At 34.7% G+C, this 72,089-nt stretch overlaps 2 protein-coding genes across 3 annotated transcripts; both read right to left on the bottom strand.

The window, feature by feature from the left end:
* Nucleotides 1-22,505: 22,505 nt before the first annotated feature.
* Nucleotides 22,506-28,059, bottom strand: LOC120080800 (Remorin family protein). 2 transcript variants are annotated; one of them, XM_039035442.2, is made up of 6 exons: nt 27,756-28,059; nt 27,544-27,682; nt 26,228-26,842; nt 24,787-25,279; nt 24,112-24,193; nt 22,506-22,839 (listed from the first exon to the last, which is right to left on the bottom strand). In XM_039035442.2, exons 1-6 carry the CDS (start codon nt 27,783-27,785, stop codon nt 22,636-22,638), a joined length of 1,563 nt encoding a protein of 520 aa, XP_038891370.1. In that variant the 5' UTR covers nt 27,786-28,059; the 3' UTR covers nt 22,506-22,635. The 2 variants fall into 2 exon arrangements, with proteins under 2 accessions (XP_038891370.1, XP_090171431.1); XM_090315305.1 differs by having other exon boundaries at nt 22,731-22,854.
* Nucleotides 28,060-44,212: 16,153 nt separating this feature from the next.
* LOC120081527 (protein TOM THREE HOMOLOG 1-like) lies at nt 44,213-55,495 on the bottom strand. Its single transcript, XM_039036485.2, has 10 exons — nt 55,020-55,495; nt 54,555-54,645; nt 54,394-54,446; nt 54,215-54,307; nt 54,050-54,121; nt 51,165-51,283; nt 46,276-46,339; nt 46,111-46,164; nt 45,313-45,390; nt 44,213-44,661 (listed from the first exon to the last, which is right to left on the bottom strand). The coding sequence occupies exons 1-10, from the start codon at nt 55,179-55,181 to the stop codon at nt 44,569-44,571; spliced, it is 879 nt and encodes a 292-aa protein (XP_038892413.1). The 5' UTR covers nt 55,182-55,495; the 3' UTR covers nt 44,213-44,568.
* Nucleotides 55,496-72,089: the final 16,594 nt, after the last annotated feature.

Raw genomic sequence — 72,089 nt, forward strand, 5'->3', positions numbered from 1 at the left:
TGAGCTTGAATAGATGGATGTCACCACTACATTCTTGTATGGTACTCTTGATAAGAAGATATACATGAATCAACTGAAGGAACTCTTATTTAAGAGAACCATTGAGCAGAAGCAAGATCGTTCTAAATCCATTGTGAAAGAATAAAACATTTAAAAAATTACAACCATAGTTATGCATCATCGAGTAAATTACAACATGCTTTCAATAAAAAATCAAAGGGAATCGAGTGACATATATTTGAAGAACTCTTCTTCAAGTGTTCCCTCGATCTACACCAGTTAGGCATCCCATCAAACTTGATCACAAGCACGAACGCAGCGAACAACCAGTGCAATTTCATGAACTGTCAGATCCCCGAACCCAATCGAGTAATACTCGATCCTCGACCCTCGAACAACAACACTCGACACTACCACTCGGTTGCCTTGGTATTCTCAGAGTGATAATCCAGGAGGTGTGGGCTCTGTGTGAATTTAGTAGAGGAAAGGAGGAAGTATACGATCAAGTTCAACGATCAAGTAAGTGGGAGAATGAGAAAACTCTATCATATAGAGTTGGATACTCAATCGTTTAGTAACGAGGAGCAATCGTCGCCTAGTAAACTTGCTCGTTGTTCACTCTCTCAAAAGCTATCATATAGCTCTTCTTTCACTCAATCAATGTAATGTGATTATAAAAAAATGAAAACAATTTTCACTTTTATTCTTCAGTTATTAAAACTGAAAGAAACTTCCCACTTAAATACGGTTAAAGGAGAATAAAAAACCAACCAAACAATTATCTTATTATTGTTTTTATTATAAATAAATATAATAACTAATTTATCATATTATATTTATAACCTATAGTTTTAATATCAAATCATATGTAATATTTAAACCATAGTTCTTTTCTCCTTTATTTAATATGAATCATATTTATATTAATTCCTCCAATTAATGTATCCAATACATCAAATCAATTATATCACATATAATTGAACCAATTTAATTATATCATATATAATCAAATTCCCTCTTGTTAATTTGAACATTTCAAACTGATTCTCAACTTGAATCCATTGAGCTACCAATGGGACCTTATGGACCTGTAGTTTGAAGCTTCAGCGGTACGTGAATAACTGATTAAACTCTTTAATCACAATATCCACCATCCGTTAATTTTCAGGCACTCTACTAAAGACCGACAACTTCATTCTTCACACTATAGATATATTTTTTGTGTCCATTGGATATAACCAATCAACAGTACGATGACCTTTCACAAATCGCTCGTAAGTACAGCTAAGCTAATTTACCATTTTGCCCATGTAGTTACATCTAACTTCTTAAGTACCACTGATTCCTCTAATGAACAATACATCATAGTCCTACTATGAATGAACACTTCTCAGGCCATGAGAAGGTGTGGTGCCACATTGTTCAAGCCTCGAAATATGCCCTTAAGGGAGCAATCTATCTACTTACCCCTACTTTGGGGAAGGAGTAAATTCCATCTTGTGTAGCTGAGTTCTCAGCTCCCCAGTCAGACAAATCCCCAAAATGGTAGGTTTGAGTCGACAATCTGGTCACTCACACCCATGCAAATCAAAGGACTTCCCTCATAGGCAGGAGTTCCCAACTCACTCAGGATTAAGGTCATGTTACCTATGGTCATCCTAGTGAAATGAATGTCTCTATCATGAACAGCGTTATATAACGAGACTAAATATTTTGTGGTCTAGTCTTATACAAACTCCTTTGTATAGGATACCCTCACTCGCATGTCTCCACATGGATGATCAGGATCAGATCATCTATAGAACTTTACAATACTTGTAACATCTACAAAGCGGGTCATATCCGTAGTGTCACCAGGATAAGGTTTCCCTCCTACATCCATATACTATAGACCATTTAGGTTATCACTTAAGGCATGATTCACTTGTATATCTTCACATACATGCTTAAGTTACAACGATGACTAGGGATCTTAGTTTATTGGTTTATGGTTAATGAAACTAAAATATCTCATATTTCAGAGACAAAAGTGAAGAAAATATCTCATATTATTGAAGGAAATCAAACTCGAGATTTCCATGAGTAGCGGAACAAGACAATTCCAAATTATAATCATGAATCAACAAATCATTTACAATCGACTTCAAACAAACGGTTATACAAGTAGTTCCAGAAATTACAGCATGAACAACAAATGCATAAAGAGAACTCTACGCACATATGTAGAAACGTCTCCACACTCTGATGCACGACTCTGATCGAACAACCACAACCACAAGCGCTCGATCTACACGACTGCAACACCGCACGAATATAGCACAAACACTTTGCGCTCATCCTCAACGATCTCCTCGATCACGAACAACTCCGCAACACGAACGACCTCTACAGCACCACGAACGGCTTCCAGAAAACCTCGACGGTGTCGAGTTGAGTCTGACACCACCAACAAGGCGACCTTGGTATTCTTGGTGTGAGAATCCAGAGGGTGGGCTATATTCGAACTTGGTGTGAGGCAGACGAACGGAGGAAACAACGATCGCATACACGACTGGGCAAGTGGGAGAAGTCGGAGACCTATCGTATAGGTCGATGCCCAATCGTTTAGATAAAATTATACGATCGTCTAGCAAAAGCCATGCATTCGTTTAGCTCGGTCTGTCGTGTACAGACTCTACACGATCATTTACCTTAAGCCAACGATCGTTTAGTAAACACTGCATGATCATTTAGCTCGCACCTGCACGATCGTTTAGATCGTCCAGCCGTCGTTTCTGTATCTACTTGACTACTTCCATGAATTTCTTTTCGCCGGAGAGAAAACTCAAATTCATTTTCAAACTTTTGTAAAAAAACTTCTTTTTCAAAATAAGAAACCACTTCCTTTTAAACTCACGGTTACCATGATCCAATAACCACCCACTACTTTGGTTATTTAAAAGAAAAAGTATTAATTATCCAATAATTAATATTATTATAAATATAAATGATAACCAACTTATCATACTATATTTATAACCTATAGTTTTAATATTTCATCTCATGAAACATATAAACCATAGTTCTTCTTCTATTCCATGGTACTTAATGTAAATCTCATTTACATCAATCCTTCATTAGATGTATCTTATACATCATACTGATTATATCATATATAATCAAAATACCTATTGTCAATTTGAACATTTCAAATCAACACCAAGAACTGATCCTCAACAGAATCCAAACTACCAAGGGGACCTCATGGACCTGTAAATCCAAAGCTTCAACGGTACGTGAATAACTGACTAAACTCTTTAGTCACGAGATCCACCATCCATTAACTGCCAGATACTCCACTAAAGACCGACAGCTGAACTCTTCTCACTACAGATATATTATGTGTCCATCTTAACCAATCAGCAGTGCGACAACCCTTCACAGATCGCTCGTAACTACAGCTGGGCCAATAACCGTTATGCCCTTGTAGTTATATTTATCTTCTTAAGTACCACTAATCCCTCTAATGAACATAAATCATAGTCCTACTATGACTGAGTCTTCTCTTCCAAAGAGAAGTCGTGGCCACTATGTTCAAGCCCCAGAATTAGCCCTTAAAGGAGCAATCTCCCTACTTATCCCTGCTTCGGGAAAGGAGTGAATTCTATATTGTGGATTGAGTTCCCAGCTCCCAGATCAGACAAGTCCCCAAAAAGGTAGACGTGTTGAGTTGGCAATCTGGCCACTCTCACCCATATTAATCAAAGGACTGCCCTCAAAGACAAAAGTTCATAAAACACTCAAGATTGAGGTCGTGTCACCTATGGTCGTTTAGGTGAGATGCAAGTCTCCAGTATCAACAGCATTAAATACAAAGTCTAGTCATTTCGTGGTCCAGGTCTTATACAAACTCTTTGTATAGAACACCCCTGCTCCAAGTCTCTACACGAATGGTCAGGATCTACCATCTGTAGTAGTTTACAACACTTGCAAACCTCTACAAAGCGGGTCGTATCGTAGTGTCACAAGGATCAGGTATCCCACCTTAATCCTTATACTATAGACCGATTTAGATTATCACTTAACGCATGATCCACTTGTATATCACATATACATGCATAAGTTCACATAAGATTACTAAGGAGCTTTGTTTATTGGATATGAGTAAATGCCAGAATTAAATAACACTTATTTTATTCATTAAACAATGTGTATCTTTACAAAACAACAAGACTCCAGGAGAATTAGGACACCAATCCCAACAATCTCCCACTTGTCCTAATGACTCAAGAGACTAATGTACAATACAATATAAAAATGTACAATATATAATAAACTAGGGCATACCCCAGTATCATCTCCCACTTGCCCTAGACAAGATGTCGTATGTCCCGCAGACCCAGACTCTCCAGGTGACCCTCGAACACTTTAGTCGTGAGGTCTTTGTAAAGGGATCAGCAACGTTGTGCTCCGATGATATTTCTGCGACGCACAATCCCCCTGATCAGGTGATATTTTCATTCTATGTGCTTGCCTTGAGGATGACTCCGAGGCTCCTTCGAATTTACCACAACCCCGTTGTTATCACAATAAAGAGTGATAGGTAAATCCATATTTGGAACAACTTTCAAATCTGTAAGGAACTTCCTCAGCCAAACAGCTTCTTTAGCTACTTCACAAGCCACTACGTATTCAGCTTCCATAGTGGAGTCCACGATGTATCCTTGCTTGATGCTTCGCCAAACTATAACCCCTCCATTCAGAGTAAACACTGACCCCGACGTCTATTTGCGAGAATCTCGATCGGTTTGAAAGTCAGAGTCGTGTATCCTGTAAGGATTAGATCCTTATCTCCATACACAAGCATATAGTCCCTCGTTCTCCAAAGATACTTGAGGATCATCTTGACCGTCGTCCAGTGATCAAATCCTAGATTAGACTGATAGTGACTGACAATTTCTACTGCATAGCAAATGTCGGGTCTGGTACACAACATTGCATACATCAAGCTTCCTATAGCAGAAGCATAAGGAATCTGTCTCATCTTCTCAACCTCTTGAGGTATCTTAGGACATTGATTCCTAGACAGAACGATTCCATGCCTGAAAGGTAACAAACCCCTCTTGGAATCCTGCATCCTGTACTTGATCAACATTTGATCAATGTATGATACTTGAAACAAGGCTAACCGTTTGTTCTTGCGATTCCGAATGATCTGGATCCCGAGAACATACTGTGTCGCACCTAAATCTTTCATTTGGAACTGGGCAGCTAGCTAACTCTTAATGTCAGTCAGATATCCTACATCATTCCCAATGAGTAGAATATCATCCACATACAGTACCAGAAAAGCTACTGAGCTGTTAATGATCTTCTTGTAAACACAAAGCTCATCAACATTATAGTCAAAGCCAAACGACTTAACAGCAGTGTCAAATCTGATGTTCCAAGATCGAGATGCTTGTTTCAGCCCATAAATGGACCTATTAAGCTTGCAAACTCGTTGCTCTTGATCTAAAACTACGAACCCCTCTGGTTGAATCATATAGATGGTCTTCTGAAGATTACCATTAAGAAAGGCAGTCTTGACGTCCATTTGCCATATTTCAGTATGACAACAGGTGAGAAAGTTTCCTCATAGTCAACTCCCTCAACCTGGGTATACCCCTTTGCTACGAGTCTAGCCTTAAAAGTTTGCACCTTTCCATCTACACCTCTCTTTCGCTTATAGATCCACTTACACCTAATAGGTTTGAACCCATCAGGTGGATCAACAAGCTCCCAGACGTTATTGAAGTACATAGACTCCATTTCCTGGTTCATGGCCTTAACCCATTCATCTTTGTCAACATCCTCCATTGCTTTCTTAAAAAATAATGGATCCTCAACCCCATCATTCGTAATGACGTTTTGGGCTTAGCGATTCGGTGGGTTCATAACCCTCCCACTATATCGAGGCAGTCTCAACTCTTGAGCTGGTTGACTAGACGTCTCGACCTCAACAACTCTTGTTGATCTGTCGGCCTGTTGAACAACTCTTGTTGAACCCTCAACAGTCTCAGTCTCACTAGAGATCTCACGTAAAACGAACTTACTTCGTGGCTTATGATCCCTCATGTGATCTTCTTCCAAGAAGATAGTATTAGTGGAAACAAACACTTTGTTCTCACTTGGATCATAGAAGTATCCTCCTCTCGTTTCCTTAGGATAGTCCACAAAGAGGCAAACCTTCGAACACGGTTCCAACTTCTTTGGGTTAGACGCTAGCACATATACCGAACAGCCCCAAATCCTGAAATGGCGTAAACTACCTTTACGGCCTCTTCATAACTCAAAAGGTGTTTCAGAAACACTTTTCGAGGGAACGTTGTTCAGGATATAACATGCAGTCTGCACTGCATAACCCCAAAATGAGTCTGAAAGATAAGCATAATTCATCATAGATCGAACCATGTCTAACAAGGTCCTGTTTCTCCTTTCAGATACACCATTTTGCTGAGGTGTACCTAGGGCCAAGAGTTGGGATGCAATCCCATGTTCTATCATATAGTTTTGGAATTTGAGGTCCATTTACTCTCCACCACGATCAGATCGTAGTGTTTTAATCTTCTTACCTAACAAGTTTTCAATTTCAGGTTGATGTGACCTAACCTTAGATGCCAAAGATGGGTGATTTCCTTTGGAGAAACCTTTGGTCTTTTAGCTATTGTTGTCGTACTAAACATTTCAGTGTTAAACAAGGCTTTTATGACTAATGGCCTTAGTACATATAAGTTATTTTCCATTGAACCATAACCAATCTCCATTCCATTCCAAAAATAAACACTTTATTCTCAGAAAAGAAGATAGTATAGCCTTGTTCAATGAGACAAGAAACCGAGATTAAGTTCCTCTTAATATGAGAAACTACAAAAACATTATCCAGTAACAGACTACGTTTCTTGTCCACAAATAACTATACAGCAACAGCTGAAACAACCTCACCATTACCGACTCGAAGAGTCATCTCTCCCTGTGGCAACGTTTGCTAGGAACTAAATCCTTGGTAAGAGGAACTGACATGATTGGTAGCACCTGAATCAAGGATCCAGGCAGAATCATCATTCTCTACCAAACATGTCTTCAAGACCAATAAATCGCATTTACTATCTTGTCTTCTCTTTTGGAGAGTAGTGGGATGGAGGTCGTTTGTAATGAAATTCGTTTCACACGATTCTTTCCACTGTAAAAAATCGGTCATTTTTAAAAGCTTTAAACGAAAATACTAACAAATTGCTGAAAAGAAAAACACATTGACCTACGTTAGGTTTTAAGAAATTACCCGTTGCAAAACAAAACAACATCCAATAAGGTTTTAGCAAAACTAACATGAATCCCGTGTGACATCGAGTTTCGCAATGACGCTTCAAAGGTTTAGGACAAAAGCCGCTAAGGGAGGTCAGTTACTCCTCCTCTGAATTGAAAAGTTCTCAACTAGTCATTAATACCATAACAACTCTTGCTCCTATAACGACTAGCCATCATTGATTTGGCCAAGAGATCATTAACTTACTTAGCAATCTCCCTAATTGTGACCCGCCATTTTAAGCCCTAGAGGTCCGTCCCAAAAGGCCAATCCTAAGGGAAAAAATCCGATTGAGGCAAAACCTAAAGCGAACCTATCCATTTCTAGAGTTCACCTTGATATTGACCAACTTCACAAAACCCTTTCTAAGGGGGCCGCTACCAGGGTGACTCGAGGGCATACAGAATGATCTCACGGTGTGAACCAATGACAAAGACCATAGGACGTCTTGACACACACCCTTCACCCATTTACTATAAAACTCTCTCCGTCCACCTTGATATTGACTCATGCAAAAACCAACCTAAGGGGGATGCATCCTGGGGCATCTCGAGGCCAAGCATGAATCTCACGGTGTGAACATACTGGGAGTAACGTGAGTGGAATCATAGACATATCTGATACGCCTCCTCCTCCCACTGAGTATTTTATAACCTAAGGTTTAGTTTACTTAGAAAAAAATATGGCTAAGGATTTTAACTGACTTTTAGGTTTTTCCAAGAGTAACTTTTACCTTGGATAGTTGAACAAATTTTGATCATCATCCATTAAACTCTTTAACGGAGTCTTTCACCAAAACGCCACATGCTTGTTGAAAATCTATCCAATTTACCTTTCCAGGTAGATTCCCAGGTAGGAGTGTTATGTTTCCGTCAACTTAAGAAACCCAGCCTGTCCAGAACCCACCTTAGACAAAAGGTCCCTTATAGACTTACAACAAATTTCATCTTTTATTCCAACCAATTTAATCCTATTAAATCGATTTTAAAAGATTAATCTAGGTTACTAAACTCTTTAGAACCACTTGAACTTAGGTCTATCTCAATCCAATTTTAAAACCCTTTTAAAAACTTGAGTTCACCCTAAGTATGCATGCAACTGTGAATTATTGATTTTAGGTCTAATTTTCTTTATAACACTTATAAACGGAAACAACCTCCACAATGACATGCAAGGCATTCATAACGCTTATAAACAGCCTAAGTGTCATGCTCAATGCATTGTCCATTCATTGCTACTTCTTTTATATAACACTTATATAAAACAGCAATGAAACAAGCAAAAACATGCTTCCATTCTCCCTTAGACTATAACAATTATAATAAAAGGATGATGCATGATAATGCTCATTGCATGCAAAATATAACTCTTATATTTCATGAGGCATGCACATGCTTTCAAGTAATTTCTTCATGCTAGATTATAACATTTATAATACATTATGCATGAATAATTGCACAACCTAAGGTGAGTTTTTAATATGACAAACACTATGACATATACGTACCATACATCACATGTATAAGCAATAAAAGTTGATGAATCGGGTAAAATTGCCTTAAAACACAAAAGAAAAGCTAACTATTACAAAGACAAGGAGTCTCCGGTTCAAACAAGCGAACCGGGTCTTGAACTGCTCGGCAAAACATTGCTTCTCCAACCATCGTGTACAAAGCACCCCGCGATAGTCTACATGATAAAAACAAACTCTTTGCTTTATCACTTACCAGCGCTCCTAGTGTTAAACGATCATTTAGCTTTAATATACGATCATCTAGAAAAATCCAAATGATCGTTTAGTTATTAGTGTACGATTGTGTACCTTTACTAAGCGATGAAGCCTGAAGTACACGATCACTTAGCGCGCTCTGCACGACGCCCACCTTCCGTGATCGTCCAAGCAACTACGATGTCGTAAAGCACCATCGCCTAAGCGATCGCTTAGCTAGCGTCTCCGTATCATATACATGCAATCGCATAGGTAGTAACTAAGCGATGAAGCTTGCTAACTACACGATCGTCTAGCACGCGCCTTCTACTAAACGAGGAGCATCATGCTCCCACTACGATCGTCTACCTCCAGCACTTACACGATCGCGCAACCAACACCATGTGATATGGCAAACGATTTACCTCATCGCTTAGCATTAGCTAAATGATCGATTAGAAAATACTACACGATCGTCTAGAATGAAAATCTAAACGATCGCTTAGTAAAATCCCTACGATCGTTTACCTGAGGCTACACGATCCGATCAATGCTTGATCTTCTTCTTCATTAAGGACTGCATCGCCATGCGCTGAAGCTTCATCACAAACGACTCGACGAACTCGAACTTTTCGAATTACAGACTCGATTGCAAAGTTAATTTTGCCTAAAAACACAGGGGCCTTACAATTAACACTTTGTAACACTGAAAGCTTTAACAAAAAGACAGATTAAACCTGAAATGTTCATCAAATTCATCCACAAATGCAGAAAATGGTTAACTACAAATGCAAAAACCCACCGCGACTGTAAAAAGCATTTGATTTAGATCTATACTTTGGAATATCAGAGAAGTTTTCTCTGATACCAATTGAAGGAAATCGAACTCGAGATTTCCATGAGCAGCAGAACAAGACAATTCTAAATTACAATCATAAATCAATAAATAATTTACAGTCGACTTCAAACAAACGGTTATACAAATAATTCCAGAAATTATAGCATGAACAACAAATGCATAAACAGAACTCTATGCACATATGCAAAAACGTCTCCACGCTCCGATGCGCGACTCTGATCGAACAATTGCAACCGCGAACGCTCGATCTACACGACCACAACACCGCATGAACACTTCGCGCTCATCCTCAACGATCTCCTCGTTCACGAACAACTCCGCAACACGAACGGCCTCTACAGCACCATGAACGGCCTCCAGAAAACCACCTTAATTCTCAGCTCCCATGAACGGCCTCCACAGTACCATTCACGCTCGTCCTCAATGATCTCCAGGATCAGGTATCCCACCTTAATCTTTATACTACATACCGATTTATGTTATCATTTAAGGCATGATCCACTTGTATATCACATATACATGCTTAAGTTCACATAAGATAACCAAAGAGCTTTGTTTATTGGATATGAGTAAATGCCATAATTAAATAACACTTATTTTATTCATTGAATAATGTGTATCTTTACAAAATAACAAGACTCCGGGAGAAATAGGACACCAATCCCAACAATTATTACATCACAAATATCTGTTCATACACGTGTTTACAAACTACAAGACCCTACAAGATTTAGGACATGAACCCCAACATCAACCACCTGGTTTTGAAGAAGCAGGGAAAGAAGATCAAGTTTTTCATCTAACAAGGTCCATCTATGGACTAAAACAGTCCCCAAGATAGTGGAACAAATGCTTTGATACTTTCATTACCTCTAATGCTTTCATGAGAAATAAATTTGATAATTGTGTCTATAGAAAATCAATTTGTGAAAGGATGTTTGTTCTTCTACTTTTGTACGTTGATGATATTTTGATTGCTTCTCAAAGTTTACAGGAAATTCGAAAGCTTAAAGATCTTCTGGAAAGTGAATTTGAAATGAAGGATCTTGGAAATGCAAAGAGAATTCTTGGTATCGAGTTGTCAAGAGATAGACAAAGAAGTAGTTTGATCATTTCACAACCAGAATACTTCAATAAAATTCTATCCAAGTTTCATATGGAATCCTCCAAACCAGTAAAGACCCCTCTTGCACAACATTTCAAATTATCTTCATCACAGTGTCCTAAAACACCTGAAGACATTGAAGCTATGAGGTCAGTTCCCTATGAAAATCTTGTTGGGTGTTTAATGTATAGTATGATTTGTTGCAGGCCTGACGTAGCATATAGTATAAGTGTTATAAGTCGTTTTATGAGTAATCCTGGAAAAGCTCATTGGGAAGCCTCAAAGTGGGTTCTTAGATACTTGAAAGGCATTGTTGATCTTGGTTTGATTTACAATTCTGCTCATGAAACTCTAATCTCCCTAGTTTGTTTTGTAGAATCTGATTATGCTGCTGATTCGGATAGAAGAAGATTTTTAACCAGGTATGTCTTTAATCTTTTTGGGAATGTTGTTAGTTGGAAATCAGTTTTTTAATCTGTAGAAGCCTTATCCTCTAATAGAAGCAGACATTGCTCTGTTAGACTCTGTCAAGGAAGGCTTGTAGCTCAAGGGCCTTATCTCTGAAATGCTTAACTCCACATGTGATGTTACCATAAATTGTGATAGTCAAAGTGTTATCTCATTATCAAAGAATCCTACCTTCCATGATAGAACCAAACACATAAATGTGAGGTTCCACTTTGTGAGAGATGACATCAATGAAGGTAAGACTATAGTTGATAAAATTCATACCTCAAGCAATCCAGCAAACCTGTTGATTAAAGTCCTTAGTTGAGACAGGTTCACTTACTTATGTGACCTGTTGAAACTTAGTGTTGGCTAACAGTGAAAGCTACATTGAATGTTTCAGAGTTCAAGCAGTCTTCTCTTCAGAAGTTTGTTTGTTAGAGATTGTCAAGAGGGTGAATTTGTAAAAGTTTTGTGACTCTCTCTCTTTCTCTCTCCCAGATCTACCTCAAGTTTGTTTTTCCCCTTCACAGCTCAGTTTCTTTCCATGTTACCATGGTTAAAAATTTGTTAGTCAACTAACTATAGTTAGCAATTTTTTATGTTATTGGTGAAATGATTTACCAATTTGTCCTTGGAAGGAATAAAGGGGGTCAAGTGTTGTTTTGTTAAAAAGGGGGAAAAGTGGAGAGGTTGATTACTTCTTCTTTGTAATTTAGATTTAAAGCTTGCTTTCTGTAATCGTGCTCTCTCTTCTAAATATTTGAATATGAAGCTACTGCTCTCTGATTCAAATGGATGTAGACTGATATAGTCGAACCACTATAATTCCCTATCTTCATTACCTTCTTCTTCTCACTTTCGTTTTTTATTTTTAGCTTGACTGGAATTCATGTTTCTGCTTTGTTCCGCTTGTATGCTTCATAGGTCAATTGTTTTTTCAACATATTTTATACATATAGTTGAGAGAACAAGAAAAAATTTGTAACAAGTTATAAACTACTTTCTATTTGTTTAGATAGGGGCTAAAGAGAGATGGAGAGCTGAAGAAGGAGTTGGAGTTTTTTGTTCATGTTTTCAACAATTATAAAAAGACATTTTCTTATGTTTCTAATAAAGATTAATTAAGAATTATTATGGCTTTGGTTGCTCATTATGAATTAGAACTTCATCAAATAAATATGATAGCTATTTTTTCAAAGAAAATTTAGATGAAGTATTCTTGGATCAATCAGAAGGTTTTGTGGTTGAAAGAAAGGAACATATGTGTTTAAGGTAAAAAGATCAACATATGAATTTAAAACAAGCTTCCTGACAATGATATCTTAAATTTAATGATACCATCACATCTTTTGAATTTAAAGAAAACATTGTTGATCGAGGTATATATCCAAAGATTAGTGAAAGTAAGTTTATAATTCTTGTTTTGTATATTGATGACATCTTGCTGGCTACTAATAACTTTGGCTTATTATGTCAAACAAAAAATTTCTCTCTAAAAAACTTTGAAATGAAATATATGGGAGAGGCATCCTATGTGATTGAAATTGAAATATTTCATGATTGAGCACATGAATATTAGGGTTGTCTCAGAAAACATATATTAATAAAGTTTTTGAAGAAATTTGATATGGATAAATATCAACAGTAAAATAATTACATTCTGTTTATTAGTTACAACAATTTATTTGTTACGTTCTGTTATAACAATTTATTTGTTACAACAGTTAAGATTTTGTTTGAGTTTGTTTGTATTTTCCAGCTGTTAGTTAGTCAAGCAAACTAACAAGTTATTCTATAAAAGGAACTTGAAGTATGTAAATACAATAAGTGAAAGTAATAAGAAAATATTTCCACATACCTTTTCTCTCCATTTGTTATGGTATCAAAGCATTTCCGCAAGAGAGAAAATTAAAAACCCACCCGAACACCATTACCCTCGTGCAGTCCTATCATGACAACATCAGAGAGTTCAACATCCGGCAACTCTTCGGAACTCGACGCCCAAATGAATCCCTTCATCCTTCATCATTCAATCATCCCAACCAACAATCTGGTATCTACACCACTTGCAGGATCAAGCAACTACTCTTCATGGAACAGAGCAATGAAACTTGCATTATCAGGGAAGAACAAGATTGGTTTTATTACTGGAACGATTGAAAAACCATCAGAAGGAAGCTTACAATCAGCATGGAGATGTAATAATGATGTGATAACATCAGGATTATCAACTCAGTCTCAAAAGAAACTGCTGCCAGCTTAGTTTACAGGGGAAGCGTCAAAGAGATATGGGATGAATTAAAAGAAAGGTACCGTCAGTCCAATGGGCCACATATATACCAGTTGAGAAAGGATCTTGTAACTACTACTCAAGGAAACCTTTCAGTGGAAATATATTACGCAAAAATCACTACGATATGGCAAGAACTTGTTGAATACAGACCAACGGATGAATGTACTTGTCAAGGGTTAAAGAAGATGATAGAATTCTTGAATGCAGAATTTGTAATGACATTCCTAAACGAGTCATATGCACAAATCAGAGCACAAATTCTATTGATCGACCCTCTGCCAACAATAAACAAGGTATTCTCTCTTATCATCCAAGAAGAAAGGCAAAGATCCATTGGATCCACACCTACAATTGAAAGTATAACTCTAATGGCTAATGCTGAGAAAAGGTTTACATCTGAGAAATCTAAGAAGAAAGATACTTGGCCAGTATGCACTAACTGTGGATATAGAGGTCATATTTCTGACAAATGTTATAGACTACATGGTTATCCACCAAGGCATAGACTACCAAATAACAATTCAGTTCATCAACAAAGGCCGCAGAACTATATGCAAACTAGTAATGAAAAGCCATTAGAAGCTCCTAAGAGCAATCAATCTGCCTTCTTTGCCAGCCTGAATAATGACCAATACTCACAGCTCTTGAACATGCTGCAAACACACTTGAATACTCATGCTGCAGATCCCTACTTGACTCAATAAATTGATGAGATCCCTAAGACAGATACTACCCATATAGCAGGTACATGTCTTTCTACTTCACTCATCGATTCTTGTTGGATCATTGATTCTGGAGCCTCTTCTCATATATGCCATGAGAAATCTGTGTTTAAAGAACTACACAGCACTCAAAATATGTCAGTTATACTACCAACTAAAGCTCGTTTGAAGGTTGAGTATGTAGGGGACATTCTAATAGCAAAACAGTTGATATTGAAGGATGTTCTATACATTCCTGATTTCAAATACAACTTGCTATCAATGAGTGCTTTACTTAAGGATGGAAGATATTCTATATCCTTTACTAATACCAATTGTATCATTCAGGACAAGTCAGTTTCGAGAATGATTGGGAGGGCTGAACTAATTAGTGACCTATACTTACTCAAAGTAAATGATGAAAAGAATAAAGACTTGTTTATTAAATCTGCTGACTGGCCTATTGAATCTACTGTGTTTTTGTGTAAAGCTTCTGCAACTACTTGGCATAATCGTATGGGACACCCCTCTATTAGTAGAATAAAAGAATTGTCAAAGATTATAGAGATTTCTGATTTCTCAAATTGTAAACAATTCTGTCACATTTGTCCTTTAGCTAAACAGAAGCGTCTTTCATTTCCTGCCTTAAATAATGTTGCTGAGAATATTTTTGACCTTGTGCACTGTGATATATGGGGTCCCTTTAAAATCCGAACACATGCAGGTTACATTTACTTTGCCACCATTGTTGATGATAAATCAAGGTACACATGGATACATATCTTGAAAAATAAAAGTGACATTCTACAAGTCATTCTCAGTTTCTTCAAACTTGTTGAGACTCAATTCTCAAAGAAAATCAAAAGTTTTCGTTCTGATAATGCTTCTGAATTAAATTTCAGAGAATTTTTTTCCAAAACAGGAACTACTCATCAGTTCTCCTGTGCATATACTCCTCAACAAAATTTAATGGTTGAAAGGAAACATCAACACCTCCTCAACATTGCAAGATCCCTAATGTTTCAGTCCAATGTTCCTCTCACTTTTTGGGGAGAATGCGTCCTCACTGCAGCATACTTAATCAACAGAACACCTATGGTTTTACTATCCAACAGCACTCCCTATGTTGTTCTGTTTAACAAAACTATTGACTATGGCTTCATAAAGACATTCGGATGCCTTGCTATGCTTCTACACCAATAGTCAACAGGTATAAATTCAATCCAAGAGCAAGACCATGTGTCTTCATGGGATATCCATCAGGTATAAAGGGCTATAAGCTATATGATATGACTAAAATGACATTTTTTATCTCCAGGGATGTCTTATTCTTTGAAGAAAGGTTCCCATTCCAGTCTGTCAAAGAAGACAATAAGCCCATTTCACATGATTTTATTGATCAGTTCGTCATACCAAGCCCACTATTTGAACACTTTGAAAACAAAGGTATTACTAAAAATCTTGTTGTTAATACCTTATAACGCTTATGTGAGGATAACCACGGTATTGATGATTCACAACCTCATATTGAAACCTCAGAAGAAACCAATCATACCACCCAAACAACCATTCCCACAGCCCCAAGAAGGTCATCGAGAGCACATTACCCACCCTTCTACCTAAAAGACTTTCACTGTAACCTCACATCCCACAAAAAATCACCCTTTCCTCTTCACAAATACCTCTCATATAATACTTACAACCAAAACCATAAGACATACATCCTAAATGTCACTTCCATCTATGAACCCACCTATTACCACCAAGCCGTGAACCACCAGATTTGGAAGAAGGCTATGGCAAAGGAAATAAAAGCCATGGAACGAATTAATACATGGACTATTGTCTCTCTTCCAAAGAATCATCATACCGTAGGCAGTAAATGGGTTTACAAAGTCAAGTACAAACAAGATGGAACAGTTGACAGATATAAGGCGAGACTTGTAGCAAAAGGCTACAATCAACAAAAAGGAATAGATTTCTCAGACACCTTCTCACCTGTCGTCAAAATTGTCACTGTTAAAGTCTTCTTCGCCCTTGCTGCATCCTACAATTGGTCGCTCACTCAAATGGACATCAATAATGCCTTCTTAAATGGTGATTTGTTTGAAGAAGTGCATATGTCTTTGCCATTGGGTTATCAAACCTCACAAGTACCACGGAAAGGTGAGAAACTAGCCTGCAAACTTAACAAATCTATATATGGGCTGAAACAAGCCTCGAGACAATGGTTTCTCAAGTTTACAGCTGCTCTATCTTCACATGGCTTTCATCAATCCAAGTCTGATTATTCTCTTTTTACCCGAGGACATGGACATGATTTTGTAGCATTTTTGGTATATATAGATGACATATTACTAACCGGACCATCCTCTCAAATAATCAGCTCAGTCAAAGAAGTCCTCAAAGGACATTTCAAACTCAAGGATTTAGGCTATGTGAAATATTTTATGGGATTAGAATTATCCAGATCTCAACAAGGGATCATGATTTCCCAAAGAAAATATTGCCTCCAAATACTTGAGGATACTGGATTTCTTGAAGCTAAACCAGCTACAACTCCTATGGATCCCAATTTGAAACTATCAAAGAATGAAGGAGAGCTTCTAAAGGCAGATGACATCACATGTTATAGGAGACTGATTGGCAGGCTTATATATCTTCAAATATCTCGGCCAGACATATGCTTTGTTGTTCATCGGCTAAGCCAATTCATCCACAACCCCACTAAAGCTCACTTCAATGTCGTTCATCACTTACTCAAGTACCTAAAACGGTCTCCTGGACAAGGCATTTTAATCAGCCCTATCACTTCCTTTCATTTAAAAGCCTTTGTGGATGCTGATTGGGGATCATGTCCTGATACTAGAAGATCCATTACTGGTTTCTGCATATTCCTAGGGGCATCTATCATATCATGGAAATCAAAGAAACAAGCCACCGTTTCTAGATCTTCTGCAGAAGCGGAGTACAGGGCACTAGCCTCAGTTACTAGTGAATTAATGTGGATCTCTCAACTCCTCAAAAATCTTCAGGTTAAGATCCTAAAGCCCACTACTGTATTCTGTGACAATCAAGCTGCTATTGCCATTGCCTCTAATCCAATGTTTCATGAGAGGACAAAACACATAGAAATTGATTGTCATTTTGTTCGGGACAAGATAGCTGATGGGTTTCTTAAGGTTCTCCCTATCCAATCTAGTCAGCAACTCGCCGACATGTTCACTAAAGCATTGCCTACATCTATTTTGTCTAAACTAGTATCCAAGTTGGGCATCATTGACATTCATCGTCCAACTTGAGGGGGAGTATCAACAGTAAAACAGTTACATTCTGTTTATTAGTTACAACAATTTATTTGTTACAACAGTTAAGATTCTGTTTGAGTTTGTTTGTATTTTCCAGCTGTTAGTTAGTCAAGCAAACTAACAAGTTCTTCTATAAAAGGAACTTGAAGTATGTAAATACAATAAGTGAAAGTAATAAGAAAGTATTTCCATATACCTTTTCTCTCTATTTGTTATTAAATGCACTTTAAGTGTAGTTCCAATTCAAAAGGGAGATAAGTAAAGTCTCATATAATGTCTAAAGAATGAATTGGAACAAAATCCAATAGAAACCATTCCTCATGCCTCTATTATCGGAAGCTTAATATATACACAAACTCGTACAGCCCAGATATTAGTTTTGTTGTTGGTGTGCTAGGCAAGTATCAAAGTAATCCAAGAATGGATCACTAGAAAGTTGAAGGAAAGTGTTAAGTTATCCACAAAGAATGAAGGATTATACGCCTACTTATAGAAAATTTGATCATCTTGAGGTGATTGAATATTTAGATTCATATTTTGTCAGGTGCTTGGATACACAAAAATTCAAATTTTACTATTCGTTCCTATTAGCTAGAAAAGCAATTTCATAGAAGAGGGTGAAGCAGTCTATCATCGCTACATCCATACTGTGGAAGTTGAGTTTTGTAGCATGCTTTGATGCTACAATTTATACTTTATAGTTGAAGAACTTTATTCAGGACTTATAATTCTTGACAATGTTACTAAGCTGCTAAAAATTTATTATGATAATTTTGCAGCTATTTTCCTATCCAAAAACGACAAATATTCAAAAAGTGTTAAACATATGAAATTAAATTACTTTGTTATTAAAGAAAAAGTTCAAAAACATGGATTTCAATCAAACACATTAGTTACCTTATGATTGTGGATCCATCGACTAAATGATTGCACCAAAGATATTGAATGAACATGTTGAATATACGGGCATTAGTGGATACCATTATTGATATTATGATTATGTTATTTGAAACTTCGAGCTCATTTAGTTGTTTCTTATTTATTTTACACTCTTGTTTCTTATGATTTATATACATAAATAAATTACGTAAATTAAACAAGACCTTGTCTTATATAAAGACACTTATTGTTGGGCCATTATTGATTATCTTTATTATAGATCATTTTAGATCAAGAATTGTTTTTGTGATACATGGAATGGAGTATGTCAAGGGAATGGTGTATGACCGCCATAATCCTCTTTGACTTGACATTGATATCATGATATGAAGATAAAAATATTATCTTCTATCCGCACTATGTTTATGACAGAGATGACAAATAATGTCAAATAGGCCAAGTGGGAGAATGTTAGATTTTCTTTAAATTTAATATTATCTTTAATATAGTTCATGTGAATTATCTGTTATTTTATCTTTTAGACCTATTATTTTTTAGGTCAATTAAATAAAAGATAATTCTCTAAATTAAGTCAAACATAACTCTCTAATAAACTCCGTGAAGGTAGGTATCTATATAAAGATTACGTTTTTGTGATCTCGAAGAGATAACTTATGTTTCATTCTCAATTCCTAAGTTTGTTGCACTAGTCTTTTCCCTCATTTTTGACTTGACATCATTTTGTTATTTTTCAAGTCATCTATTTCTAAGAACAAAACATGTACCATTGAATTGAAGAGTGTTCATGCATGTTGAGTATAATTTCTCCTTGGATAATTAATTTTAAATCAGTGCGCACACACATATATAATGTACAAATATAATCTTTCAATTTTACACCAAATTTGCAAGTATAGCAAATAAACACACATCAAACAGTATAGTTTATACATGTACATACATACATACTTTCATTCAAATATATCAATAACATATCAACATTCGTTCGAAATTCAATTTTAAGTTTAATATTAATGTATCAACAATTTATCTACATTCATTTGAAATGACTACCACCAAGTCGAATTTAACCATTGTACATTAATGATAACGATGTACTTGAAAAACAATAATGTTAAAAGAAGAATAATGGTTTTAATTAATCCACGAAAAATAACAAATGCACTAAAACTTGGTGTTGATAAATTTGATTTATAAGTATTAAATTTGGCATATCAATTTAATGTTGATATACTTTATATTTACATATCAATTCCAATTACCACTCATATAGCAAATTTAAAGTAACACCAAAAAATTAAATTTAATATTTTTATATTTAAAAATTTTAAAAATAAACCATTTAAGAAAAAAAAATGGTCGCAACCCACTTTTTTTTTAACCACTAAAACCTCAAATTAGAGGTATTCATGTGTTGGATTAAAGCACTTTTTAGATCCGACCCAACTCAATCTTTGGATTGCAAGTTCCTTCAACCCAAATAACCCTTATTAAATAATGAAACCAATCCAACCCAACCATAAAACATTTGGGTTTGATTGGTTCACATTATTTGGATCATTTATTTAAATTTTGAGATTTTTACATAATACATCTTCTTTAGGTCATATATTTCAAAAATGTCTTTAAATTTGAATTTTTTTTCAAGAAAAACTTGTAATATTATTCTTGGACAAATTTACTTTTTTTTTTATTCTCGCTTTTATATATATACTCCTATTTTCGAAACTTCTTTAATGACGGAGAGAGAAATTGCATTTATTATGGAGAGATAATATGTATTTAATATGTTTTTTTTCATATTTTCAAATGAAGAAAGAAAATGCATTTATTTGTTGAAATTTTTTCTTTTATTTAATTTAATTGGAGAGGAAAATTACATTTAATGAAATTTTATTCTTTATTTTCGTTGGTTTCATGTTTTTTTTTTCTTGGGTGGATTCATGACTATTTAAAATATACCTCAGAACATTGGGTTAGGTATTTGAAAATATTCTAACTAATATATGAAATATACCACAATATATAAATTAGAGATTGATTCAATACTTGACATAAATCACCATATAATCTAATATATGAAATATACCATGATAAATAAATAATATTGGCGTAATTTTCTACATAAATCACAGTATATATCATAAATTTCATTTACAGTATATATATATCCATTTAAGTAATCAGAAATCCCAACATATCAAAATTTGTATATATCACAATACACATAAAATCTAAATAAGAAAAAAAATTCTAAATTACTTTTTATATTCTAACAAATACCTTGAAACATTGTCAATATACCTTAGAATATATACAAAATTAAGATCAGTAGATATCACAATATACAAAATTAAGAGTATATATTGTTTAATCAAATTTCTTTATTAGTTATCGCACAGTATATAAATCACATATTGACTTAATATTCAACATAAATCACAATATATATCAAATAAACAATGGTATATACAACAGTGTATGATTCACATATCAAGTAAAGGAATGTATATTACCTTGGGGGTTTATAACATATATATTTAAGGTTTAAAAAAAAAATTATCTTCGGTCTTAGTACGACGGATCTGTATAGGTGGCACGAACAAAATTCATCTTCATCTCTTCATCTTCATATGGGGGTTTATAACACATAACCCTCCATCTTCATCTCTTATTCTTCTTCAACCATGGTCGTCACGAATCTATATAGGCGACTGGATCTTGGTGTGCAGCACAAATGAAGGGGGCAAACCACGAATGGGAGAGAGAATCAATGAGAAGACGACTAGCGACTTACCTCGACAACCTGCGGTCGACGATCAAAAGTTGATATGATGGAAAACAGTTGATGAACGAGGACGAACAATCGATCTCGACCGTCAAATGGTTGATAAATGAGGATGAATGACGTGCGATAGATGGGTGAACGACAGTCGGCAACGGCGGTCGAATCCGACGGGCGAATGGCAGACTGGTTCGACAACGACGACGATTGGCCAAATCCGACAAACGAATGGCGGCAACAAAGGGATGTAAAATTGTTGGGATGAGAAAAAATAGGGAGGAAGAAAGGAGAAGTGGAAGAGTCAATGATTTTTCTTTCTTAAAAAGATATATTAATGGGCATGAAACCCTAAACTATGCATAGAAAAGAGATAATCACAATTAATTAATTAATTAATTAATTATATTTGTGTGAAATCAATGACTAAATTGTAAATAACCACATTAGTGGAAAAATAAAATTCAATAGACTTTTTTTTTGGTAAAAAAAGGAAATGTTCAAAATATTAATATAATATAGTTCCTATTTTAAGACCTTATGTCAAAACCTCTTAAATTTTTGTTCTGAAAATATGTAAAAATTTTATTGAATTATTTTAATATAGTAAATTAAGATTAACACAATTTCATTTAGATTATGAAAGTTTTTTTTTTTTCCAAAGTGCCAAAAAATTAATTTTAAGAGTTGTTGGATACTAAATTTTCAAAAGAAATCATAAAATTAAATAGAATTAAAATAAATAATTAAATACATATATAGTATATCATAGGTAAAAGAAATAAACATTTTAAAATTAATAATAAACTCGTGTTGGTTTTGGTTATTTTAGATAAACAAACGTACCAAACCAACCCATAAGGTTTTCATTTATTTGTATCCAACCCAACACAAACGAGTTGATAACCTAACTCGAACCATACGGATTGAGTTGTGTTGATCAGGTTTTCGAGTCTTTGGTGTTTTTTACTACCCCTACCCCAAATTGCACATTTGTTCCACCTCTTTGAAAACATAAAAATGGAATATGGAAAATAAATCTAACAGCCCTAATATATATTTGTACAAGCTCAAATAGAAACAAAAACATGCAACCATGCAAATGCAAAGAACAGGAATTTGTATACAGTATAGAGAATACAATACATACACAAAAAAAAAAAAAAAAAAAAAAAAAAAAAAAAAAGTGGAAACACTATCAAATTTCAAGAGCAACAATAGAAGCAAGAAAATAAAGAAGGAATTCGACCAGTTTGGCGAATATAATCTGCTTGCTGTTCAGCTATTGCAGCTTGGCGGTTTCTCTTTGCTTCTGCTGCTGCTAGCTTTTCTTCAGCTTTGTGCCTCACTGCTGCTAGTTTATTCGTAAGCCTATCATGTGCTTGTCCTCTTATTCTCTCTATTTTCACCTGCACAAATCAAACCTACTAGATTGTATAAAAGATTGATGTTTAATGCTTTATATTTGTGTTTCTTAGCTGAAAACGTCCTACGATAGAGTTCAACGATTATTGGTATGCAACTCTATTCATAGAGACAGTTTATAATACTAAGATAGTACATACTCCTTTCATTCAACATTCATTATACGAATATTAACAAGGGGAGAATTTTTCATTCTGCCAATAGCACTGGAAAATTTCCCACCCACGGACTATTCATGCTTACATCAACTTACCACGTGGTTCACAATGACACTCAAATTGGCAGAAAAACTTGATTGACCCACTTTTAACCCACCACTTTATATTGATACACATTTGAAAAAGAAAAGTCAACCGGCTTAACCCAATAAAATTTTAGGCTTCAAATTTGATCGGACTCAAATGTAGAAAAATCAAACATTCCACAACTCCCTGAAAACGTTCTTTTTAGTATGTGACAGCTCAAACTCTCATGTGCACCTCAACTAATTTCAAGATACAACTCTCTAACTCTACAACATTTAATTGTCAAAAAACTCATTAAGAATTTGGAAATTAATCAATTTATTTCCCCTAAACTTGGGGTTATATCAATTCACACTCATAACTAATAATTGTATCAATTTAAACCTTGAACTTTTATAAATCTATCGATTTACATAATTTATTTGGATAAAACATCGTGTGAAACTTATATTTTATTAATTAAACCCCTAAACTATCATAAGTGAATCGATTTAGACTCTTAGCTAGGATTTCCAATGAGAATCGTCCATGCACCAATTCTAATTGTCTATTTTGTAAAACTAACATTTGAAAAAGTCTACATACGTGTTAGGATTGATGCATGGATGCTTTCCAAAAGAAATCATAATGAATGGTCTAAATTAACTTATGAAAATTTAAGAGTTTAAATGGATACAAATTATAAGTTTCCCCCAATGTTTTTCAAATAAAATCTGAAGAATGGCATAAATTGATATGCAAACAAAAGTTCAAGGTTTAGATTAATACAATTATTATTTTAGAGTTTTAATTGATAAAAGCTCCAAAAATTTAGAGGTATAAATTGATATATTTCCGTTTTAATATCCTAGGTAGGTAGCCATCGTGAGAACCTATTCCCAAATTCTCTTCACTTTTTCTTCTCATGCCCCAATGCCACAGGCCAACCCTGGAGTTTCGTAACTCACTGAAAACTCAACAGCTAAAATAGATAATGTCGCTCAAGAATAGCATCAAGTAGTAAGCACAAACCTCAACTCTTCTCATTTCAGCTTCTGTTTTTGCTTTCTGATGATTTTCCCATGCTTGAATTTTCATCTCTTCTCGTTTGAACCTGAAGATCATACACCATTGATCAAATATTGGAAGGTAATCTTGAATAATCAGACACGTAAAAAAGCATTGCAAAATTATGAAACCAATGGAATCCCCACTAGTTTTCATATCCCGTAGAACTTAGAAGTGTGCTTAAAATAACGAATACTAGCAACAGCTAATTGTGAAAACATTTTATGAGCCACGGATACCGGACAAAAAATATTGCATGCTAAATTACCCAAGATCATTGGATTTTAGATATTCAAATATAAGCTAAAATAATATGCTAATATACTAGAAGTTTGAGACACAAGACACCAGAGTGCCTTGGCAAGTGGATATGGGAAGTATTCATTTTATCAAGAATCATCAAGAGAAAATTTATTCAGCTAGCAACAGTTTTAAGATGGATCAAATCGAGCAGTTCAACCAGACACTTTTTCCACTCCAAAGCATTAGTAGCTGAGATCTGGGAATAAGGATACGGATAGGAACGGGAATAATAACAAAAGGATGGAAGAACCAAAAGCTAAGCGTTTTTTGTTTTTATTTTCATTTTATTTTTCTACAAGGTTTGATAGAATGTGTAGAACTTGGTAAAAAGATTACCTAGCCATATATTTGGCTTTCTCAGCCTCCTCCCATGCTGCTGCCCGTGTTTCTATCACACTTTTAGTTGGTTGTTCAGTTGCAACAGTTTTAAGTGACGTTGAAGCATCTTTTTCTTCCTCCTCCTTGCTAGCCCATGCAGCAATGTTCAGTTTCCCCAATTGTGTACCGAGAACAACTATCTCTCTTCTAGTTTTTAACTGTATCTCCTTCTCAGACAACTCTTTGTTTGTATCTACACGGTCATTAGGTGCAGTGGTCGGAGATGAAGTTGGAGCACCTCTCCCCGGAGTTGATGGAACGGAAGAAGTTGGACTACGAATTGGCGTTGTTGCTCTCACAGGAGTTCCAGTCCTGGAAGGTTCTTGACTTGCAATAGGTGTCATCTCCGTACCCATATCTCTCATCGAGACAGAACGAGCGGTTGTGGGAGGAGGAATAAATGTCGTTGCAGTTTGAACGGCCAGAGATGAATCATGTTGGCTGAGACTAACTGCAAAGGTTGTACAGAACAAATAGAAAAAGTGAAATCCAATTTTCCTTTCACTTCCTGCTGTAGTATAAAAAGAGAGACGAGATGATAGACAAATCAAGTTAAGTTTGGAGAATAACTCATTAGCGGTGGTCATTCAAACCGCAAAAATCGAACCGTTTTTAAAAACCGAACCGAACGGAACCGAAAATACCGACAAATGTGGTTTGATCCGGTTTGAAGAAATTTTAAAACCGAATTAATTCGGTTCGGTTTCACTTTCGAAAACCGACTTAAACTGAACCGAACCGTTTTTAACTAATTTATATATTTAAAAAAAGAGTAAAACCGAATTTAAAACCGAACCGCTTTTGATTTAAAGAACAAAACCGAATTTAAAACAGAACCGAACCGTTTTTAATTTTAAAAAATATAACATGGTTTTTTAAAAAAATGCCAAAACCGAATTTGAAACCGAACCGAACCGCATCTGGTTCAGTTCGGTTCGGTTCGGTTTCACATTTTAAAAAAATAATAATAATAATAATAATCGTTTCGGTTCGGTTTGACCACCAAACCGAACCGTTTCCACCTCTATAACTCATATCCGTTAGCTGCATAGAAAATGAGGACCCCAAGTAATTTTCTTCAAATACTAAATCTTCAAGTTTTAATTACTGATTCTAAAAACTAGAGCATGAACATCTTTGCAAGTCTTCTTAGCATTAATTTACTTAAGTCTTCCTAGTATTAATTTACTTAAGTCTTCCTAGCATTAATTTACTTACTGATTCATGATTTAATCCGCAAAATGGAATATCCTCTAGAAGGATAATTTAACAAAACCTCGAATCCACAAATATGATAGTTAAGAAAGAAATCTTTACCAGAAATTTCCTGGCTAGACTATCAAGATTGCTATTAAGAATACCGTACAACTGAAATTTAATATAAACTTCATGTCCTTACTTGCTGACTCTCCAACAGAGTTCTCAATCATCAACACAGGCTTGCCATTTGAATCTGCTACTCCATATGGATTAGAATCCCAAGAAACAAACTTCTGGGCAGCACTTCCAATGTTAGCTTCGTGACTATCAATCTGCTTTGTATCCGGTTCCTCAAAAGTAGTCGCTTTTCGATCCGGAACTTCAACCACAACCTTCAAAGATGGTTGACGACTCCCAAGACCAATACCTAGTTTTCGTGATCCAAAAGGTTGTCCAGCCTGAGTCTGAGATTGCCCTGTTTTGGGTCTATTTGAAGTAGGGCTTGCAATCCACTTCTGAGCATCATCCCATTTGGATGGAGCTGGCTTAGAGAAGGGTCCCAGGGGAACTCGTGCAGACCTATCTGACTTCTGAAACTCAAAGGTTGAAGTGAGCAGAGTTGAACCATCCTGCCCACTATCATAATCTAAAGAAGGCTCGTCTTGCATCCTAAGTCGTGAATTATAAGCATTGTCCTTTAATCTATGCTCACTAGGTATCTCCGAAACCAGTGAATCAGCTTTCTTTGAGGTCGAGCACTCTGGAAGAACACTGACCACATCCACATCTTTGCAAATATCAGATCCGCTACAGCCTATTAGAAACATCTCAACTTTAATAAAACAGCACACTCACTCACTGTAAAATCCAGAAGTTCAGTTTAATTCATGAACATATCACTCCTAAACTTTATATCCTTGTTAGCACCTCGACAAGCAACAGTGTGAAGAAGTACAAAATTTCAAAGACAAGAATCAAGGCCCTCTGATTCTGTATAAAGTGTATCTCTAGGAATGACTTCCAAACATTGAAAACGGAACAGAAACTTGTTAGCTTAAATCCCGTTTGGTAACTATTTGATTTAGTATTTGAAAATCAAGTCTACAAACACCTCATCAACCTCTAGAATTGTTGCTTAGTTATATACTTTCTAAAAATCACAAGCTATGTTTTGAGAACTAAAGTTATTAAAAACTTGTTTTTGAAATCAACTCTTTTACTGTGAAGATCATTCTAAGAAATAGAGAGGAAATAGGCTTAATTTTCAAAAACCAAAAACCAAATTATTACCAAACGGTACTAAAAGTAATCTACTTTTATTTTCCTTGCTTTCATTCTATATTCTTTTAAGTTACAGCTTTGGAGTAAGGATTAATGGAAAATTTGAAATATTAAGCCCTGTTTAGCTGGCTGCTGAGAAATGCTGGGAGATTCAAGTACACAATACTTCTAACAATCCATCCATACAGGCTTAAAATGAAAACACAAACAAAACAATGACCATAAAAAGCTTACCCGCCTCATCGATCTGCAATGCTTGAGATCTCAAATCGTAAGTGGATCCAAGCTGTTCCTCCTCCTCCTTCCTCTTCTTCTCCAACCCAAGCAACATATTCCTAAGTTTCCCAGGCGAAAACCCCCCTCCACCACCAGCCTGGACAAAATAGCGTCAATCAGATTAAAACCCATAAAAAGAAAAACGAGAAACATAAGAAATCAGCAAGAACCTGAGGCTTCTGGATCCTCTCGTATTCCATGTAATAAAGTGGAAGAAAACAAGGGATTTGAAGAATGTTTGAAGGCTACATTTGGGGAAAGGGGAGATGGGTAGAGAGGGTTTTGGATGGAGATTGAGAATCCATAGTCAAAAGCTTAGAAAGAGGAAGAGGAAATGAGTGTGAGAGTCAGAAGAGAAAGCAAGAAGCATGTGTGTGTACTGCTCCATTTCCATCTCTGCACTGCCACCGCTCTGTCTCTGCAGACTTCTTTCTCCCTTATTTCGTCTTCTTCTAGTGAAAAACCATTGAAAATGACTTTTTTATTCTCTCCTTTTTAGTTTAAACTTGCGCAAATTGCAACTACAGCCTATTTTGCGGTTGTTTCTCCCCTTTTTTTTTTTTCTAAACTTTCCATTTTAAAAATTCAAAATTCAATTTTCATTATTTACACGTCCAAATTCTACAATTTTTATTATTTAAGGATATATTTTTAAAATTTATAAAGTTTAGGACCAATCTTTATGATTGAAAATTTAAGGGTGTAATTGTAACTACTACCAGATGGTTTTTACACTAACTTCTTTTTTATTTTTTTATCTATATTAATTTCCTATTTTTAGACATTTTTCTATATTAGTTTGCAAATTTGTGTATAACTACATTTTGTTGATTATATATTTAACATGTTCATTTTGGTACTTTTAATTTTAGTTCATTTTTGTCTATATACTTTCAAATCTTCATTTTACACTTTTATTTTTCATTTTTAAGAGACCAGAATAAACATTTTTAAAAAAATTTAAGAATAAAAAAGAACCAATGTTAAAAGTATCACAATAAATTCATGGTAAATAAGATTGAAAGCACATGAACTTAGGGTTGGCAAAAAAATTCTCGTAGGGTTTCAAACTATTGTCAATTCTATATGGATTCAAATGAAACTTTCAAAAACATAAAGATCAAAATGAACCAAAACTAAAGTCAAAAGTACATGAATCAAAATAATTTTCAAAAATTTGTTTTTATCTTTCAAATTTGATTGAGAATTTAAATAATTTTTTTAATAAAAATTATTGTGAATGAAAATATTAAAAGAAAACGAATACCATTTTTTAAAAAAGAAGAATTAAATATGTTAAATGAAATAGGTTAAAAAAAGAAAAGTAGATATATAAAAGTGAACTAAAGCTAAAACTAAAGGTAACGGACGAAAATACCATTCAAACTTCCTGTTATATATATATATATATATATATATATATATATTTAATCCTTTCCTTTCTCCAAGTAAGTTTAATTTTGAATGTTTATTATCATTATTACTATTATTATTATTATTATTATTAAAAATATAAATTAAAATGGCGGCTTTAGGTTTTATAGAATCTTTTGAATATAATTACAAATCCAAATGACTGCTTCAAGTAAAAGTAAAACAAATGGACTTTAACGTATCTCAAGTAAAATCATTTGCATATCCTATATTTTCTTTTTCTTTTTTTTTTTTTTCTCTTTTTATGTTTGCAAAATTGGGTATCCAATGTTTTGTATAATTGTTGACTTTTTAAGTTGGAAGAGTGACTTTGTTACTAAATTGAATCTTCCTATAGTTAAAGTTGATTTTTTCGGTACGTATCTTAAAATATTCGGAATAATTATACATCACATAATTTTTGTCGAAACACTCTTCAATACTTAAATTGTAAAGTATAATTAGTTTAGAAAAATGTTTAGTGTACTTCAAAAGTAAGTAGAGCGTCCGATGTATAAAGGCTGAAATAATTATTATTTTGTCACGTATTTTTAGGTTATCCTATCACTTATACCACCATCAGACACTTGAAAGATTAGATTGGCAATTATCTACTTGGGATGTACATCTGCCACGATTATAATGACATTTTCAAACTAATCTTTTAGGTTGCTTTCAATTCAAAATAGAATCATGCATGAATGAAGTGACATTTGCATTCGAATGAGAGATTCTCAAACTACAACTTGTTCATATTTGATTATTCATCATAATCCTAGTATCGTTTGCGTATTAAATATGGTGACACTAAAAACTTTCATTTCTAGCTATGAAAATTGGAAATATTGATTTGACGTATTGTTTTCTTCATATGTTGCCTTTCTATCCTTTTTTAATATTCAGCTATTTTGATGTGTTACTTCTTCTAATTTTCAACTTTTCTCAATTTTAAGCTTTATATATTCAATTCAAAACTTTGATTTTCTATCAAATTGAATTTGAAAAAAAAAAAAAAAGCACAAAAATGAACCATAATTTCAGGTTTCTTTGTAGATCATATAAGTCTTATCATTTTCATTTAAGTAACTATTTTCGACATTTCCAGTATAGGATTGACATGAGAGCAATATTGTACTTTCTATCAAAATACTTATGATTTTGGATTAGGTGCTCCAACATCATCTATTTAGTATTAGACATATACATTTTATAATAAATAATTTATAATTATTTTGTGTGTCTACTTTAATTTTGTAGTTGAGTGCCACTTTTTTATATTGTTTTGTAATTATTTTTTCATTTTTTTTAATTACTACTCTCTCCCATTGACATTTACTCAAACATTTATAATATACATCTAAATATTGTTTTACTTTGTAGAAATGATTATTAAAAATAGTTAACTATAGTCTAATTAAGTCACAATCAAATTTTCACTAATTAATTATAACAATTTTTTTTTTTATCAATTTCCATGAAGATTTCAAAATTTTCAATCAACATTAATATTTTATAAAATCAGAACCACGATTGCTAAAGGTGTTCAAAAAAACTGATGACCCGAAAAAACCAATCAACCTAACCCAATCCGTGTGGTTTGGGTTGGGTTTTATTTGGGTTGAGTTAGGTTCAAATAAAGTAAAATTTTATGGATTGGATTGGTTCATAGGTTCACCTAATATAACCCGAACCAACCCGAATTTATTATTAATTTTAAAATATTTTTTTATTACATATAACACGATTATTTATATATATTGATTTTAATTTTATTTAATTCTAATATTTTTTTATAATTTATTCTTCAACAACTCTTAAAAGTAATTTTTTGCACTTTAGAAAGAAAATTTTCAATATATAAGTTGAAATTGAGTTGTTAATCTTAATTCAATAAATGAAAATAATTAAATAAGATTTTTACATATTTATGTTGTGCTTCTTTTTAGAATAAAATTTTAAACAAATTACCCGATTAACCCGAACCAACCCAACCAAAATATTTCATGGTTGGGTTGGGTTGAGTTCATTTTTTAATAAGAATTATTTAGATTGAAGAAATTTACAACCTGAACAATTGGGTTGGGTTTATAAAGTTATTCAACCCAACTCAATCTAACCCATGAACATCCCTAATTTTAGTATTTTTGTTTTATTGTTTTTTTAAGGAGAAAAAAAAACCATCCTTTTCTTTCCTTTTAAAGTTAGCCGTTGGAATCCTTAAAAATAACAATTAACAATAATAAAAAGCTATCCGTTGTGGTGGCTGGTGGTATTCCCAAATTATCGAAGCTTTCTTTCTCTCTCTTCACGATTCAATTAATTGTTTTCCAAAAGAAAATTACAGTGCTGTCTACCTCTACTTAATGAGATTTGTCCTTTTTTGTCCATTTAAATAAATTCAAAATAAAATTTTCAAAATGTAAATCAAAATTTACCTCTGAAGTCTAAACTTACCCAACAATTACTTGTTTCGAAATTTTTCTAGGCATGTTCAAATGACTTAATAACCTCAACAATCTCGATTACTCAATTCAAATCTAAAAATTAAATTGGGTTAGTTTTATTTTTGGATTGGGTTACATTACATTTTTCTATTTTTGTCGAATTGGGTTGGATCTCGAGTTAAATAAATATTTTTTCGGATTGACCCAACCTAATTCGAATTACATACCTATTGATATATTTCTCCTTGTTTGATGTTTTTCTTTTAAGATTATTATAATATTTTGGTCTTTTTTAGAACTTGTAATCAATATTATGGATATTTGGTATTTTACATTTGAATTTATATGATTTTAGTTATTAGTCATTTGTTGTAGATAAATTTAAGTATTTTAAATTAGTAAGAAAAAATAATAATAACCTGACAATTCAAGCATTGGGTTGAAGACTATTGTATATAATGTCTAGACGTTACCAGAAGTGTCTCCATGTTGTCTAGTGAGAAACAAGAGATACTACTGCTTCTACTCACTAGTTGAACATAAAGTCATAAACACGTATTATAACAAGATTAATGAAAGAGAGAAATTAGTAATAATGGACAGGAAAATTGGTAGTCCAGTTTGGTATAACCACATCTATATCTGGGAGACACTTGTGCCTAAATGAAAATGTTCTACTAGTAAAGATAAGTGATCACAAAGAAATACTTATCTCATAGACAAGCTATCTTGATTCAACAATAATTTTCTACTAATAAACTATTTACGCTCCCCCATAACTCGACACTTCTTTTCTAATAGAACTGCTAGATAAATGTTCCCCCTAAATTTGATGTCTCTATATATGAAGCTTCAACAAGCCTTTTAATTAATGGGTTGATCAATCCTTCATCCTAGACCCTTATACTGTAAGAGTCTAGCGTGAGAGTCTTTCTACTTTGAATGTCTTCAACAAAATATCACGGCAAAGCAATCACCCAAACAGTTTCGTAGAAGGGTAATCAGGAATACAGTGATGCCACACACTTTTTTCACACAAAACACAATGTGGTTCTAAAGACTAACTCTCAAGAACGAGAACATGAAATATATAATCGATCACATAAAGCAAGAAGGTAGAAACGAGAACAATAAAAATCAGCTACAAAGAACAAAAAGAATTACATAAATTATGCAACCTAAAAGAAAAGATAATTCGATACCCCAAGGCCACACAATACGCAAAAGGCAGATACATAACAAACGTATAAAAGAAAATAAGAACAGCTAGCAACAACAATAACATCTAGTATTGAGCAAATTAAAACTTTTATATGGTTTCTACCCAATCCTACATTAAAAACACCTAAGAAATTTTAGAAAAATGGAGCAGCATTTAGACATTGTCTCTAGCATCTTGATGTTGGGACTAAAGTTTCTATAAATCCTTATTTCCTAGTCGAATTCGGAGACCAAAGCAAAACACATGTACTTAGTTCTACACTAAAAACACCTAAGAAATTTTAGAGAAATGGAGCAGTGTTGAGACGTTGTCCCTAGCGTCTTGATGCTACAACTAGAGTTTTAGAGGAAAAAAAAAACTTATACATAGCTTCTACTTAATTTTAGAGAATTTGAGAGTATTTTTTAGAGCCAAGAAATGGATTCAATGGTTAGATCACATACATCACGGCGAAAAAGATGCTAGCTACTTATTTTCGAAGGATGCATCTTGGAAGAATTTTCTTATTTTCGAAGAATTTTAGTCTTCACGTGTCGTTCAGTCTTCAAGAGCTTAAGAAGTTCTAATGGTTGGTAAATTATTTTTAAACTTTTAGGGTATGTTTGGATCAAGAACTATCCTAAAACTATAATAACCATCTCTTGCTATAGTAAATACTATTTTATATTCTCTAATTAGCTACAATCAACATTATTTCAAAACTCTCATTTACTATCGTATTTACTATTTACTACAGTTTTTACTATTTTATATTTATCGTTTTTTTTAATTATTTGTTACAGTGTTTACTATTTCTTTCTTAAACTGAAATAGTTTACACCTCAAACACATACTATTATAATCCAAACTAAAATAATCTATACCTCAAACAGAAACTATTATAATCCAAGTATAATAACCTAGAACTATAATAACCAACTCCTTGTCCTAGACGCCCTTTTAGTTTATCTAACCCCAAAATGAAGGAATATTCCTTTATAGAGTTTCCATAGGAGCAATGTGGGCTTGGACTTCCTTGGTCCAAGTCACTTGAATTTTAGGTTGTATTGGTCTTGAGCCAAAAAAGCTTTGTTTTGGGCTCACTTGAATCTCTGAGATGATAAACAAATAATTGGCAATGATAGGAGCTTGAGTATTTAATGTTTACTTCCAAACTAAGGTTCCTATCCATGGTGAAGAGTTACAACTTTTCATGCATCTAAAGACATCTTTTCATCTAAGAGTCATAATGAATCTAAAAATTCAGATTCATTTACATTACTAATGTCCTATGTTTCTATTTAATTTATGTATTGGAATTTATTAAAGGTTCATGTGTTTACTTGATAGATAAAAGGTTGCATCATTTTAAAGCATCTTTTCATTTAGTATAAATAATGTTGTATTTTTCACAATCAAGATATAGAAGAAGATTTCAAAATTTAGAATCTTAGGTTTTAAAAGATTTAAAGCTTTGTTTCTTGTGTGTTATTGTGATAGAATGCACAAATATTTGAAGCATTCAAGTGAGAGTTGATCTGTCTTGCTTGTGGAGTGCTTTGAAGATCAAAAGTTTATGTGAGTTTCTAACTTTGTCCGATCCTTGGTTCATTAGATCATCTAAATAATTTTTCATCTAACCTATCTAAGGGGTTGAGATCAAATTGGTTATGAGGTCCCACAACTCATTACGATTATAAATTTCAATGCGAGTCCCACAACTCATTACGATTATAGAAGACATAAACAACAACAAAAATAATCAAGTGGGACTTACTTTTTAGATTAGTATTAATGAATTACCTTTCAACTAGTGTAAATGTGGTCAAAACGTGGTCAAAATGTATTAAAGGGAAAAGAAAACTCATAAATTGGACCAACTTTTTGGTAGATGAAGCTGATCCAGCCATATACTTATCTTATAGCAGTTTTCATTGGTTGGTGTGCATATTGAAAGTCACAGTTGGGTGAGATTAGGAACTGCACCTTTATAGTTTAAAGAGAAAAAAAAAAAAAAAGAAAAGAAAAGAAAAGAAAAGAAAAAAAGGGCCTTTATCCTTTATAATTATAGTCATATCTTTAATACTAATTATTATTATTCGAATTGAGAGGGTGTTCACTTGTCTTTGACCAAAATTCACTTAATAAATGAATTCAACATTTAAATGAGACATGTGGGTCAAGATGTCACATGAATTATTGGTCAAGATGTCACATGAATTATTTTTTAAAAAAATTATTAATATCATTATTCTTTAAAAGTGATTTCAATAATTATATTTAAAAAATATGAATTAATAATTGTATAAATTCTATTTACACTTTTCTTCCAATTTCGTCCGAACAATATCGTCTAAAATTTACTATTTTAGTCAATTAAACTACTAAAATTTCATAATCTTATCAATTTAGACTATTTATTACAATTACTTTTGAAAATTTTCCATGCATTAATTCTCAAACGTATATAGACTTATTCAAATATCAGTTTTACAAAATAAATTATTAGAGTAAATATATGGATGATTTTCAAAGGAAATTCTATATAAGAGTCTAAATTGATTTATTTGTGAAAGTTTAGAAATTTAATTGGTACATAAATTGAATTCATCGTATGAAAATTTAGATTTATCCTGTATCAGTTTATGATATAAGTTTCACACAATATTTCTTATAAATTAATATACTTATAAAAATTCAAGATTTAGATTAATACATTTATTAATTTTGTTATCGATTTTATAAATTGATATTTTCCTTTCTATTTATGGCCTACATCTAGTTTGGACAGGTTAACAGCCATTGGTATTGACTCCATTATTTTGGGTTCAATTTTTAAATATTCATAATTTTATATCTATTCAATCTATAAAATAGTTGAAAATCTAATCAGTGACGTTTGAATGTAAAGGTACATTAACATAAATACACCGACAATATATTGTAAGAAAAAATATATTTTTTTTGAAAAATAATAATTAAAAAATTCTTAGTACTACACAACTTGATATATACATGTACATATCACAAAGAGTCGATATTTACAAAAAAATATTTATATGAAAATATGAGAGGAAATGATTTTTTTAGTCTCCGAATTTTCAATACTAAATACATTTGGTCCATAAACTTTTACAATCCTTTCATCTCTAAATTTTAAAAAATTTATTTAAAAGGTTCCTATGTAATTTTTCTTTTAAATTTTAAATATTGACATTTTAAATTTAAAATAATAATTAAAGAATAAGAGCGAAGAGAGATAAAAATATTTTTTTAAATATTAATTTTAATTTAAAAAGTTATTTCAAAATCTAAAATAATAATGTAAAATTATACCATCACCTTTTACGCATATTCTTAAAAGTGAGAAACTAAATTGGTATATTTTCAAAATTTAAAAATCAAACCCATTTTAAAAAATAAAATTAGGGGCTAAAAAGATAAAATTTTCAAATGGTTAATAAAATACAAATATTGATAGTAGTGGGAGTGGTGATTACATATGTGCACTTCAATCAATTATGGTTGGGAAATGTTGAATTAAATAGAAAATCAAATATAAAAATGTGAATTATATTATGTGGAGTTATTAAATTCTTGTTTGATAATTATCATTCAATTTTTCATTTTGATATTTTAAAATTATGTTGTTTTCATACTTGTTTATTATTGTTTATTTACTTAGATTTTTTTTTTTTGTCAAATTTCAAAAATAAAAATATATTTTTTTTAATTTTCAAAATTTGACTTCTAAAAACATTGTAGATAACAAGACAAAGAAATCAATAAGTAGAAATAGTGTTTATAACCTATTAATTTTTAAAAAACTATAAAAAACTGAATAATGATCAAATGAAGCTAAATAGAAGATAAAATCATAATCTTTGTTATTTCACATCTTCCATCCTATTTTGTGATAATAAAATACCCAACAAATATATATGTATTTTTGTTTATGGGTCTTGTCATTCCTAAATCAAAGCATGTTTTCATTCTTGGATTTTATAATTCCTTTGGTACATTGAGCATTTTTAGTTCAACAACGATAAATTGTTAACTTGAATATAACTCAATTAGTTTAAATATATACCTTCGATCTGATCCACATATTATTGAGCTAAAAGTAATTTCTAAGAACACTTCTTACCAATGATGAAGGGTTTGTCTAAATTGAAGAAAAAATGCTTTTTAAAACACCTTTTTTTTTTTAAACACTTTTGATAAAAACATATTAAAATACATTTGAAAAAAACTATTTTGAGTGGTTGTTAAATATTTCAATTTCTTCTAAAATGATTTATTTTTTAAATTAAACAATTGAAAATGTATTTCAAATACACCATAAAATATCAATATCTAATAAATTTACAAATATATCGACTGATATATAAATAAAATTTGGACATAGACATATTGATATGATATCAAAGTACTCTTGTTAAAAAGCACACCCAAGCGTGCCTATAAAATCATTTGACAATTATAGTTGAATGGTTAGTTCCTTTGAATTTTGGGCAAACTTTTTTAATGTGAGGTCGTTTATATGTATGACTTTCCCCCAAAGAAATGATTTTGTAAATTTTATAATAAAAGGTTATGTGAGAGTATAAATTCACCAAATTTCGATTTTTAAAGGTTTGTGTACATGATTAATGCAATTATTATAATGTATTTCATATCTTTGTTCACCCTTGCCTAAAACTCTTTAACTTTTTCTAAACACTTCACCATAATTTAAATAATTGATAATTGTTAGTGTTGTATACACAGTAATGATTAGTGTAGTATTGAAGAGACAATTATCGAGTATAAATCCCTCCATCCTCTACCGTGAAATTTATAAGTTTTAGTGGTGTTATGTGAAGTTGGAAAATAGTGAAAGTTGGTAGGTTACTTGAAACGTGGGTAGTTGTCTAAGTTATTGTAGGTAGTTATCCATGTAGTGGAAAATCGGTAGTACCCAGAATGTGGGTAGTTACCTAAATCATCATAGGTAGTTATCTATGTAATCGGAAGTTAGTAGTTACTCGAAATGTGGGTAGTTACCATGGAGGAGGGAGTTGCCTATATATATAGGCAATAGATGGTTCTTCCTGTAGGACTCTCTTAATCTATGCGTGGTTTTTGTTTCCAAAAGAATAACACAATCTGTGTCAATCAAAGTTTAGTTCATTGAATTAAATATGTCCTTATATCATCAAAGGGCAAATGGAAGAATATACGATATTGAGATTGGAGAACATTGATTTAAAGAATTTCGTACATTCATCATGGAATCATCAAGTAAGTATTCATACCTTTACCTTATGTATCGTGGTGATTTAATTATCTTATTAGAATTTATTGGTGATAATCGCTTCCGTATTTGAGTCTAATTGATGCTAATATTTGGCATCAGAGATAGGTTTTAATATGGATTAAATCACCAATCTCGGTTTATGAGAATTTGAGTATTTTTCTAATTGAAGTTAATTATTTATAATTTATGTTGTTAATTAATTATTTATGGCTCATGAAAACTTGATCGATAAATTCTTCATACGTGACTCAATTTCAACACACAAAATAAAATTCTTCCAAAATGGGGTCGCCGACCGAATTTTGTTGGTAGGCATAATTAGTGATTTTTGAAATTATGTGGTTGAATTTCAATGATTATTCCAATGTGTGTGGAATTTTGTGGAAGTTCTTTTAACTAGAGAAGTATTTGACTAATCTTTGATATTTTAGTGAGTGTGTTAATCATCAAAGTGATCCAATCAAAGTTCACTAAACAATTTAAATTATATCATAAATATTTATTTGATATAACATCATAGATGACATTTAAGAATGATAAATATTTATAATTATTAACATTTAGTTATACAGTTACTCAAAAGTAGATCTTACTTTGTTATAACAATTAAAGTAGGTTATGAACTTTGTTTGATTAATATATAATGTACATCCAAATGTGACTTGTAAATTAAAGTAAACTTAGTGATTGACCTTATATGTTATATGAATGATGCATGATTGATGATTGTTGGTTGTATTTAGATTTAGCCTAAAGGTGAATTTGAATGCAATCTTTTGGTGTATGTTATAGTCTGAATTGTGGTTTAAATTCAAAGCAATTAATATGTGAGATGAATGTACCAATAGTATTAAGTTTAATGGGCAGAACTATGATGACTAGATCTAATACATAGAGCTAAATATTGGCCTTATGGGACTCAATTCAACTCTAGTTATGGATAAGCCCACTAAACCGACTGATACTAATTCAAAGATAGACAAGAAACTATGGGAGAATTGAGAAAATTCGAATAAGTCTTTGATGAACTTTCTTAAGCTAAGCATAACGCCTAATATTAAGTCTTTTCAGCCTAATACTGAAAAAAGTGAGAGAATTTTTTTACTGAAATTAAGAAGTGTACTATGACAAACATTGTGGATTAGTCTGTTGTTGCTACTAATAATGATTTATCTAATAGAGAGTACACTATGGCTCAATCAATAGAAGAACACATTATTCACATGGTGTACACCTACAACTGGTTTAAAAGTATGGATGTGGATCTTGGTGAGGGAGTGTTAGTTGGGTTTTTGTTGAAATCATGTAAGGATGATAATTTCAAGCAATTTTGGAGAACTTACAACCATCTTAAGGAAAAATTTTCTCTTTTAGATATTAAGGTCATGCTCATGCAAGAGGAGGCAAGGCAAAGGGAAGACTTTAATGTCAAACTTCCCCAGGCCAACTTTGCCTATCATGGTAATTCAAACACTGGTTCTAGTGGCGGCAAAACTCCGAGTAAAAAATGGAAGAATAAGGAAAAGCAACCATTTAAGGTGCAACCCAGTAAAGGGCAAGGAGAAGTTGTTATAGAAATCTTGTTTCTATTTCTAGGTTGGATGTTTTAGAATTTGATTTTAAGATGGGACATAGTTTTTTTTTATTGCATCTTGGAATAAACCTGTGTGGTACTGGTTTATTGTTGGATATTTTGTATTGTTTCAATCTAAATTCGACTTTCGTTAATTCTCTTTTTAATGTTGAATGTGATGTTGTATCAAAAGGAATGCACTAAATGAGTCTTTTGTTGACTTGTGGCATAAAAAACTCAGTCATATATCCAAAGAGAGAATTTTGAGACTAATAAAAGATGAAGTTTTGTCTTAATTTGATTTTACTGATTGGAATGATACTTGTGTGAATTGCATTAGGGGTAATCAAACCAAACATGTATCAAAACAAGTTGCCACAAGGAGTAGTGGATTACTTAATTTAATACATACATATATTCATGGTCCTTTCGATATACCGTCTTGAGGCGGTGAGAGGTATTTCATCACCTTCATTGATGATTACTCTAGGTACTGTTGCCTTTGTTTGTTGTATGAAAGAACTCATTTAGTTGATATCCTTGAGACATTCATCATGGAGGTTGAAAGGCAGTTAAATAGAAAGGTTAAGGTAATACGTACTGATAGAGATGATGAATATCATGAAAAGACATCGGAAGTTGGATACATTCCAAGTCTATTTAAGAAACTCCTTGAGTCTAACGGCATTTGTGCGCAGTATGTAATGCCTGGATCGCCACATCAAAATGGTGTAGCAGAAAGGCGTAATCATACATTGATAGAAATGGTGAGAAGTATGGTGAATGATAGTTCTATACTTATTTCATTGTGGATGTATGCATTGAGGACATCTGCATACATATTGAATATGGTACTAGTAAAGCAATTCTTAAGACACCTTATGAATTGTGGACATCTAGGAAGCCTAGTTTAAGACATCTTCACATGTGGGACTGGCAAGCTGAAGTTAGGATATATAATCCACATGAAAAGAAAAATTGGATTCCAAGACCATTGGTGGTTATTTCATTGGATATCTGGAGACATCAAAATGGTATAGATTCTATTGTCCTAACCATAATATAAAAATTGTGGAGTCTGCAAATACTCACTTCATTAAAAATAGCAGGGTTAGTGGGAGCACGTAATGTATAGATTAGAGAGTCATTGATGGACCAAAATCCATCAAGTAATCCATCTCAAATTATTGTTTCTATTATTGTAGCACAGCCACAAGGCATATAAATATGGAACAACAAATGGATGCTCCAAACCCAATTACAGATTCCATTGTTCAAGAAGAAGAGGAAAATGCTCAAGTTAATAAGCAAGTGCAACCTAAAAAATAAATAGCATTAAAAAGGTTTACTAGAGAGAAAAGATCAGCTATTTCAAATGAGTATAAATTTATGCACTTGAGTATGAAAGTGACCTAAGAATTGATAATGATCCAACCTCCTTGATCAAGCTAAGTGAAAATTTTGATAAGTGGTTAATTGCCATGAAGGAAGAGTTGAAATCTATAGATGACAACAATGTTTGGAAAATGACGTAATTGCCAAAGGATTCTAAAAGAGTTGGCTGCAAGTGGGTCTTTAAGACAAAGCGAGACTCTAAGGGCAATGCCGAGAGGTATAAATCTAGACTTGTCGCCAAAGGTTACACTTAAAATGATGGCATTGCCTACACAGAAACTTTCTCTCAAGGTATTGAAATCACAAGTGAAAGAAATATGGTGTATAATTTGAAGAAATCAGTCTAAGGATTAAATTAAGCTTCCCGACAATGGTACATGAATTTTAATGATACCATATATTTCATATGGGTTTGTAGAAATGATCGTTGACCAGTGTATCTACATGAAGGTCGTGAGAAGTAAGTTTGTAATCCTTGTGTTATATGTAGATGATATTTGTCTTGCCGTTAGTGATCGTGGGTTATTGCATGACGTTAAGGATTATCTTTCTAGAAAATTTGAGATGAAGGATATGGGTGAAGCTTTCTATGTAATCGAAATAGAAATATTTCAAGATAGATCACAAGGAATTTTGGGATTGTCTCCAAAATCTTATATCAACAAAGTTTTAGAAAGATTTAAGATGGAATCAGTATACCTAGTCTAGTTCCCATCCAGAAAGGGGATGACTTTAGTCTATCCCATTGTCCCAAGAATGATTTGGAGCGTAAACAAATGGATAATATCCCTTATGCTTCTTTATTAGGGAGTTTGATGTATATTCAGACTTGTACTACACCAGATGTAAGCAATCCGATCAATATGTTAGGTCGCTATCAATCAACTCCCATACTATTTCATTAGAGAGCTGCAAATAATGTTTTAAGGTACTTGCAAGGCACTAAAGATCACGTGCTCATATATAGAAGAACTAGTAAACTTGAGGTTGTTGATTACTTGGACTCGGATTATGCTGAATGTTCGAATACCCGAAAGTCCACATTTGGCTATGTATTCCTTCTAGTTGATGGAGCTATCTCATGGAAGAGTGGTAAGCAGTTTGTCATTGCTACTTCCTCGGGCTGAATTTGTGGCATGGTTTGAATCCATAGTTCAATCATTGTGGTGGTGCAATTTTATTTGTGGTTTAGACATTGCTGGTACCATTTTTAAACCAATGAAGATATATTGAGATAACAGGACAACTGTATTCTTATTGAAGAACGATAGATACTCCAAGGGCGTTAAATATATGGATTTAAATTATATATCTGTTAAAGAAGAGGTGCAAAATCAAAGAGTTCAAATAGTGCACATTGGCATCAATGATATGATTGTGGATCCGTTGACTAAAGGACTAGCTCCTAAGACATTTATTAACCATGTTAGTGAAATGGGAATAGTCACGAAATCCTTGTATAGCGGATGATTAGTTATATATGTATGAATTTATGTTTAGCACATTTATGTTTATTTGAAACTCTAGATATCTATGTATACTTGGATTTTGCTTATCTATGAACTATATTTCAGCTATGCATATTTTGATATTTTGTTATGATTACATATGTTGGATCTTATTTTAAGACATTGTGGGATAAGATATTTTGGGTGTTTTTCTTATCAAATTATGATTGTTTGAATTGAACTAACTTGTTGTTGGATTTTATGTCCTAAAACTCGTGGTTTGTAAATGATAAACATATTCTATAAATCAATAAAGTTGTTATTGAAGTTTGATTCAATAAAGTTGTTATTGAATATATGAATTGCTTATTTCGTTTTAGAAATAAATCCAATAAACTAAAAGATCCATGACTATTATATGAGTACTTGAACTTTATGTAGAGACATAAGAATGGATTAGGTTCGAGTAAATAGTTAAAATGGTCTATAGTATACAAATAAGGTTGGGTGTCTTATTCTGGTAACACTATCGGATGCGGTCCATTATGTAGTTGTTACAATCGTTGTAAAGTGCTACAAACGAAGTGATTCTGATTCGTTCATGTGGTGACATGAGGAATGGGGGCATCTTGTGCAATGAGTTTGCATAAGATCAAACCAAGAAATAAGTCACTCTTACTTTATAACGCTTTTTACTGTTCAAGACTGACTATTTCAAAGCGATAACCTAGGTAACTTAACCTTAATCCTGAGCTAATTATGAACTTTTGTTTATTCATGATTATCCTTAGATTTGCATGGGTGAGGGTTGACTCAATAAGCCTCCCATTTCATGAGTAAGACCGGATAGATAGTTGGGGACATAGGGTGAAAGATGAAATTTGTTCCTACCCGCTTTCAAGGATAGTAGAGAGGTTGTTCCCTTAAATACTAACTCCGGGTCTTGAACAAGGGGCCTCACCCTCTCATTGGCCCAAGAAGAACTCGACTTGATGATTGGATCTCAAACCAATTGTTCATTAGAAGATCAGTGGAACTTAAGGAACAAGAGGTAATCTTGGGGGTAAAATAACTATAGACCCAGCCGTTATTAAGAACAACTTGTGAAGGATTAACTTACAAATCATGGTTATATCGAGTGGACACAATATATCTACAGTGAGGGAGTGCAACTATTAAGCTTTAGAGGAGTGACCCGGTAGTTAACGAATGGGGGTTAACTCGGGTTAAAGAGTTTAGCCCGTTAATCTTGGATCGTTGGAGCCCATAATCTGTAGATCCATTAGATCTCCCTACTAGCTCACAAATGGAATTAAACTTAGAATAACGTGATAAGTTAATTTGAAATGTTCAAATTTATATTAAGGGAATTAGTAATTATATGTGATATAATTACACGTTCAATTATGGAAATAAACAAAATTCGATAATCAATTAATATTTAAATATGATTTAAATATTTATTTCAATAAATAGGGATTCATGGTAGTAGAATTGGTGTTTAATTAATTTAATATTTGATATTAAATTAATAAGATTAATTAAATTAAAATATTTTTAAAATTAAAAATTTGAATTTTGTGAAAATTCAAATTAAGAAAATCATTTTGTTTAGTATGATTTTTGGAAAATTAAATTAAAATTAAATTTTAAGAAAAATTCAATCAAATTGATTTATCATTTTTAAAATAAGAATTGATTTTAAATTCTTTTTTAATTTGATTTAAAAAAGAGATTTTAATCAAAATGGGATTTTGGACCTCTTTTGTGAAATCTAAATCACAATTCCACCTAATTTGTTAAGTAGGAGGTGTCTCCCCCCTCTAATGGTGAATTAAATAAAATAATACAGAATTGAGAAGCAATGGGTGAATTATAAATACAAGGAAACATATAGAAATGTCACTGTATCTCTTGCTCTTTGTACCAAAAAGGCAACCACAAGAAACCCAGCATGTAAGGCTAAATAAATCACATGGCACAACAACACCATTCCCACTATAATTTCAGTTTGTAGCAGTTTGTTTAATTCTATTTAAACACATTTTCCAACTTTTAATACAGAAACCAACAGAACTCAAAATGCCTCTGCCATGTTTCTTTAGGATCAGGTACCTCTTTACATCTGCACCTCATTCCCAACTTTTCGCTTCGTTCTGTACCCAAATTGTCGAAACTTCACCCGATTTTCTTTTCTTTCTTTTTCCTTTTCAACGGATAGGATGGTACTGTGTGATTCCTCGTTTCGGGGGCAGCTTCCTCAGAATGAAAAGAACCAGAGAGGATGGTACAATCTCAACCAACTGCACAGATGGAAAAACAAGTAGAACGTCTCATCTCTAACAACAATGTGGCATATTTTTCAGGAAAAAAGTATAAAATACGAAGGAACATAGCATAGCGTATACAAAGAATAACCCCACATCATCGAGCAGAATCTTAAACTTTTAAGGGTAAGGACTTTAATAACAAGGTACATTAAGTGATTAAGATCAATTTAGCTCAACAGAATTATCATTCAAGCCCCACGGAGCATAACCATAATAGTGACACTTGAACTAAATCATTCACCATAGAATACTAATACTCAAAGCAGGAAATACATCTCAAACCAAATATATTGAAAGATAACCGCAATATGGAATTGCAAGGTAAGCGCAGTGCTCGAGGTACTGGCCTCCCAATCTTGAGATTTCTCTCCCGTCCTAAATCACTCCAAAAAAAAAAAAGAAGTCCATCTTCCTCGTTTCCAGAATCTCTATTTATAACCAAATTGCATAACAAATTCCTCTAACTAATTACTAATATATATCCTTATAATACTCTAATAGCATTCCTACGAATCATCATATTGATTAGAATATTCCAAGTCTTTAAAGATTCCAGTAAAACAAACTTCAAGTGAAATATCATAATAGATAAAATGCATTTGACATCTGTGGTCCCAAATTTACCAGGTAGTAAATAAAATTCAGAACCGGATGATCCAAAACATCGAGGTCAGCAGCTTGATCAAAAGCATTAAAGCACATCTACAGCACAAGATAATAAAGTAAGTCGGGATTAAAATGAAGCAAGAGTGGGAATATAGAGCAATTGAAACGCAAAACAATACGCTACTAATTTCAGAGTTTAGTAATAGCTACGATAATAAGCCTCTACGTAGGGATATCAATAAACGAAAATTATTGAGAAGCCTCTATGTAACTTTATTAGAGTAACCTCAATCCTTGAGAAAGGCGTTTTGCTTACCTTGGTAATTGATTAAAGACCAAATTTAAAATGAATGTGAAGTACATTATAAATACCCGGGTCAGTCCTGTTACTGGTACAGAACAACATATCGCTAACCATCGATACAACTATCCTTCTTAGGTTGATTCATATCTTATTTATTGCAATATCTTTCTATGCAAACTCTCATGCACATCAAGTAAAAAATGCAAATTACAATAATTAGCACCTCCATTACAAATGACAGTTTCGAACTTCAAATTTCTCACAGAACTTTTAAAATTTGATCAATCATACTTGAGATGAATTGTTTATTAAGAAACCAATTATAAAGTGACAACATACTAAAACTGAAAAATATCTACTGCAGAGCTGTACGTATATTTGGAACAAATATGGTTAGAACATAGTGATATAAAACAGTAAGAAAAAAAAGAAAAGGGTCCACCATTCATCAGTTAAATATCCAGTCACTCCTATTGGTACTGCATAACAACATTGGAGAGAAGTAGACTCACCATGATGCATCTGACTAGGAAACATGAAAAACATATAGTTGTCACATAGCCAACCTGTCCCACCCAAAACAAGAAAAAATGAGGGGAAAGAGCTTACAGAAAAGATTAAAAAAGGCTCAAACTTCTAAAAAGATGTCTAAAATCCTTATATCTGAACGTAAGTACCTCTTGCAACTTCTTACGTCTTCCTTTGGATTCCACAGGGAAGCGCTGTAACATCAAGAATAATCTATCCAGAGATGATTAAAGAAACTATTAGCAAATTATGTGTAAAATTTCCAAATTTTCAAGACTTATGAATAACCATGCTTTCATGGAGAAAATAAACTGAATAAATACAATGGCATACGAAAAAGAAAAAAATGCCCACAAAAGAAATGAAGAAGAGAGAGAGGCTGTAAGAAAGGTCTCCAATCAAGAAAAATCAAGCAAGATAAAACTAAGTGAATAATTTTTTTTTTTATTTTTAAAAAAGCTTCATAACCGAAGAGGAAGACAGTCGCTTACGTTATATAGAAGCAAAGAAAGAGAAGCCAAAAAAAGGTAAAAACTAATAAAGATCAAATGGTTAACAATTCTGCATAAAAAGGTTATCACATGGTGAGAAAAGTTATCCTTCCTTGCCTCTTCATATATTTTTGACAAAAAAGAAACCTTTCCTAAACTTTCTGATGAAAATAACAAAGAAGGAGGTTCCCACTACAAGAACGGACCCCAACTATACAAAATCAAGTCTAAAGAGTAGTTACAAAAAGCCTTCAAAATCGAAGCCCAACGAGAAACATAAAACCAAACAAGAGACCAAATTTCTCTAGCATCCCTTTCAACCCCTCTAAACACCCTACTATTTCTCTCACCCCACAACACCCAAATAATAGCACAAACACGAGCACATCAAAGAAACTAGTCTCTCTTCCCACACGGCGGATTGAGGAGGAACTCCTCAATCATATTTCTAACATCTTTGTGTCGGGCACTCAACATGCCAAACGTCTGGAAAAAAGAATCCCAAATATAGCTTGCAAAATCACAATGGCAAAGAATATGGTCCAAGTCATCCTCCACCTTCGAACAAAGAATACAGCAAAAAGGCCCAACCATCAGCGGCATCTTCCTCACAAGCCTATCCAATGTATTAAGACGGCCATGAAGAACCTGCCAAGTAAATAATCTCACCTTTCTAGGAACCTTGATCCTCCATAACGACGAAAAGACGGACTCACCAAGAGAAGAGTTAACCAAACACTGAAAAAAGGACTTACATGAGAACCCTTCCAAAGGATTAGGGCCCCAAACTCTCACATCTCTCCTCCAACGAAAAAAGAGATGACTATCAAGAAGAGAAAGGAGAGCCACCATCTCCATCGTCTCTCTATCAGAAAGAGTCCAACGGAACACGAAGGAAAATGTAGAAGAGCTCCCATTCCAAACAAGAAAATTTGTCACAAAATGGTCTTTAAAAGAAGACAGATGATATAACCGGAGAAATAACCCACAGAGAGGTCTCTCCCCCACCCAGTGATCTTCCCAAAAATACGTCTCTCTCCCATCCTCCACCACACACTGAACCCAATGAGTAAAGTCAGGGAGCTCTTTCGAAATATCCTTCATAAGATTCCGGTAGGTGCCTTTAATCCCTTTATCCAACCACTCATAAGTATGAGGGCCATGCTTACTAGCAATAATCCTACGCCAAAGAGAATTGGGTTTAGCAAAAAAGCGCCACAGTCACTTGACTAAAAGTTGATACAATGGTACCTTGAACTTTCAATATGGGAAATTACTCCTAAAATTTAAAAAATGGTACAAACCCTATTAAATATATCTCCATTAATCATTGGGATCAAGTTTCATAAGTTTGAAGGCAAATAATAAATAATTACCTCAACCCTCATAAATTAGGAATACTTTGGAGTTTCAACCTTTATAGTTCAGTGATGGTATCTGCAACATTTAAGTTGTAATTACCAGAACTATAAATGGTTCAAATTCCACAATCAGCAAAAATCTAGGAGGTAATTGCTCAAATTGGATCTTAGGATTGGATTCAGCAGGGAAATGTTCCCACTATATTTTTTTCTAACATTTTTTTTATTGTTTTATAATATAATAAAAAAGAATTTTTTAGTTTGGGTGCCATTAATACTGCTGTTCGCCTTCAGCATCACTGTCGAGTGCCTTGTATGTATCCTTCGCCATCCTGATGTTTCATGTGTTGTCAGCATTCTAAGCATCCAACCCATTTGTTTATGCATTGCAATGCATCAAAGTTCTGGAGGCTTTTGGTTGGTCCCTGCCCTATCCTAATACTATTTTCGATCTTGCTTCATTATTACTGGGTCAACGATTTGGTTGGCTTTGTGCGCTTTCTTTTAGATCCCATGGGACGAGAGGAATGGATGCCTTTTTTGTTACTCTTTTTCCACTTTTGACCATTTTATGGATTTGGTTCTACTTTTTTTTGGGTGCAAAATAAAGCACCCTTTTGAACATTATAGCCTTTATCTTTTTTACTTACCAATTGGTGATCTCTTTTGTAATCAACTTTAGGTGTTTGGTGCATTCCCCTAATTTCATTTATCAATGAAATGTTTCTCTTTTAAAAATAATAATAATAATAATAAAAGAATTTAATTAATTTAAATTATTGTTTTATAATAAAAATATTAACAGAAATAAACAACTATTATGTTTTAAGTTAAAAAATAGAGAAAACAAATTTCTAACTTATTTATTATCTTTAAATATCAATTTCATAAAATTGTACCAAGTATGCTAACTTATTCATGACTAACTTTCTAACCATAATCAAAAGCCCTGTGCTATAATATTTAAAAAAATATTAACAGAAACGTACAACTATTATATTCTAACCATCTGTCTGACCAATCCTGAGAATTATCATGGAAAATTCTCTAATTACATTCAAACCAAATATAAAAACTAAAGCTTTAACTGCATTTGACCATAAAATCTGAGCTCTAGAAGATAGAGGACTGACCAAAACATGCGAAATATTATCCTTTACATTGTTCCCAAAAACCCACAGCAAACCGAAGTTAGAAAATAAGTTCCCCCAGCAATTTCTTGAGAAAGAACAATCAAATAAGAAATGCTGCAAATCTTCTCCATTGGCTAAACACAGTGGACAGATTGAGGGTGAAAGATGTTCACTCCGCATCTTATGTTGCAAAGTAAAAGAGCAATTAAGTGAGTCATAAAGCAAAATCCAAGTCAAAATATTGATTCTTTTGGGACTTTTTGATTTCCAAAGGGCTTTGTACATCACCTTTTCAAGAGGAGTAGAAGCAAGCAAATATTTTGGCAAGGATTTCACCGAGTACCTTCCTGAAGCATCAAAAGTCCATAATCTTGAATTTGGTAAAGAGAAGGGAGACCTTCATGATGCTCCAAACCTTTTGGGCTCGAGGCCATAGGGAGGCAGTAAGAGAACCAAGGTACTCATGATGGAGTTGCCCTTTTTCTCATTTGACTTTTCTCTGTCTTTCACAATTGATCTAGATCTGAGGAAAATAAGGATCACCATTTGAGGGGCAATTCCTAAAGTGAGGGAGATTTATCAGACCATCAAATCTTGAATTCCTCAATGACAGGCATGGAATTGGAGAGGATGGAGTGAGAGAGGGAGGGGAAGACAAAGAAGAATTCTCTTATCAACACACATTTCAGTGAATGAAAGGGGCAGTCAAGGGTGTCGACCCTTGGGTGACAGTGAGGATTCATACTCACATGGGCCCACGACCTTGACCATTAACGTAACTGTTTTTGCCTCATATGTTGGGGTGGATTTTCGGTGGTAGACCTCAACTACTTGATTTCTTCACTAAGTGTGTCGAGATCCTCTTGGATTGTGTGGAGACTAGCACAGGTAGCACTGTGGAAAGCTGCTAAGTTGTCACGAGCCATGCTTACTTGTGCCACCACATGTTCTCCCAAAGTGCAAAGGGATGCTTCTTCCATTGCAACTACACGACCATGATGGTGCTCCACTAGTGTAATCATGGATGAAGCGTAGAAGTTCCTCTTTCTGGACTTAGGATTTCCCTCCTGAACTGCCCTTTTGAAACACCCATTCATTCCTTCAATCATTAGAATCTCGCTTCCAATCTTTGAGTCTTCGATGACAAACTGATGATATCATTTTGAGAATTTGGGATCTAAGAATAACTTGCGAAAATGAGTTTGAGATTCCCCTTTTGAATCAAACTTGACCCGAATACCAATCGATAGAAACAATGGAACCTCCATCTATCTTCACATTTGTATGATGGTGTCCACTTCGGGTATAAGCCCTCATGGCATTGAAGAATGACTCACCTTCAATCCCTCCATCCATGGTTTTGGTTCAAAATGTTATAAATGCTTCCTGGATTAAGATCTAAATGACAGGAGCCTTTTGTCTTAACTTTGTTGTGGCTCCCTCCCTATATGTTCTATTGGAGTATTCTTTCACTTTTCTTGATGAAAATAGTTTTTAAATCTCTCTCACACACACACCACCCAGAAAAGAATAACCGAGTTCAAAAGTCTTTTGCAGAATTGATAAGGGTCGTCTCAACCAATCCATCTCAAGATCTCAAATCTCAATGAACAATATCAAGCAATAACAAAAGAACTGAAATTCTTCGGCAACTGGAAGAATTAACTTCTTTGGTAACACTGAGCATACAATTTATCTTCCACCTTTATTAAATAATGGATCTTTACTCGGACATACGTAGCTTCCCAAATCTAAATATCGTACGTGGCACATGTACCTTTAAAACATAGCAGCTGCTAACAAAATTACTCCTCAATTAAAGAAACACAAACCACGTTTAGAAGTGCATGATGTTCACAGGAATAGTATAAACGAGCAATCAAATATCCATACAAATGCATCTCAATGTGATTTCACAAACTTCCCTTATAATATATGGTTTATAACCAATAAACATGCACATTCTTTCCTTACTTCTCCACAACTGAAAGGATCATTTAAATATATGTAGATCATAAACCAGCAGAAAAAGTAAAGCAGATGCTAATATTACCTTCCCCCATAAATAAGAAAACCAAGGGCAGCAAACAAAGAGACACTAGCAAAGAACATCTTAGAAAGGATGGCCAGTACATGAACAGGATTCCACCACAGTATTAGCCACAATACAATCTGCAAGCAATTCAATCAAAATTTTAGAAAAAGATCAATATTAAATGGGTAACATGTTGGCTATCAACTATGATAATGACCAACTTAGCAGGCAGAACACGAAAGACTGCCAACACGTATATGGTTACACATTGAGTCAATGATCTGCCTTACCATCCAATAAGCCCATGGACTTATTATTCTCAGTTATATTCACTAGATTATGTTTTTTTTTAAACGGAAATAAGACTATTCATTGATATAATGAAAGAGTCTAGCTCAAAGTACATGAGAGGAAACAAAATAAAAACTACAAACTCGCGTATACGAACCAAATTTCATCATATGAATTAAAATTAAAAACATTCCAATTGAACACATATTCCAAATGACTTTAACTCGAACAAACCCGAAATAAAAGAAGAAGCGCTTCCATCGCAACATCTCACAAAGATTGAACTTGACATTATGAAGAGCCAACTGAGAAGGATTGACAAAATTCCCAAACCAAAAGAAGAAAGCAACTGCTTCCAACAAACCTACTGATAGCACCAAATCCTTTTGTGGCCGCTGGCCAGGATCTCCCAAAACAGCAGCGTAACTCAAATCCAAGACCTCCATGCTGAAGAGAAACGAGGTTGAGAAGGCTTCCTTACTCAAGTGAACCATTAATATCCATAATCAGCTCCTCACATATATCTTATCAAAGATTTGCAGACTTTTGAGCGTAACAATTCCTCTAATGATTTTAAATATCAGATGAAGACCATCGCTATTTTCCAAATCTTCACATACTTGGAAAAGGTTCAGCAACTTTCTGAAAAAAATCTTAATCATTCAATAAAATTTCCGTCAACCTCCTTTGATCTGCAATTCCACTCTTATCCAGTCTCTTGATTTACCAAATGCTTCCAAAGAGATCCAATGAAATCCATTAAGTTCCAATTGAATTAATGAAATGTAGATCAATACTAATTCTGGAGGTTAGTTTTTTAAGGAATGTCTCTATGCTATCTTTTGGATGTCTCAATGGGGCCACTAGCATTCACGGTTTTCATTTGCAAGACACATCATAAGAAGATGCTATTTTCTGTAGTTGAAAACCACGTTGCCACTAAAGATGAAAATTTAGAGGGTATTTTGGAGGGAGATAATTGTTAATGTAATTAGTATATTTGATATTATGAATCAAATGAAAGAATTAATTCGATGGTATTGTTAATATTGAAAATACCAGAACAAGCCAACACCCCAATCCCGCATTTCTTTTCTTCACTTTCTATTCTAACTCACAGTTACCCTTTAAGTGGTGAATTATCATTTAAAAAGAACATCTGTACAAGCATCCTTGTGTTCGATTGGAATACTTTCCTACATTACTGGGTAAGGTTTGTTTATGCTTGAGCACACCTAACGCTTACACTAGTTTGTGGTTACTTCTAGTACCATCACTTTATGGCCACAACTGCAAACCACACACACAACCTGCTCCCTTGCTATGGCCTCTCACAACCTAAGGGTTGAATGGACTGCCACATGTGCATCTTTCACTCATCATGGGCACTTCGTTGCTTGACAAAAGAAATTGCATAGCTAACATCCTCCTGTTAGGAAAAGTAAGATCTCACACCACACTCTACTAGGTAATTCCTCTAAATCACTGATTACTATGATCACCTTTTGACCAAATGGTTTCCAAGTTCCACCCTCTCATCAAGCTTTTATACCAATTCCATGCTGACACGATGAAGGTTATCTCAAATCCATCATGTTTGTGTGCTGCCCATCGCTCGATAACAAAGTTGTTACATGTGGAAGTTTGCACTGTACATACACATGCACACAAGAGTCTAGGTAGATTCTTCGGCAAGCATTCTGGATAATAAAGCCAGTGAGGATGTACCAACTGGGGTTCAAAAGTGCTTCAAAACATGGGCCACCAAAATAAACATGAGCTTGTTTATTTAATGGCAGTTACGAAGAGTTACACGCCACCAACATGGTGCAAGGGATAATTATGGGTAGTCTTTTATCGCTGGAATATAACCTTTGTTATTTAGGTGCCTCTCATAGTTAGGGACTCAAGGCCACATGGACTGAGGTGAGTGAATGCAACACACCATGGGCAATTACTCCAACAACCACATTCAAATATGGTAGGCTAAAAAAATTGGCAGTGGGTATCTGGTTCATTGAAGGCATTTTAACAAACAGTGGTGGGTGGAACAATAAGTTGAGATGCTCTCTGATATAGACTAGCTTATGGGACATATAAGCAGAGCCCATTTCGTCTATATTTATAGTCTTTATAGGGAGTGGATAAAGGTTGGTAAAGGGTATTTTTACTGTTCCAATTATCCCGAATGTCCCCAAAGGGTATATTATCCAATTTTTTTGTGTGCTTCCTTGGGTTGCTAGTACTTTTACCTTGCAATGCCGTTAGTCCTTTGTTTAGAGGAGGACTAAGTCAGGGTCTAAGTGCAACACGAGAGAAAAAAATATCTGATTTGGATCTTAGCTTTACTTATTTATTAACAATAGTCATTTTATTTTTTTTTAATTATTTTCAGAAGAAAACGGAAAAAAAAAATGCTGGCTACAAACTAATCAATAAAAAATGTGGAAGAAAGAGATAAAGCGGAAAAAAATTCTGGAAGAGTAAAAAAATTGCTCAAGGAGTATTTTCTTTTTCTTGGCATTTCAATAGAAATAAAATTTAAAAGAAAAAGAAAAAGAAAGAATATAAAAATTTTGTCAATCTTTATGAGATCTAGCAATGAATTTCACCTGAATAACATAGACCACTGCATTTACTGTAAGGAAAGTTGGTCTCAACCCATCAGTCGATACAGCACGTGCCTGAGGAATGTTTTTTTTTGTAAGGTGTATGCAAACAGTTCTATCAAATTTTGAAGAAAAAAAAATATTATGAATTCAAAACAAAATGTCCACCTGGTAGTAAATCTCTGCCCAGAACAGAACCAATAGAGCATAAGTTGTGAAGAAGGCAAGGCTTGGCATGTCAAGCAAGATATGTTGGAGAATCTATACAAGACACACAAACAAGCGAAACATTAAACATGTGATAGGAAAAAGAATCACAAAAGAACAAATTAAGAATCAAACTATACCGGTGGTTCCAAATTCTGCACATCACGGCGAAATACAAAAACAACTGCCCGCACTGCAGTAAGAAACTTTCATTCGCTCAGCCCAGAGATTCATAGAACTCACGACATTTAAAGAAAAAGTATGCAAGGAAAAAAAAAGAATAAAAACGGATGAAATAAACCTCCGTTCACCAAGAAATTGAGAAAATGGAAGACCTTCTGCGTGGTCCAACCATATTCCGGCACCCTCAATTGTATACGGACTAGTTGAACCTAAAACCAAGCATAATAAACATCCTAACATCAAACTTTTGAGAAACAATCGAAATTATCATCCCATCTATCGTTTTACAATTGCCAAAAACCTGTTAGTAAAAATATAATGGAATAATTCCTCTTCGTTCTTTCCCAGAATAGAGAGGGATTATGAATAAGAAACATTAATTTCCTTAAACAAATACCCATAATAAGCCATTGGCATATCTAAATCCAGATGAATTGGTTACGGAATGAAGCAAATATAACAATATAACAACGAAATTAAGGAAACCATCAGCAAGAAACGCCGGGATAATCAAATATTCCATGGAGTAAAAAACAAACCCAATTCCCCCAAATTCAATTCGAAACAGAGAGAAAAAGCATACAAGAGCGACGATGGCGACGACGCCATAGAGAGCGGCGAGGGTGAAGAAGATACGATCCTGCCAAAGGTGAGAATCGTTGATTTCTTGCCACCAACTTGTTGCGTCGGTCAACAAAAACGCCGTCACCGCCGAATTATCAATGCCGACGCTGCTAGTTTCCATGAATCCTCGCCCCCAAAATCGAATTCTGGAGAATTGTGGTTCCTCCGCCAAATTCAACGATGAAAACACACAAAATTTAGCGATCAACCGAGGTTATCGGGCGAGGCAGATGGGTTTGCTTCTCGATTTGGTGGTGAGTGAATATTCTTCGTTTTTCGTATAGGGACAAATATTCTTCTTGCTGGGTTGCGGTATTTTAACGAAATGGGGGGAAATGCTGCAAAAATTAGATAGATCCCCAAAAGCCAAATGGGAAACTATGCGCTATACAACGAAACATATTTCTCTCGTTTCCGGTTATGAATGTTTGGCATAAGTACTCTTTTCAAATCTTTCTTTTATTAAAGTATCTTCATTTCTTAAAACTTCAAAACTAGATTTTTTTTTTTTTTCCAATCAAAATATGGTTAAACTACCATATTGATTAAAAAATTTTGCGACAATCACAAGCTGCCACGTCATCAAAACATATGCTATTTTTGTTAAATATATGGTGATTACTGTGCTTAAAATGAAATTTGGAAATAGATAAATGACAAACTAAACATGTCACATGTCTTTTTTTCTTGTTATCTGACCACAACGATAAGCTTATTGGTTTGATTGAACATGGACCACCATTGATAAATTTGGTTATTGGATTGACTGGGCCTTAAATTATAAATTGGATTTAATTGAGTAATTAAGATGGTTTGGTCCAAATTCCACCCCAATTTCAGCCCATGGTGGAAAATTGATGGCCAGTTTGGATTGACTTCAGAAAAAAAGTTTTTTTTTAAAAAAAATTCATTCTTATTTAAACATTTTTGACAAAAAACTGTTGAAAATATTCTTCAAAAGCTATTTTGAGTAGTTGCCAAACACTATGTTTTTCATAAATGACTTATTTTTTAAATTAAACATTTGAAAATGCATTTCAAACACACTTTGAGTCACATAAAATATTGAGATTAGGCCTAGTTTTGGCTCAAGCACAAGTCCAATTGTTGAGCCCAAAAGACAATCAAGCCCAAGCTCACCTAAGGCCCATGCCTTCATTTTTTGGAATTAGAAGAACTGGAACTCTAAAGCTTTGAAGACTCGAAGATTGAAGCTATAAAGATTAGAAGAATACAACGCTCTTGAAGCTTTGAAGATCAGAAGATTAAAGTTTTGGAAATTCGGAAAAGTGTAACTCTTCTAAAGATCTAAAGACCAAAGCTTTATAGTTCAACTTTTGCTCTCCTAAAGATAAGACTAACGCTCAGAAGACTTCTAGAAGATTAGAAGACTCTTTAAAGCTCTTTGTTGGTTGTAATTATGTTAATGTGTTGTAAAATCATTAAAGGTTTTATTTTATTCTTATTAGGATATTTTCCTTTTATGTATATAGTATTTCTCCTTTATAAAAAGGCATTAGAGCTGTTTGAGGCGTTGAATTGAGATAGAATGTCTAGAGTTTATATGTATGTGGAGTTTCTATTGTTGGGATTGGTGTCCTAATTATCCTGAAGTCTCGTAGTTTGTAATATATACACATTGTTATAAATAAATAAGAGTTTTTTTTTTTTTTTTGGCATTTACTCATATCCAATAAACAAAGCTCCATGGTTATTGTATGTAAACTTAAGCATGTATATGAGATATACAAGTGGATCATGCCTTAAGTGATAACCTAAATAGGTTTGTAGTATAAGAATTAAGGAGGGATACCTGATTCTGGTGACACTACGGATACGACCCACTTTATAGAGGTTTGCAAGTGTTATAAACTACTACATATGGTAGATCCTGACCATTTATGTGGAGACATGCGAGCGGGGGTGTCTTATACAAAGAGTTTGTATAAGACCGGACCCCGAGATAACTAGTCTCTATATATAACGCCGTTGATACTGGAGACTTACATCTCACCTAAACGACCATAGGTGACATGACCTCAATCCCGAGTGTTTTGGGAACTCCTATCTTTGGGGGCGGTCCTTTGATTAGTATGGGTGAGAGTGGCTAGATTGCCAACTCAACTTGTCTACCTTTTTGGGGATTTATCTAATTTGAGAGCTGGAAACTCAGTTACACAAGATGAAATTCACTCATTCCCCAAAGCAGAGGTAAGTAGATAGATTACTCTCTTAAGAGCTGATTCCGGGGCTTGAACATAGTGGCCATAACTTCTATTTAGAAGAGAGGACTCAGTCATAGTAAGATTATGTCATATGTTCATTAGAGAGATCGGTGGTACTTAAGGAGTTAGATGTAACTATAGGGGCATAAAGGTTATTGGCCCAACTGTACTTACGAGCGATCTGTGAAGGGTTATCGCACTGTTGATTGGTTGATATGGACACATAATATATCTATAATAAAGAGAGTTCAATTGTCGATCTTTAGTAGAGTGCCTGGCAGTTAATGAATGGTAGATCCCGTGACTAAAGAGTTTAGTCAGTTATTCACGTACCGTTGGAGCTTCAAGCTACAGGTCTATAAGGTCCCCTTGGTAGCTCAATGGATTCAAGTTGAGAATCAGTTCTTGGTGTTGATTTGAAATGTTCAAATTGACAAGAGGTAATTTGATTATATATGATATGATCGGTGTGATGTATGAGATACATCAAGTGGAGATTAATGTAAATGAGATTTACATTAAGAACTATGAAATAGAAAAAGAGTTATGGTCTATATGTTTCATGAGATGAAATATTAAAATTATAGGTTATAAATATACTATGGTAAGTTGGTTACCATATATATATTTATAATAATATTAATTATTGGATAATTATCTCTTTTTCTCTAATAACCAATTGAGTGGGAGGTTACTGGTAGTTTCATGGTAACTGTGAGATAAAAAGGAAAAATGTTTTCCTAAATTTAAGTAGATTTGAGAAAGTTTCTATTCTTGGGAAGTTACTCACGGAAAGGCTATCAAGTGAATGAGATTTACTAAACGACAGCTGAAGAGAGACTATACGATCGTGGAGTGACACTACACAATAGTTCACTTAGCTGGCCGATACCTAAACGATCGTGCAGCTTTTGCTAAATGATCGCAGAGCTTCTTTTAAACGATTGGGCATTGTCTATACGATAGACCTTGTCATCTCCCACTTGCTCAATCGTTTATACGATTGTTCCTTTAGTCTCGTCCTCTAACCAAGTCCACACTGAGCCCATGTTTCTGGATTCTCACACCGAGAATACCAAGGTAGCCATTGTGGTGGTGTCTTACTCAACTCGACATTATTCGAGGTTTTTGGAGGCCGTTCGCTGTGTTCGTGGTCTTGGAGTTCGTTGTGTTTGTGATTGCTGTGATCGTGCTATGTTGCGGTCGAAGAGATCGAGCGTTCGTGTGTTGCAGTCTTCGAGTATGTTCGAGAATTTGTGATCAAGGGTGTTGAAGATGAGTCTTTAAAGATATGTGTAATTCTTCCCTTGATCTTAGTAAAGCATGCTCTAGTTTCGTTTTGTGCATAGCTTGTATGTTTCTGTTTCTTGATTGTAATTGGTAATGTTCATATATGAATGGAATTTGGAACGATCATTTGGCTGCTCATGGAAATCCTCATGTCCGATTTCCTTCACCTATATAGTGGAGTTTATATGTCTGTGTTTGGAGTGTAGAATTATTTTGTCTGAGTTCATATGTTTGTGTTTAGGGTGTAGAGTTATCTTGTGCAGTTTTTAAACTCTAAATAATCTGCTTTTATGATTGCTATTTTTGTTTTGAAAATTTTTTATTCAATAATTCTATTCATCTTTATTTGAATAAAATATGGATTGCAATTTTTTCTTTTAATTTTTAAAGCTTTTCTTTCTTTCTTTCTTTCTTTTCTGAATATTGAACAATAATTCACCCATTACATTTCTTGCAGAAAAATGATTAAATAAAATGAGAAACCAAAGAGAAATCAAAACTTCTAATTCATAATTTTTCTCCATAAATTTCATTATCACATTCTTCTTTTTATTCTTTTTCATATTGTTTCTTTGTATTTTTACTATATCATGATTTTTTTTATTTGAATCTCTTCTATCATCTTAGCAGCTAATAAAATGTCGCCATATTTCTTCAATAATTTCACTTTCAATTCCTCCAAATTTAAAGGTTCATTAGAGAACAAATCTTCCATTTTTTACTAATTCTTGCTAGAAAATGATCCAGGAAAAAAAATCTTTATTTTATCCTTTTTTTTTTGTTATATGTTGCATACTTTTCAACTACATACATACTTTTCGTCTAAATATTTTTAACACTCATTTGATATGTGAATTCAATTAAATAAAAATATATTTTACAAATTTTTACGTATAAATATTGCACTTAATGTAGACAAAATACTGGATTTTATATAATCAATAATCCTACAACATATTTTAATAGTTATCAGTTTTATAATAGTTGAAAGTGGTGTTCGAAGTTGATTATCAAAGATGATTTTTGCTGGAGGTTATAGTCGGAGATGGTTATTGGAGTCTAAAGTTGGTAGCATGAAGGTGGTATTGAAGTTGGTCATCAAAGTTTGTTTTCAGAGGTGGTTTTCGAAGCTCGGAGTTGGTTACACGTAGGTGGTCGTCGAAGTTGATCATCGAAGATGATTTTTGTTGGAGTTTGTAGACGAAGGTGGTTGTTGGAGGCCAAGTTGATTGCATAAAGGTGGTATTAGAGTTGGTTGCTGGAGTTTGTCATTGGAGGTGGTTGTTGAAACCTCGAGTTGGTCGTTGGAGGTGCTCGCTCGAAGGTGGTCATCGAAGTTGATCATCGATGGTGATTTTAGTCAAAGTTTGTAGTTGGAGGTGGTTGTTGGAGCTTTAAAGGTGGTTGCTGGAGTTGTCATCAGAGTTTGTTGTTCGAGGTGGTTACTGAAGCCTCAAATTGGTCGCGCAAAGGTAGTCATTGGAGTTGGGTCACCGGAGTTGTCGTCTGAAAGTGGTTGTCGGAGCCCAAAATTGGTTGTCGGGAGTTGGTCGCACGAAGGTTGTCAAAGCCTGAAGTTGGTTGCTAGAGTTGTCATTATGAAAGAGTTAAATAACATGCATCGGAAGTATCAAGGATCCATAAGCATTCTAATTCACTAATTTTGGCCAAAAACTAAAGCATGCTCTTCTAAAAAGTGGGTTTTCAGAATATACCTTTGATGAACTATCCAAGAAAACATTTGTACAGCTGCTGTCTTCACTTGATATCACCGTGAACCACCTGAAAGCCTTCCCTACTATGCTCTTAGAGCTTTAGGCAGGGTTGTGGGACTCAAGAACAACTTGAAGATGTGAAGAAGCAAGAAGAGCTCACAGTAGCCGATTGAAGAAGACAATTTCTTCTTCACAGATAATTTTCTCTCAAAATTCTGCATTCCCCTTTCTCCAACGATCCAATCTTATTTATATTTAGTAGATGAACATGCAATAAGATGCATGACTTACAACTCATGCTTGGAGAATCAAAGTAGAGAGGATAATGGCCTTTGTGTGAGCATGAAGATGAAGGTAATAGAGAAAATTGAATCCCCATTTTATGCAACCATGCAAAACCAATTTTCCATTTTCTTTTAAAACAAAAAATGGTTTTAAAACCATTTTAATACAAAAATGATTTTCTTTAATTAATTTCATAAATTAATTTAAAATATTAATTAATTTAATATCAAATATTAAATTAATTTTTGCACAATAATCATCTTTATATATTTAAATCATATTTAAATATATTTTCTCTTGTTCCATTTAATTTGAACGTTTCAAATTAATTTCTCAAGCTACCCTAAAGCTTATCCATTTACAAGCTAGTAGGGAGACCTCGCGGACCTACAAATCATGGGCTCCAACGATTCGAGATTAATCAGCTAAACTTATTAGTCTGATCTAACTCCTGTTCGTTAACTAATGGGACACTCCACTATAGGCCATAATTGAACTCCTCTCACTGTAGATATATTATGTCCACTTAATAACCATAATCAGTAAGTCGATTCTTCACAGGTTATTCGTAATCACAGCTAGGTCAAAAATACCGTTTTACCCTTGTGACTCACTTAAAGGTAAATGCCTCAAATAAATCCAACGAGTAACTAATAATCCGGTTATACAGAAAAAAGTAGCTATCATGCCCTTGAGGAAAGGAAAACGATTCTATTTTTGAATTATCCCAATGAGCCGTTTATCGAATCATTGCAATTGTTTCGATTCCTATGATACAGAAAAAGCTGATTCAAAATCGTGGTGTAACGTGTATCCCCTCCTGTCTCAATTCATCCTATTTCATCAGATCCGGGATGTAGTCAAAATAAAAAACTCATTGGAAAGAAAAAAGGATCTCTTTTTTGAGCCCCATCCTAACGAAATTCATTTGATTGATACAGACTCAATAGAATTTGATCAATCCTTTTTTCTGTCGTTAAGGTGGAGAACTTTGGCACTGAATCCAGGTATTCAGGAAGAACAGATTGTTCCAGCTCGATTGCATATCCCTACGGGTTTTCCAAATTAATCCTGCGGATACGTATAAGTATTTTATAGAAATTATATATATTCTACCTAATAAAACCTAATACATGAAAAGAATGAAAGGCCCGGGAATGAATTCACCGCCGTATGGCTGACCGGCGATTACTAGCGATTCCAATTGGATTCTTTCCATTTTTTTTTCGTTCCTATGCGTGATACATAGTTCATAATGCAGAACGCATTTAGTTCATCCTATTAGCTCGGCTCATCCAAAATAAGTATGTTAAAAATTTGATAATCTCACTTCAAAAAAATTGATTTCTTTTTTTTCAAAAAGAAATCCTCTAATGAACAATCATGATTCATAATCTCTATGAATCAAATCCTTTCTCTATCATGAGAAGGTGGGGCCCCGTTTGTTCGAGACCTGGAGTCAGTACTTAAGAAAACAACCTACCTGCTGACCCTAAATAGGGTATGAGTAAATTCCATCTTGCAAGGCTATGTCCCAACTATTCATCTGGTCTTATCCCCAAAATGGTAAGCTTATTGAGCAGTGCTGTTGAATTACTCTCACTGTTTGCAGGTCAAAGAATAATCCTGAACAAACAGGAGTTCATAGCTAGCTCAGGATTAAGATCAAGTTAACCTAGGTTATAAAATAAATGAAATAGTCAGTTTTAACAGTAAACGGTCGTTATAAAGAAAAATGACTATTTTTGTGGTCCAGTCTATATGCAAATAAGATGCCCCCACTCTCATGTCTCAACATGAACGATTTGTGGATCACATTGTTTGTAGCAACTTACAACTTCTTATAACAACTACAAAGTGAGTTGCATCCAATAGTGTTACCAGGATGAGATACCCAATTTCATCCATATACTTATTAGACCATTTAGGTTATATACTGTCAACTTGATCATGTTTATGTCACTACATAAAGTTACAACATTCAGACTATAGCCAAGGATGCGTTTATTGGATTTTCATAATAAGATGCAAAATCAATAAGTCATTGTTATTGATAAAATAGAATGTTTAACACAAACTGCGAGTTCTAGGACATTCCCAACACATTAGAGCTGGTTGTCGGAGCCCGAAGTTAGTCGCCAGAGTTGTCATCGGAGGTGGTTTGCCGAAGCCTGAAGTTGGTCGCTGGAGTTTTTTTTTATCAAAGATGGTTGTTAGAGTCCCGAGTTAGTTTCTAGAGTGTAACAACCATAGTCGTCAACAGTGGCCGATGGGTGGAGCCATTGAAAATGTTAGAAGAAGAGGGAGTTGGGGTGAGTTGGTAAAATATACCAATTCAATTCCAGTAACATTTAAAGTTGGTGGGTGATACGTATTTTTATGAAGTGAATTATGGATGATATGCGATGGTGAGATTGCGTTGTGCACTCAAGTTTCCTTAGCAGAATCCAAGTGTAAATTCCACTGAGTTTTCTGGTAAGTCCAGGGTCGAACTCAGGGACTTGTGAAAACAGGTTGCGTTGGTATTTTTATGAAGACTTTGCAGTAACCGGATAAATAAATAAAGTGTTAGGATTGTTGTTTGCGTTGATGAAAAATAAACAAATGCGGCGGAGTTTGAAAAGAGTTGATAAATGGAAATGCGATGAGTATGCAGTGAACGGGTTGAGAAAAGTTTTGGCTAACACTTCCTAGGATGCGTTCATGCTATGCGATCATGCAACATGCATACAACAGTAAATCACCTCTCGGTGCAAATGCCACGGCTTCTAAGGCTAGAATGCATACGATATATGCGCTAAGTCTATAGGACCTATACATAAGCCTCTATTCTTATTTATGCGATGACGAAATGACACACACACAAATAAGGCGACCACATAATATCATTCCCATCTCTAGGATGCATGCGATGCAGGTTGACAAATAGAGCTTATCTCTAAGTCTCTATCTCTTGTTTATGCAGTTCTAATCTTGCTCTCTTGAGTCTAGATTCTAACCTAGCTCTCTCGAGTAGCTTTAAAGGGTATTTGGCACAACATAAAATAAGACAATCGCAAGCAATGAACTTCCTAGGTCATGTTAGCTTAGTTTTTCTCAACCCATTCGGCTAGTTTAGCTACTCATGCGTGCTAAGAGAGTGAACAGATGTAGAAATAGAACTTCCATTGTATAAATATGAAGATGAAGTACAAAATAAAAATGCAAGTATAGAATAAAAGGCCTGGAAGCAATCTCTTGCTGCCCAGGCTTTTACATTGATTTTTACTCGTGCTCAAAAGATAATCTCGCTCTCGCGAGAGTTGGCCCGCTCTCTACTTCTTCGCCTCAAGGTTCTCTCTCAAGTTTCCCTGAGCGATCTCCAGCGTCACCACTCTTCTCTTGCTCCGCCTTAAAACGAAAGGAAAACTATGCACAAAGACGAGCGAACTGAAGTATGAAATCTCTAACTGCTAAACTGGTTAACCCCTTTTCTGAAGGATGCCCTTGGTATTTATAGAGCATTCAGGGTGAAAGGCAGCTTCTCTCTCATGATTGTATAGATGGGACGACTTTAGTTCCTGACTGATGCGTCGAATAATTGTCATCGAAAAGCTGAATGTACTTGTGATAGTTATTGGCTGTCAACTTAATTCGGATTTGACTGTCATCAGCTTTCTATCCCATCGCGATTAATTAGCCTTTCACCCAGATGCGGCCACCATGTTGTGCTGACCAAGTTGCGGCGATCCTTCTTAGGCGAATGTTTGCGAACACAATCATCGCAAAGCCTTGCGGTGAAGTTGCGCTCAACCAATGATTTCCTATGATCGCAATTCTTGCATTGCATCAACGCATATTCTGCATAAAAACAATAAAATCAACTGTTCCTATGCGATGAACGTATGCGACTACAATATTATGAAATTGATGCTTGATGGACGCAATTTAATATGTTTTATCAACGCAATACAACATTGTTTAAGAACTGAGCACTATGATAACGTGCATTTCTGCCCGTTATCACACCCCCAAATTTAAACAATGCTTGTCCTCAAGCATAAGTTAAAGACTTCCTTTAGCAAGTCAACCGCAATGTTCTTTTCCTAGATTTCTCAAGGATGCTTCGTTCAAATCCTATATACCAAGGTTTCCTTAAGTTTTATGCAAGTCTCTTCTCAAAATATTTCTAAGACCTAGGGACCGCAAGCTTAGCTTTCAAAAAGATTTTACTAACTTCCGGAACATCGCATGATTTATTTCAAAAAGAAAATTTTCCACCTGGGTGTCAAATGATTTTATCCTTGCATATTTCTTGTCATTGTTATTATTATTATTATTTTTTTCTGACCTTGCGCTGATACAAGTGCCTTGCCTTTGTTTTGGCTTGCCCCCATGTTATGCAAATTTTTTTGTACTATGATGCAAATCCATGCCATAAACTTGATGACATAGATTTTATGCGATGATATGTGATACTACTTCTAGATATGCGTTATTAGTGAATGTTCTTGTAGTATGCTGTGTGTTATCACAAGTTTCCTTGCGTTGAAACCAAGTATAATTTCACCTCAAGTTTCTCGGTGTGATTCGAGGTCGAACACCAGGACTGTTTTAGGTTATTGAGTTATGTTTGTGATATATGCGACCAGGGGTTTTTCAAATTATAAAAGAGTTTTGTGTACAAGTAATTCAGCACATCCCTCCGTCTCCTTGCGTTGACGGCTGGAGGGAAGAATATGTTCATGAACCTATCAACCAACTGCTCCCATGCTTTAATCTCACTTGGCTCTAATGACTGAGCCCACCTCTTTGCTTCATCCCCCAATGTGTATGGGAAAATATATAACCTAAGTCTTTCTTGAGTCACATCAGGCATGGAGAATGCGTTGCACATGTCTACAAAATTATGCGCATGTGGGTCTTCTCCTTGTAATCCTTTAAATTGACCCATATTCTGAATCATCTGCAACATAATTGGTTTTATTTCAACGCTTACATTCTCCTCAACCGTTTGTCTTGCGATTCCTGGTGAGAAGTTGTAGAAATCTGGCATCGCATAGTCTCTCATTGGGACGTCATGATCACTAGTAAGAAATATGGAGCCTTGCTTTGGCCCGTTTTCCCTTTGATTCCCTGCAGGAGCCTCGTTATTATTAGCCATGCTTCTTCACCACTTAATTCGACCCTGCCGTACTTGTGCACGAATAATACACTTGATCTCTGGGTCCACTTAGAATTTCTGGATCACTCTACCACTTCTAAGCCGTCAGACTGCTCTTCGCGTTGAACAGCCAGTACAAAGAGATCTGTCCTGCAAAATACCACAAACATGTTTAAACAATAAACTGTTAACCAATCCCCGGCAACGACGCCATAAACTTGTTACGCAAATTTTTTTGTACTATGATGCAAGTCCATGCCATAAACTTGATGACATAGATTTTATGCGATGATATGTGATACTACTTCTAGATATGCGTTATTAACGAATGTTCTTGTAGTATGCTGTGCGTTGTCACAAATTTCCTTGCGTTGAAACCAAGTATAATTTCACCGCAAGTTTCTTGGTGTGATCCAAGGTCGAACACAGGGACTGTTTTAGGTTATTGCATTATGTTTGTGATATATGCGACCAGGGGTTTTTCAAATTATAAAAGAGTTTTGTGTACAAGTAATTAAACATGCGATAAAGTAAAGTAAAGCGGTAAAAAAATGCGATAATAACATAAATTGCGTTAAAGTAAATTGCGATAAAGTAAATCTAAGCTAAGATGATACAAGATACAGGTTTCATGATACAAGATACTGAGGTCAAGGCTGGCTATGAAGATTATACAAAAATCGTGTAATGTGGTGACAAGTCTTATGTGCGAAGCAGAAACAGAAAAGATAAATAATATAAACAGCGCAAGTTCCTTAATTGCGTTAAAGATATAAGTACTGTTCCACTTTTCCCTTGGCGTAGACCTCTCGGTGATCAGCTGTGTTCCCACATCTCTGTGGTGAAACAGGGATGAACGTAATGAACGCAAGGTTGCTTCCATCTCTGGAAGTACTACTCGCTTTAGTTAACGCATTCTTCTAACCTTCTCTCAACTGATCAGAATGACATTTTCACTTTTGCTCTCACAGGTGAAGATGCCGTCTAGCATGCTTAGCTAAATGCATTTATCTCTTTAGCACAGATTAAGTTACTCGTTTAATCCATATTAATTACCAAGGTATTAAGAAAACTTCATGGAGAAAACGATTAATGGAGGAACGAAAATAGACAGAGAAATGAAAATGGAAATGATCGAGATATTCAATAAAACTATTTAGCGTCTGATACATGATTTGTGAATGAAGAGATTAAGAAGATGAAATACACTTGATGAAATAGAGTTAGAAACAAATACAAATAAGCACCAACGTCTTAGCGCCGTTCTGGATGGAGATTTGCTTGCCGGCGTGGATGGATCGTGCGGAAGGATGAGCTTCCCTCTCAGGCTTGCTCAACCGGTAGCAGGGATCTAAGCACAGAGCTTCACGGTGGGGATTTGGCAGATTCGCACTGAGACTCACCTCTCGGCCTTGTCTCTTTGCTTCTCGAATTTATTCCGATCAGTACTCAGCTCAACCTTTCTCTCAATAATCTAGCATTAATTAGCCCTCGTATCAATTATACCCGTATCAAGTATATCTTCTTTGAATTCTATGGGGGTATTTATAGGTGAAAAGCTTTGACTCTTGGCTTGTTGACCCCACTTCTTGTTATAAAAATTCCGAAGATGGAATATTCTTTCTGTTATGCAATCAGATCGTCAAATCTGCACAACGGTTAGTTGTACATGTGTCACAATCCTCCGCGTTTGCGTTGCTCAGCTGCATCTTTTGATCAGTTACTCGCATGCGGTGTTGTTTTTATTACCGCATGCGGTTGAAATTCAGCTCTGGATTGACTGTTGCATTGCGCCTTCATTGTGGTTTGACGGGCGCAATGTGATAGAGATACGTTGTTCAGTTTCTCGTTGAGCCTTGATCGTAAGTTGTGACTTGGTTTCTTGCAAAACAGAGTAAAAATATCCTCTTCTACCATCTTGATGATGTTAGTGGGTGTAATTGCGGTAATTTATATTTATTGTATTTCTGAGCTAATTTTTATACAATCGACAAATATTTACTCTCTTTTGGCTGCGATATCTGAATAAGGCAACATAAATAACTTGTATTTCTACAAGTTATCACCCCATGTGTGTCATTCAGACATCCAACTACGACCAATGCGCTCTTTCTCAGACTAAACTCATGCCTACTTGGCAGTGGAGTTGCGGTCATTTATTTATGAGTTGATCCTGGTGACTTACTTTCGTTTTGGCTTGCCCCCACGTGTGTCATGCGGACATCCAACTACGGGTAAGTGCCTTTCACAACTTAACTCTTATCAACATGGGTTTCCCCATTGTGTTGACAGTGGAATTGTTATTCTCAAAATTTTTTTTTTTTTTTTTTTTTTTTTTTTTTTTTTTTTTCAAAATAGCAAGGTCACAAATAAATACCTCACCCCCAAATTTAAAATGCGGCAATGTCCTCATTGCCAAAAGATTGAAATAAGTCATGCGATGTTCTTCGAAAAGTTTTGTAAAGAGAGTTTGAAAGAAAGCTAGCAAACCCCTAACTTCTAGAAATATTTTGTGAGGTGTCCATCTTAAAGTTATGATGACTCTAGTATATGAAAGAATTAAAAGCATATTTTTCATCATTGAAATCATTCTTGGCAAAGAAACAGCATGCGGTAACTTACTAAATTTATATATGTCAAATGATTGCGGTAATCAAAGAGGATGCAGTGATAAGACTTTTAAAACTAACATGCGATGCGATAGCGCAAAATTTGAAATAAAGGATAAGGAAGAATACACCCCCAAATTTGCACTGTCGCCCGCATTGTGTATTGACGCATCCTTCTTTGCGGCGATCTCTCTTCTTTGGATTATGGTGATCGAGTGAGATAATATGCTGCTTCATGTAACATCTCTGCAATCCTGTGCCTTAATCATTGCAAGAAAAACAGAGAGAGGGTCAAATTATTTTAAATAAAACAAATTCGTTAACGTAATCTCCCTTTTTTTTCTTTTTAGAAATAGAACAGATAAAGGTGAAAAGAGATAGTGGAATGAAAATTCAGAATATTGGAGAAAAGTTGATGATTTCATGCTTCCTAAAACTTACGTCCCTGATGGATTGCGAACGTTCAATAACGCAGGGACCACCTACTTCCTTCTTTATTCAAAGTTCTTTAGTTCCATGGAGTCGACTCGGCGATGCCAGCCTTCTCCATGATATGCTTTTACTCGCTGCCCATTATTTTTTACTATGTTGGTTCCGTCATCGTTTGATAATTCAACCGTGCCATGTGGAAATACTTGTCTAACTATGAATGGTCCGGACCAACATGATTTTAATTTTTCTGGAAAGAGCCATAGACATGAGTTGAAGAGTAAGACCCTCTGCCCGACTTGGAGGTTTTTACCGTATATGCGTTTGTCATGCCAGCGCTTGGTGCGCTCTTTGTAAATCTTCGCATTTTCGTATGCGTTAATCATCCATTCTTCTAGCTTGACCAGTTGCATTTTTCGCGCTTCTCCTGCTTTCTTCAAATCAAAGTTTAGCTTCTTTACCGCCCAAATGCCTTATATTCCAGCTCCAAAGGCAAATGACACGCCTTACCAAATACCAACGCATATGGGGACATGCCTATGGGTGTTTTAAATGCAGTCCGGTATGCCCACAACGCATCATCAAGCTTTGTTGCCCAATCTGTTCACAAAGGCTTTACTACCTTCTCAAGTATCAACTTAATTTCTCGGTTGGACACTTTAGCCTGACCATTCATCTGCGGATGGTATGCGGTGGTCACTTTGTGGAGAATGTTGTATTTACATAGCAGCTCCTTGATATTATGGTTAACAAAGTGGGACCCCTTATCACTTATGATGGCACGAGGAGTGCCAAAACGAGTGAAAATATGTTTCTTCAGGAACTGGGAGACTATCGCCGCATCACTTGTGGCATAAGCTATTGTCTCTACCCATTTGGATACATAATCGATGGCTACTAAAATATAATGCTTACCATTTGAAGGAGGGAATGGTCCCATGAAATCAATCCCCCATACGTCGAAAAACTCCAAGATGGTGTTCATTGGCATTGCATGTTTCCATGAAATGTTACCTGTGCGTTGGCACCGATCACACTTCATTGCATAGTCAACTACATCCTTGAACAATGTAGGCCAAAAGAATCCACTCAGTAAAACTTTGGCTGCGGTGCGCTACCCTCCAAAGTGCCCAGCATATGGTGAGTTGTGACATTGCGATAATATGCGTTGTTGAGCAACATTTGGTATGCATAATCGAAAAATCTGGTCTGCCCCTCTTTTATACAAATTCGGTTCATCACAATAATAATGTCTGCATTCATGTTTGAGCTTCTTCTATTGGTGGTAGGTGTAATCTTCAGGAAATTGTTCGCAAACCAAATAATTGACGATGTCCGCATACCAGGGCAATTCTTCAATATGGAAGAGTTGCTCATCTAGGAACACTACACTCACCTCAGACTCATTGCGGTCAACCTTAGGATTTTCCAGTCTAGACAAATGATCCGCAACTTGATTCTCTGTCCCCTTCCGGTCAATTATTTCTATATCAAATTCTTGAAGGAGGAGAACCCACCTGATCAGCCTCGGCTTTGCATCCTTCTTTGTCATTAAGTACTTTATTGCCGAATGATCAATATGGATGAGTACCTTTGTTCCCAACAGATATGCTCGAAATTTCTCTAACGCAAAAATTACTGCCAGGAGCTCTTTCTCTGTGGTGGTATAATTTGTCTGAGTAGGATTTAATGTTTTACTCGCATATGCGATGAGGTGCAAGATTGTTTTTCTCTTTTGCGCTAAAGTTGCTCCCATCACATACCCGCTTGCATCGCACATTATTTCAAAAGGAAGTGTCCAGTCCGGCATAATCAATACGGGTGCGGTAATCAGCGCATCTTTCAAAACTCTGAATGCGTTGATTTGTCAAACTCAAATTTTCTATCAGCCTCTAATAACGCACTCAGTGGTCGAGCTATTTTAGAAAAGTCTTTGACAAATCGTCTGTAGAATCCAGCGTGCCCCAAGAAGCTTCGTACAGGTGGAAGTTTTTCAATTGCTTCGATTTTTGCTTTGTCCACTTCTAACTTATCCCGGGAAACCTTGTGTCCCAACACTATGCCCTCCTTCACCATGAAATGACATTTTTCCCAGTTGAGCATCAGATTGTCTCTTCGCATCTCTTCAGTATCTTCTCCAAGTTGGTTAGATAGACTTCATAGGTGTTCCCATAAACAGAGAAGTCGTCCATAAAGATTTCAACAGAGTCCTCAAGAAAATCTGAAAAGATGGCCATTATGCACCTTTAGAACGTGCTTGGCGCATTGTAGAGGCCAAACGACATGCGGCGAAAAGCGAAGGTCCCATATGGGCACGTGAATGTGGTCTTGTCTTGATCTTCTAGAGCTATCATAATTTGGTTGTACCTGGCATAACCATCCAGAAAGCAGTAAAAATCATTTCCAGCTAGTTGGTCTAGCATTTGATCAATGAATGGTAGAGGGAAATGATCTTTCTTTGTGGCCGCATTTAGCTTGCGGTAATCCATGCAAATGTGCCATCCAGTGATGGTCCTTTGTAATATTAATTCGTTGTTTTCATTCGGGACTACCATCATGCCGCCCTTCTTCAGCACACACTGCATGGGGCTGACCCATGTGCTATCTGCTATAGGATAGATGATGCCTGCATCTAGCCATTTAATGATCTCCTTCTTGACTACTTCTTTCATCGTGGGGTTGAGTCTGCATTGATGTTCAATCGTTGCTTTATGGTCCTCCTCAAGACGAATGCGGTGCATAAAGTACGCAAGGCCAACTCCTCTAATGTCGGCGAGCATCCAGCCAATTGCTCGCACATGTTTCCTGAGAATGCTCATCAACACATTCTCCTGGTCTCCATTGAGCGCAAAGGAAATGATAACTGGCAACTTCTCATTCTGCCCCAAAAATGCGTACTTCAAATGGGTTGGTAGGGTCTTCAATTCAAGTATTAGTGGCTCCACTAGGGAAGGTTGCATTGTTTTTCTTTCTTCTTTTTCTGTTGGCTCTTTTTCTTGCTTTGCGATAATTTGTTCTTCCTTGCTTGTTTTTGTTGTGATCGCATTACAGGCAGCAACGGATGCACTGGCATCCTCTTCTTCATTTTCTTCATCAAACTTTTCTTCTTCAATCACATTCTGGTCATCATCTGAGTCATGCAGGTATTCTTCATCCGGAAACCTCATGGCACAAATTATGTTAAACTTGAGCTTCTGTCCGTTGATGCTCAAAGTGATTTCCCCTTTATGCACATCAATTTGAGCACGACCCGTTGATAGAAAAGGTCGCCCCAGAATGATGGGCACATCTTTGTCGGCCTCATAGTCCAAAATGATAAAGTCAGCAGGTAGG

This window comes from Benincasa hispida, chromosome 7 (genome assembly GCF_027475165.1).
Source record: "Benincasa hispida cultivar pf3 chromosome 7, pf3_genome.v1.1, whole genome shotgun sequence".
Lineage (NCBI taxonomy): Eukaryota > Viridiplantae > Streptophyta > Magnoliopsida > Cucurbitales > Cucurbitaceae > Benincasa > Benincasa hispida.

What these genes read in the sequence shown, in the direction of transcription:
- LOC120080800 (XM_039035442.2), bottom strand. Translation starts at nt 27,785, where the DNA reads ATGGAATACGAGAGGATCCAGAAGCCTCAG. An exon ending in AGAGGATCCAGAAGCCTCAG is followed by an intron (nt 27,683 to 27,755) that starts GTTCTTGCTGAT and finishes TATTTTGTCCAG; the next exon opens with GCTGGTGGTGGAGGGGGGTT. An exon ending in AAAGCCAAATATATGGCTAG is followed by an intron (nt 24,194 to 24,786) that starts GTAATCTTTTTA and finishes TATGATCTTCAG; the next exon opens with GTTCAAACGAGAAGAGATGA.
- LOC120081527 (XM_039036485.2), bottom strand. Translation starts at nt 55,181, where the DNA reads ATGGAAACTAGCAGCGTCGGCATTGATAATTCGGCGGTGACGGCGTTT. An exon ending in TCGTCGCCATCGTCGCTCTT is followed by an intron (nt 54,646 to 55,019) that starts GTATGCTTTTTC and finishes GCTTGGTTTTAG; the next exon opens with GTTCAACTAGTCCGTATACA. An exon ending in TTTCTTATTTATGGGGGAAG is followed by an intron (nt 46,340 to 51,164) that starts GTAATATTAGCA and finishes ATCTCTGGATAG; the next exon opens with ATTATTCTTGATGTTACAGC.